Source organism: Rana temporaria, chromosome 11, assembly GCF_905171775.1.
Source record: "Rana temporaria chromosome 11, aRanTem1.1, whole genome shotgun sequence".
NCBI lineage: Eukaryota > Metazoa > Chordata > Amphibia > Anura > Ranidae > Rana > Rana temporaria.
In genome coordinates this window covers 157,351,086-157,412,608 of record NC_053499.1, presented here as the reverse complement: position 1 = coordinate 157,412,608, position 61,523 = coordinate 157,351,086, and the positions used below count along the sequence as shown (strand labels likewise).

The 61,523-nt window shown below is 47.1% G+C and overlaps 1 protein-coding gene across 2 annotated transcripts; it reads left to right on the top strand.

The window, feature by feature from the left end:
* Positions 1 to 4,428: 4,428 nt before the first annotated feature.
* Positions 4,429 to 51,759, top strand: N4BP1 (NEDD4 binding protein 1). 2 transcript variants are annotated; one of them, XM_040329513.1, is made up of 8 exons: positions 4,429 to 4,560; positions 13,381 to 13,681; positions 37,070 to 38,520; positions 42,442 to 42,572; positions 45,421 to 45,517; positions 47,673 to 47,780; positions 49,259 to 49,366; positions 51,433 to 51,759. In XM_040329513.1, exons 2-8 carry the CDS (start codon positions 13,430 to 13,432, stop codon positions 51,737 to 51,739), a joined length of 2,454 nt encoding a protein of 817 aa, XP_040185447.1. In that variant the 5' UTR covers positions 4,429 to 4,560; positions 13,381 to 13,429; the 3' UTR covers positions 51,740 to 51,759. The 2 variants fall into 2 exon arrangements, with proteins under 2 accessions (XP_040185447.1, XP_040185448.1); XM_040329514.1 differs by lacking the exon at positions 4,429 to 4,560 and adding an exon at positions 6,579 to 6,649.
* The last annotated feature ends 9,764 nt before the right edge of the window (positions 51,760 to 61,523 follow it).

Here is a 61,523-nt window from a genome sequence, read left to right as displayed (position 1 = left end):
CTGACCATCTCCTGTACTGTGTCTGCAGTCTCTGACCATCTCCTGTACTGTGTCTGCAGTCTCTGACCATCTCCTGTACTGTGTCTGCAGTCTCTGACCATCTCCTGTACTGTGTCTGCAGTCTCTGACCATCTCCTGTACTGTGTCTGCAGTCTCTGACCTTCTCCTGTACTGTGTCTGCAGGCTCTGACCATCTCCTGTACTGTGTCTGCAGTCTCTGATCATCTCCTGTACTGTGTCTGCAGTCTCTGACCTTCTCCTGTACTATGTCTGCAGTCTCTGACCATCTCCTTTACTGTGTCTGCAGTCTCTGACCATCTCCTTTACTGTGTCTGCAGTCTCTGGCCATCTCCTGTACTGTGTCTGCAGTCTCTGACCATCTCCTGTACTGTGTCTGCAGTCTCTGACCATCTCCTGTACTGTGTCTGCAGTCTCTGACCATCTCCTGTACTGTGTCTGCAGTCTCTGATCATCTCCTGTACTGTGTCTGCAGTCTCTGACCATCTCCTGTACTATGTCTGCAGTCTCTTATTGAAACACCCCCCCCCCCCCCCCCCTAAAAAAAAGCCTGCCTGGTTCACACAGCGCTGCCACTTCCTCGTCCATTCTGCGTCCTGGGATTATGTGAAGCTAATATAAAGACAGACCGGTTTTACATTTCTGGGGCATTTCCAGTCTGTTCAGGGAAAAAAAATGACACAAACAGTTCTGATTAAACGAGAATTTACATAGAAAACCATTGAATAGTCATTGCGATCCCCTGCTGGACGTTCTAGATAATGAGGAACTGAAGTGTAAAAAGAAAAATTCTCAAGTGTTGTAATCATTCTTGTTCAGTCCAACCCCAGGGGAGGAGATGGAAGATTTTTTTAATTATAGTAATAAACGGTTGCATAAAAATCCAACTCCGGAAATTACAAAAATAAAAATCCTTGCAGTGGGGCCTGCTGCACTACAAAGGGTTAAAGGGGTTGTAAAGGTACAATTGTTTTTTCCCTAAATAGCTTCCTTTACCTTAGTGCCGTCCTCCTTCACTTACCTCATCCTTCCATTTTGCTTTTAAATGTCCTCATTTCTTCTGAGAAATCCTCACTTCCTGTTCTTCTGTCTGTAACTCCACACCGTAATGTGAGGCTTTCTCCCTGGTGTGGAGTGTCGTGCTCGCCCCCTCCCTTGGACTACAGGAGTAAGTGCGGAGCTAGTGACCAACCGGGGGGGGGGGGGGTGCCTCTGACCAGTGTCGGGACAAGATCATCCAGTGCCCAGGTCAAATATGCCAAATTGCGCCCCCCCCCCCCTTCAGTATTTGTGAGCTTATGAGAAGGAAGGGGAGAGAGAGAGCAGAGCAGGGTATCGGTACGGGGGAAGTAATTCTGTAATTGCCCCTCCATCCAACCACAATGATTCCATCTGCTGTCCGGGCCCCCTACAGGAGGGCTGGTGGTCCCCCCTATCAGCGGCCCTGCTTGCAGTGCCCCCATTACTACGATACACACTGTGCCCAGGGCATCCGTGCCTTCTGCCCACCCTTTGTCCCGGGCCCTGCCTGTGACCTGACCCCACCTAAAGTATGCCATCAACGATAGACATACTGCCAACGATTAGGCTATCGATTTGCCCTCTACGGTCTGCCCTTCTGTGTCAATTTGTTCCCTACTGTGCATCTGTGGTGGCTGGTGGTATATTTTTTGGAGGGCGGCAAACAATCCACCCGTCGACACCCCCCCCCACCAAAAAATATACCACTGATCAGTGCCGGGACAAGGTCATCTAGAGCCCAGGGCGAACATGTCAAATTGCGCCCACCCCAAGATGTATGAGCATCCTGTATCAGCAAAATCCCCATGCCCCCCCCCCCACAAAAAAAAATGCATGCTTACCCTCTAAGCAAAAATTCCCCCCTCCTACCAGCACAAATCTGCCCCCTGCTGAAATTCCCCCTCCTACCAGCACAAATCTTCCCCCTGCTAAAATTCCCCCTCCCAGCACAAATCTTTGCCCTCGCATTCTCTCTCCCAGTATGCCCCCCTCCTAGCACAAATCCTCTACCCCTAAAATTTCCCCTTCAAGCACAAATCCTCTCTCCAAACTCCAGATCCCCCCTCCCTGGACAAATTCCACTTCCCCCATCCTAGCACAAACCCCCCTCCTAGTAAAAATCCCCCCCCCATCCCTCTTCCCAACACAAATCCCTCCAAATCTCCCCTCCCAGAGCAACTCTTACCCCCTGCTGCCACCCAAATTCCCCCTCCCAACATAAATCCCCCTCCCCAATCTGCTTGTGGTGCCCCCCCCCCCCACCTCACATAATACCACAGTGCCCAGGGCAGCCTCCCCTCCTGCCCACCCCTTGTCCCAGCCCTGCCACTGATGCACGGTAAAGAACAAATTGACGCAGAAGGGCAGATCGTAGAGGGCACATCAATACCCTAATCATTGGCAGACCAAGTCTACAATGTTTGAAGAAGAAAAAGGAAGTAGCCGGTTGGTACAGAACAACCGGCCAACCTGTTTTCCAGTTTGATGCAATCTGTGTAGCTGCCGCGTTTGACCTTTTAGCGCCTTTTAGTCAGATCAGAGACAAAAGAAGGAATCAGGTAGCCGAAAATAACTTTGCCTGTCACAATTTGATGAGTCAGGACAAATACCAACCGGGTAATTCCCAAAAACAAACCTGCTTGTCTTCTTTACAGCCAACCGGCCAAAGAGCACTACAGGAACTAAAGATATAAACAGCACTTGAAAGGCGCGCGACATTGTAGTATTTATTGCAGGAAAAATTCCGTGAGAGCAGCGAGCGTTTTCCAGGAGGTAAATAGAGGTCAACCGATATGGGTTTTTCTCTGACCGATGCCGATATTTAGAAATCGGCGCGGCTGATGGCCGATATATGATGCCGATTTTTGCGGCCGATATTTTAGGCCGATTTTATTTTTTTTGGGTGGCACTGGCTCATGGCACTAATTGGCACCGGAAGATGGCACTAGCAGAAGGCACTGATTGGCAGGTGGCACTTATTGGCACTGGCAGGTTGCACTGGATGGCACTGAAAGATGGTACTAGCAGATGGCACTGATTGGCAAGTGGCACTTATTGGCACTGGCAGGTGGCACTAATTGACACTGGCAGATGGCACTGGCAGATGGCACATGGCACTGGCAGGTGGCACTAACAGGTGACACTGGCAAGTGGCACTGCTTGGCACTGACTGACAGGTGGCACTAATTGGCACTGGATGGCAATAGTTAGCACTGGCAGATGGCACTGGTTGGCATTGGCAGGTGGCACTGATGGCTTTAGTTGGCACTGGCAGGTGGCACTGGATGGAAGGTGGCACTAATTGGCACTGGATGGTGGCACTGGTATTGGCAGGTGGCATTGGCAGATGGCACTGGATGGAAGGTGGCACTAATTGGCACTGGATGGTGGCACTGTTATTGGCACTGGCAGGTGGCATTGGCAGATGGAACTGGACGGCAAGTGGCACTAATTGGCACTTGCAGGTGGCACTGGTGCAAAAAAAATAGTGTCACCCCCCTCAGTACAGACCCCCTCTCCCGCCAGTATAGACACCCCCCCTCCACAGTACAGACCCCCCCCCCCTGCCCCCCGTAGTACAGACACCAGAGAGCGGTGTGTGTCCCATGAGCGCGGGCCCCTCCTCCTCTGTGGGTATAAACAGAGAGGAGGGCCGCCACGCTGGGTGTACCAAGATGGCCGCGGCTCCGGAGCTAGGCCGAAGCCGCGGCCTTTCATGATGCTGTGACTGCGGCGGCAATCCGCGGATCTGCACTGTTATCTGTGGGACCTTCTATAGACAAGGATGTGCCTTTCCAAATCATGTCCAATCAGCTGACTTTACCACGGGTGAACCCCAATCTGTTCTATTTACTATCTGTGTACAGAGCGCCTCCAGGTGGCCATATTGCATTTTACAGAAAATTACAGCGGCTGCACATTCAAAGAGAAAGGGAATTTTTAATAACATTCAATCACAATATGACTTTTTTTTTCCTATGAAAGTGGAGTTACCCGTTAATTTTTTTTTTTTACTGTTTTGGACCATTTTTCCTTGTAAAATAAAAAAATAATCAGGAGATATCCAAAACAGATTACCATCAAATGAAAGCCCAGCTTGTCCTGAAAAAAATAAAAAAAACCTGCAGTATAATAAAGTCATTTTGATGATCTGTGCGAGTTTTACTAACACCTGTCAAAGTTGCAATATTATGCTTAGGCATTAACACTTCTTTTACCCTTAGGTGTGAACAACATGGGGGTCAATAATAGGAAATCAATAATAATAGCAATAAATCCATAATGACAAGTGCACTGTCAGCCTCCAAGGACAGTATAGAGAGAGGGAAGAGCGGGGGATGACGGGAGATGTAGTTTCTGCGCTCTCCTCACTTCCTCTTCCGGGTTGCCGGGGAGATCAGAGTGTGGCTGTGCGTTCCAAGCCTCGTTCTGGGAGAAACGGCCAGCCTCGTTTATTAGGAGTACGCGGAAGATGACAGAAGTGTAAGAGGCGCGGAGAGGATTCCCGGGGAATTACAAACGGTGAGACCTCCCCCCTCTCTGTTTTACGTACAGGGGGGGCTCTACACCCCGGGGGGGGTCAGTATAGAGGATAATACAGGACACCCCCCAAATATAAACCCAGCTGACTGCACTCATATACCGCCCGTCACCCCCCCCCCCCAATACACACACTGTATTTATATACAGAACCCCCCCCCCCAATACACACACTATTTATATACAGGACCCCCCCCAATACACACACTGTATTTATATACAGGACCCCCCCAATACACACACTGTATTTATATACAAGACCCCCCCAATACACACACTGTATTTATATACAGGACCCCCCAATACACACACTGTATTTATATACAGGACCCCCCCCCCCCAATACACACACTGTATTTATATACAGGACCCCCCCAACAATACACACACTGTATTTATGTACACCCCCCTACTCATTACACCTTATATACACACAGTGTACATCTATACAGGGCCCCAATACAAAATATATATATACACTCAGACACCCCCCCCCCCAAATATATATACACTTCTCAAACCCTCCCCCAATATATATATATATACACACACACTTCTCAGACAGTGCCCCCCCTCTCAAAATATATATATATACACACACACACTTCTCATCAGACCCTGCCCCCCCCCCCCCATGAAATATATATATATCTGCCCCCAATATATACACACACTCCTCTCAACCCCCCCCCAAAAAAAAATATATGTATACACACATACTCTTCTCAGACCCCCCCCCCCCCCAAATATACACACACTTCTCATATGACCCTGCTGCCCCCCCCCAAATAATAATAATAATAATAATAATATAAAAACATATATATATATATATATATATATACTCTTCTCAGACTCTGCCCCCCCAAAATATATATACACACACTTCTCATTAGACCCCACCCCCCATAAAATATATATACATCTGCCATATATATATATATATATATATATGTACGTACACACACACACACTCCTCTCAACCCCCCCCCCCCCCCCAAAAAAAAAAATATATACACACACTCTTCTCAGACCCTGCCCCCCCCCAAATATACACACACTTCTGATATGACCCTGCCCCCCCCCCAAATATGCACACACTTCTCATATGACCCTGCCCCCCCCCAAAAAAAAAATATATATATATATATATATATACACACACACACTTCTCATCAGACCCTGCCCTCCCCCCCCAAAATATATATATATACACACACACACACACACACACACACACACTCTTCTCAGCCCCCCCCCCCCCAATATATATACATACGCACACACTTATCAGACCCTGCCCCCCCCAAAAAAAAAATATACACCCACTTTTCAGCCCCCCCCCCCCCCCCCCCCCCCCAGGTTATACCTTTTATGTCTGTTTTTTATAACTGCCAGTTTTGGTCTCATGAGATTTTTTTTTCAAAGTCTTCCCATTGCTGTTAATGGGCAAACGCCAATGTCGCCTGAAAAAAAGGGTCCGGGACTTTTTTTCAGGCGACAGGCGTTCGGCGTCTATGAGATGTGAACCATCTCCATAGACAGCAATGGGAATTCTCCCCTCTAGCGGCAGAAGCGTCGGGCGTTTTGTCGCTCAGGTGTGAATGCAGCCTTATGTTGTTTATAATAATTTCCGGGGCTCGCGGTACAATCTGTACAATCCCCCATACATCCAACACTGCCTAATAAGTGAAGGGATTGTGTACTGGTCTCCTCATACTACAGTCATGGTAGATTTATAGGCGATTGTACAATCAGATTGTATATAGAATACGGACAACCTAAAGTATTTGTAAAGACTTCAGGGGTTTTCACCATAAAACATTCTGTGCATAAATAAAGTGAAAAACTTTCTGTGCTGCCGTTGGTGTCACTTCACCCAAATTTCCGGCATTCCTGGAGGGTGGGGTCACCTCCTGTCATCTCACGTTCTGTATACACAGGAGGCTCTGACACGCCTCCTCCCGGGGGGGGGGGGGCTGACTCCGCCCCCTCCTAACATAACAAACCTGTCTGTGTACATCGGTCTGTCAGATCTCCTCTCACCTCGCCCCGGGAACGCTGCAACCAAGTGAGTGCTTCTCCTTATTTATCTCACCGTCTATGTCCAGACACCACCTTCTTCTTTACTTTTCATATAGGGGAGGGGGGGCGGGGAGGATTTGAACCCTCCGGGGGGGGGAGGGGGGATTAGAACCCTGCGGGGGGGGTTTGCTGTCACCTGGGGCTCTGTCATGGCTTGTTTACAATCACTCGTACCTACGCCGCATTGCCCCTGGCCACTACGCCGCATTGCCCCTGGCCACTACGCCGCGCGCCCCTTATGCCGCATGCCCCCGGCCACCACGCCGCTTTGCCCCCGGCCACCACGCCGCGTGCCCCTTACGCCGCGTTGCCCCCTGGCCACTACGCCGCGTTGCCCCCTGGCCACTACGCCGCGTTGCCCCCTGGCCACTACGCCGCGTTGCCCCCTGGCCACTACGCCGCGTTGCCCCCTGGCCACTACGCCGCATTGCCCCCGGCCACTACGCCTGTGGACACCTCAAGCTTCATTCAAACGGGCATTAAAAACAAAACAATGCACATATAAGGGCTGTTTTACCCCCCCCCCCCCCTCTATACGATCAGGCCACATTTTGCGATACGGCACTGCGCCGCTTTAACTGACAATTGCGCGGTCTTGCGACGCTGTGCCCAAATAAAATGAATGTACTTTTTTTCCCACAAATAGAGCTTTCTTTTGGTGGTATTTGATCACCTCTGCGGTTTTTATTTTTTGCGCTATGAATAAAAAAAAAAGAGCGACCATTTCATTTTTTTACTTTCTGCTATACAATATACCAGGGTTTGACAAATTTGCTTGGAATCTAGGAGCCAGCTAAAAAAGTTAGGAGCCAGAAAACGCGCCCCGTCCCGCCGAGCTTGCACGCAGAAGCGAACTCATACGTGAGTAGCACCCGCATATGTAAACGGTATTCAAACCACACATGTGAGGTATCGCCGCGATCGTTAGAGCGAGAGCAATAATTCTAGCCCAAGACCTCCTCTGTAACTCAAAACATGCAACCTGTAGAATTTTTTAACTGTCGCCTATGGAGAATTTTAAAGGGTAAAAGTTTGTCGGCATTCCACGAGCGGACGCAATTTTGAAGCGTGACATGTCAGGTATCAATTTACTCGGCGTAACCTTATCTTTCATAATATAAAAACAAATTGGGATAACTTTACTGTTTTATTTTTTAATTAAAAAAAGTGATTTTTTCCCAAAAAAAGTGCGCTTGTAAGACCGCTGCGCAAATACGGTGTGACGGAAAGTATTGCAACGATCGCCATTTTATTCTCTAGGGCATGGGTCTTCAAACTACGGCCCTCCAGCTGTTGCAGAACTACACCTCCCATGAGGCATTATGAGACTTTGACATTCACAGACATGACTAGGCATGATGGGAATTGTAGTTCCTGAACATCTGGAGGGCCATAGTTTGAGGACCCCCTGATCTAGGGTGTTAGAATAAAAAAATATACATAATGTTTGGGGATTCTAATTAGAGGGAAAGGAAATAGCAGTGAAAACAGTAAAAATACACACTGCTGTTTTACATGTAATGCCAACGGCCACCACCAGATGGCGCCAGGTCACAGAAGGCAGCTTGGGCCTTCACAAGGCTGCCAAGCCGCGGCCTAAATTACCGGCCGTCGTGGGCCCGCCTAGATCGCGTGGCGGTGGAGGCGCACGGAGACACAGGATCCTGTGCCTCTGTGCGCCACTACCTCCCCCGCCACGGCTGGTAATTGAGGCCGCGGCTTTGCGCCAGATCACAATTTCTTGTCACAATTGCGACCTGGCGCCTGGATTTTGTCGAGGCCTGCAATATATCAAGTAAAAAAAAATCAAAGTTCCATCGATTTGGGCCAATATGTGTTCTAGAGCTAAACCGAAAATGCAGTGTACTTGGCCAAAAACACGTAAATAACAGTTTTTAAAAAAATATTTATATTTTTAGATATAATTGTATTATGTTCGACTTTTTAATTTAATATTTATTAAACAAAAACAAAACGTGTGCGTTTTCGGTGCCATTATTGGCACCTTTTTCTCATCATTAAAATGCGATAACACCATTTTTTGGCCGATGTGTTTAGACGGCAGAAAATTCGGTGCATCTCTAATGTATTATGCTACATAATATTAGATGGAGATTTTTTGTTTTTGTGGTATTTTGATTTACCTCCTGCATTTAATTTTAGTTTTTTGTTTTGTGTGTGTGTGTGTGTTTTTTTTTTTTGCAGTATTAACGGAAAAACTTGAAAATATTTTTAACTTTTTGCTATAAAATGTATCCAATAAGTAATAAATAAAAATAATATACCGTATATACTCGAGTATAAGCCGAGTTTTTCAGCCCTTTTTTTGTGCTAAAAATGCCCCCCTCGGCTTATACGCGAGTTACCTTTTTGCGCCTCATCTCCTAGACTTTGGGGACCCGGTACCGGCCAGCCGTAGGAACACGTGTAGCCCCCACTCTTCCTCTACAAGTGTACAAAGTTTGTTGTCTGGGGGACCTACGGCCGGGGAGCACCGATTTTTTTTTTTTTTTTTTTTTTTCAAATCCAGGCACCCCTTCCATAGACTCCCATGTTAAACGGTAATTTCCCTGGTGACTTTGGGGACCCGGTACCGGCTGGTCATAGGTCCCGTGGACCGGGACCTTGGCACACATGTAGCCGCATTGCTCCTCTACAAGTGTGCAAAGTTTTTTGTCTGGGAGACCTACGGCCGGGGAGCACCGATTTTTCAAACCCGGGCACCCCTTCCATAGACTCCCATGTTAAACGTCAGTCTAGGCATGGGCACAGTGAGGGATGGGCACAGTGAGGCATGCAGATGGGCTTATACTCGAGTCAATACATTTTTCCCAGTTTTTTTTTTTTTTTTTGTGGTAAAATTAGGTGCCTCGGCTTACATTCGGGTCGGCTTATACTCTAGTATATACAGTAAATAAAATTTCTTCAAAAATTTAGGCCAATATGTATTCTGCTATTTGTCTTTGGTAATAAAATCACAATAAGTGTCTATTGACTGGTTTGCATGAATGTTATAGCGCCTACAAACTATGGGATATATACTAGGATTTTTTTTTTGTTTAAAGCGGGGGTTCACCCATAGCGAACACTTTTTCCCCTTAGATTCCTGCTCGTTTTGTCTAGGGGAATCGGCTAGTTGTTTTAAAATATGATCCGTACTTACCCGTTTTCGAGATGCATCTTCTCCGCCGCTTCCGGGTATGGGCTGCGGGACTGGGCGTACCTATTTTGATTGACAGTCTTCCGAGAGGCTTCCGACGGTCGCATCCATCGCGTCACGATTTTCCGAAAGAAGCCGAACGTCGGTGCGCAGGCGCAGTATAGAGCCGCACCGACGTTCGGCTTCTTTCGGCTACTAGTGACGCGATGGATGCGACCGTCGGAAGCCTCTCGGAAGACTGTCAATCAAGAAGGAAGACCCATACCCGGAAGCGACGGAGAGGATGCATCTCAAAAACGGGTAAGTACGGCTCGGATTTTAAAACAACTAGCCGATTCCCCTAGACAAAACGAGCATTAATCTAAGGGGACAAGAGAAAAAAAAACTTGATTGGGTGAACTCCCGCTTTAATATAATTTATTGTCCATGCATTTTTTTGATGCACAAAGAAAACGCACTGGACTGCTTTTGGTGTGAACCGAACCCCCGCCCCCCCCCCCCCCCCCCCATTCACTCCAGTACAACTTGTATGATTTGACCATTTCAAATTGCATGACAGTCGCACCTTATGGCTGACAATGGAACCATTCGTATCGCCACAATTCAATGTCGCAGCGATTATGAAACCGGTTCTTTTAGTTACATAGTCGGGTTGAAAAAAGACAATCAAGTCCATCAAGTTCAACCTAAAAAAAAAAAAATCCCTATTTTTACTTATTTCTTTGCGACTTGCGTAGACTTCTGTTTAAATTAAGTTGTGAGTGGCAATGAAATCGCACTGAAGAATAAGTGTGGGGGGGGGGGGGGGCAGACAGCGGGAATGAAATCGTTCAAGTTCAGCTGAACCCGCATGATTTCATTCCCGCATGTCTGTCCCGACTTCGGGGGGCGATTTTCGAGAGATCTGTGCGGTTTGCTGCACAGATGTCAATGGAAATCGCCCCCCCCCCCCCCGAAGTCGCCTAAGGTAGTACAGAAACCTACTTTTGGGGATCGGTGCGGCGCCGCACCGATTTGGACGCTGCAATTGCTGCCGATTTTGACATGTCAAATCGCATGCCAAATTGCTCCAACGTGAACCAGGGCTGAGGGCTCATATAAAAAAACAGTCACTTCTTTTTTTGAAGTATCCAAACTAATGTTTTGGGGGTTTTAACTTCTCTTCAGTCCTAAAATTGTGTGATGTAAAAAAAAAAAAAAAAAAAGCAGTGAAAGGGTTAATTTAAAGTGACGGTCACTTATATTTAAAGTATCACTATGAGGAAATGGGTGTCGGTTTACTGTACTCATAGTTACGAGTGTTTATGGAATCTGCCCGGGGGAGATCATTGTTGTGATATAATGGGAATGTTTTGGTATCGGGGGTTAATAGTTTACATGAATTATGGATTATTTTTAGTTATTGATCCGGGGAGATCCATACAGTTACAGTCTGTATATCTACTTGTGCATAATCACTCAACCTGACTTGTATGGAGATCGGGATGTGTAAAGGTTTATAGGATCCCCACACACACACACCCAGGGGTTCCATCGAGAAGAATATTTGCAATTTGATCGAATTTAAACATTTGCTGTCCCTGTTATTGGTAACACTCTGTTCACAGCGTTAACCTTGTGTGTGGTGCAGTGGCTGTTTACATACATGTGTGGGACCTGGGCCTGCGCTTACCTTTGCATGTATTGCATGGGGGCTGAGGAGTGTTTTTAGATTTTTTTTATTATTACTTTTTTGATGTATTACATATTTTTTTTTTTTTTTTTTTAAAGATGGATATCTCTATCTCAGTAAATATTAAAAACAAATTATATTAAATATTTATTGATTATATATAAATATCAAATATTTATTTATAATATATAAAATTATTTAATTTTTTTTAAATATTTGAGATATTCTCTCTATCTTATATATATATATATTTATTTATGTGTGTGTGTGTGTGTGTGTGTATATATATATATATATATATATATATATATATATATATATATATATATATATATATATATATATATATATATATATATATATATATTGTTTTAAATATTTACTGAGAGATGTGTGTGTGTGATTTTATTTTTTGCTATCACAAGGAGGCCCCCATGTAATTTTTTTCCCCACATATAGAGCTTTCTCTTGGTGTTTTCTTTTATGCTGTAAAAAAAAGTGTGTGTGTGTATATATATATATATATATATATTTTTATGACATATCCAATTAATAAAACAAATAAAATAAAAGTCTTTTTGTAAAGGTATTTTTTTTTTTTATCTTAATAGCTTCCTTTACCTTAATGCAGTGCTGTTTTCATGTCCTCATTGTTGGTTTTTGATCTCAAGTTGCTGTAATTCTTCTCTGAACTCCACACTTCTGGTTGTCTGTTTCCTGATGACCACAGTACTGGGAGATTTCTCTCTCTGGTCACTAATCAAGGAGGTGTGATTACCGTGTGTCTAAAACTTCTCAGCACCAATCAGTTTCGTTTTCCAAACCATCACTGCCCTGTATTGGCTCTGTACATCACAGAAGCAGGAAACGGCATGCAAAAACGAAACTGAAACTGTAGGTACATTATATGGGAATCAGTTAACTATTATGTCTCTATACCCTGTAAACAGTCATTTCAGCAAAAAAAAGTTCTCCTCTAAGTCAAATTTCTTCATCAGTTTAGGCCTATATGTATTCTGCTATATATTTTTGTTAAAAATCCCAATAAGCGTATATTGATTGGTTAGTGCAAAAGTTATTGCATCAACAAACTATGGTATATTTTAATGGAATCATTTTTATATATTTATTTTATAAATTACTAGTAGTGGTGGCGATCAGTGACTTTTATAGTGGGGCTGCGATATTGTGGCGGAAATTTGCACACACCCCCAAGGCGGAAGTGCAGATTCACGTGTGTCTTTGTGTGTGTGTGTAAAATATATATAATTTTAAAGTGGAGTTCCACCCATAAATATAACATTACATCAGTAGTTTTAAAAAAAAAAATGTCATTAGTCCTTTAAGAAATTTTTTTTTTTTTTTTTTTAGATGCCTTCAAAGTGTTGTTGCTAGGCAGAATAGTTAATCTTCCCACTTCCTGCACCTAGGTGCTTAATGCACCACACAGACTCCTGGGAATGTAGTGGGTGTAACTTTCCAGGAGTCTGTGCACTCCCCAGTCTCAAAGAATCATGTGACTTGGACAGTACAGATGCTGAAACCTGATCTGCAAGGCTGAAATCCAGGAAGTCATACAGTCTGGCTTCATGATGCCCACACTTAAGATGGCCTCAGTCAATTTCTATTTTATAAAGTGTCTAAATGATGTAACAACCTAACAAAACGGACCTTCGTTTACAGACTAACTTTACTAGAATACATTAAGCTTGTGTATTACAGGGGTATTTATATTTAAAAAGTGAAATTGTGGCCGGAACTCCGCTTTAATTAAAAAAAAAAAATATTTTTATATAGGTTTTGTCTACTCTATGCCATTGCAATCTTGTTTTGCGTGTTACCAGATGGTTTAAACGGAATAACGAGACTTTTGTGACTTTCTCAGGTCTGCAGCACCCAAGATGAAAAGTCTTCCTGGATGAGCAAGGACAGGGATGGCCAGAGTCCCGGGAACAAACAAGGAAGACAATGACCCCCCCACAGAGGTGGTGGACGAGTTCACCTTCCCTGGAAATCAACAACTGCTGAAGGACAGCCAAGCCCAAGTGAAGATTCTGTTCCCGGTGGTGTTTACAGTATTACAGTCCTTGGAAAATGTCGGCTACGACCACCAAGCGGGGCAGAAGGTGCCGGGGAGAATATGGGTGCAGCTTAAAGGCAACCAGGAGGCCGTGCACAAAGCTAAGGTATGGCGACAAGAGATGTTCATGCCTTCCATGGTGGACAGAATTGTACATGATCGATGCATTTTAGACCCCCCCATTCATGCTTGTGTGACTAGGCATGCGACGCTGAACATGAAAGTCGCATTACAAGTTGTACCCGATGTTTTACAATGATAACCATTCATATATATGCACTTTAACCACTCAAGACCCGGACCTTTAGGCAGCTAAAGGACCTGGCCAGTTTTTGCGATTCGGCACTGCATCGCTTTAAATGACAATTGCGCGGTCGTGCGACGTGGCTCCCAAACAAAATTGGCGTCCTTTTTTCCCCACAAATAGAGCTTTCTTTTGGTGGTATTTCATGACCTCTGCGGTTTTTATTTTTTGCGCTATGAACAAAATAGAGCGAAAATTTTGAAAAAAAATGCAATATTTTTTACTTTTTGCTATAATAAATATTCCCCCAAAAATATATAAAACATTATTTTTTTCCTCAGTTTAGGCCGATACGTATTCTTCTACCGATTTTTGGTAAAAAAAATCGCAATAAGCATTTATCGATTGGTTTGCGCAAAATTTATAGCGTTTACAAAATAGGGGATAGTTTTATTGCATTCTTATTAATTTTTTTTTTTTTTTTACTACTAATGGCGGCGATCAGCGTTTTTTTATTTTTTTTCGTGACTGTGACATTATGGCGGACACTTCGGACAATTTTGACACATTTTTGGGACCATTGTCATTTTCCGACCGAGTGTATTTTCAAAGCAAAAAATGCATTGTTTACTGTGAAAATGACAATTGCAGTTTGGGAGTTAACCACAAGGGGCGCTGAAGGGGTTAAGTGTGACCTCATTTGTGTTTCTAACTGTAGGGGGTGTGGCTGTAGGTGTGACGTTATTGATTGTGATTCCCTATATAAGGGAACACACGATCGATGACGGTGCCACAGTGAAGAACGGGGAAGCTGCGTTTACACACGGCTCTCCCCGTTCTTCAGCTCCGGGGACCGATCGCGGGACTCCAGCGGCGATCGGGTCCCGCGGTCACGGAGCTTTGGACCAGGTTGCGGGAGCGCGCCCGTGACCCACGGCTGGGCACTTAGAGGACGTACCTGTACGTGCTTGTGCCCAGCCGTGCCGTTCTGCCGACGTATATGTGCAGGAGGCGGTCCTTAAAGGGTCACTAAAGGAATTTTTTTTTTTAGCTAAATAGCTTCCTTTACCTTGCTGCAGTCCTGGTTTCATGTCCTCATTGTTCGTTTTTGCTTTCATGTTGCTGTAAATCCTCTCTGTTTTGGACACTTCCTGGTTGCCTGTTTCCTGATAACCACAGTACTGGGAGATTTCTCACGGTGGTCACTAATCAAGGAGGTGTGATTACTGTGTGTAAAACGAAACTGGATTGGTGCTGAGGAGTTTTAGACAAAGTATCACTGCTCTCTATTGGCTGACTGCCCTCTAGTGGCTCTCTGTACATCAGAGAACCAGCAAACAACAGCAAAAACGAAACTACACTGCAGGCACATTATATGATTGTTTTTTTATCAATTTTTAATCATTTTTAAAAGGAATCAGTTAACTATTATGTCTCTATGCCCTGTAAACAGTCATTTCAGCTAAAAAAAAAATTTCCTTTATTGACCCTTTAAGTGGTTAAAGTTGCAACGACTTCAAAGTAGAAAATGCACCTGTTTGGTCCGACTTTCATGCAACTTGAGGGCCATAGGCTTCAATGTTAACCCTCAAAAGTTGCATGAAAGTCGTACCTGATTGTTTTACATGCAACAGTGGGTCCAACAAGTTACATCCAAGTCACACCCATCCAAAGTTGCATTTCAAAGTCGCACAAGTGTGAATGATGCCTCAGTGTTTTTAGGTTGGATAGTATTTCTATGGACGCCAAGTGTATGAGCTAGGAGCGCGCCCGCAAGGTAACCCCCTCGGGAGAGAGCTTCTCCTAGGGGGTTATCTAATGTGGGGAGGAGCCACAAGAGCTGCCGTGGGACCCCAGAAGAGGAGGATCGGGGGCCACTCTGCGCAAAATGATCTGCACAGTGGAGGTAAGTATGACATGTTTGTTATTTTAAACCTTTACAACCACTTTAAAGCAGAGCTCCACCCTAAAGTGGAAGTCCCACTGATCCCCCCCCCCCCCTCCGGTGTCACATTTGACACCTTTCAGGGGGGTGCAGATACCTGTCTAAAGACAGGTATTTTCACCCACTTCCGGCCACACAGTCTCGGGCAGACTGCGGGCATTACGTCACCTCCCGTCCCCCCTTGTGTGCTGGGAACACTCGGCTCCCAGTACACAGCGGGAGCCAATCAGCAGGCGCAGCGCAACTCGCGCATGCGCCCTAGGGAACCGGGCAGTGAAGCCGGAGCGCTTCACTTCTTGGTTCCCTCACCGAGAATGGCGGGGGGAGCAGGAGAGTGACGAGCGATCGCTCGTCCTCTGCTGCGAACGGCGCTGGACTCCAGGACAGGTAAGTGTCCTAATATTAAAAGTCAGCAGCTGCAGTATTTGTAGCTGCTGGCTTTTTAATATTTTTTTTTCAGCGGAAATCCTTTTTAAGGATTTGTAAGTTGCAATATATTTTTTGTTTTCGGGATGAATACAACTTCCTTACGTTGAATGCAACCAATGGAAAAAGGCAAAAAAAGGTCAGCGCACGGTGGGAGGAGTGTATAGTATAAAATTCCCTGGCATTCCACCCTTCTAGGTGGAAAGGAGGACCCGTCTAAATGGGTTTCTATTTACAGTGACTGGTTCACAGTTTGCAAATATGACGGAAGAGGGAGTGTCCGCAGCTGCATATTTTCTCACATTCCCCACCGGATTACCCACAGAGCCGGATTGCTCACTGCTTGTTTAGCTATTGCAGCCTGTCAACGGCTCATTTCTCTGTGACAAATTAGGTGATGCTGTGCTTTACCTGTGTGACAAGGCTGGCAGCTGCTGTGATACCATTGTCCCTCAGTCTGGTGACACGTGTGTGTGTGGTTGTTTTTTTGTTTTTTTATATATGTGAAGTACGCTCCCCTTTTCTTTAAAAAGGGGAAAAAGGAGGAAGAGCTGAGAGGCATCTTCTAGGGAGGGAGGAGCAGAGAGGCATCTTCTAGGGAGGAAGGAGGAGCAGAGAGGCATCTTCTAGGGAGGAAGGAGGAGCAGAGAGGCATCTTCTAGGGAGGAAGGAGGAGCAGAGAGGCATCTTCTAGGGAGGAAGGAGGAGCAGAGAGGCATCTTCTAGGGAGGAGGAGCAGCAGAGAGGCATCTTCGAGGGAGGGAGGAGGAGCAGAGAGGCATCTTCGAGGGAGGGAGGAGCAGCAGAGAGGCATCTTCTAAGGAGGGAGGAGGAGCAGAGAGGCATCTTCTAGGGAGGGAGGAGGAGCAGCAGCAGAGAGGCATCTTCTAGGGAGGGAGGAGGAGCAGAGAGGCATCTTCTAGGGAGGGAGGAGGAGCATAGAGGCATCTTCTAGGGAGGGAGGAGCAGCAGCAGAGAGGCATCTTCTAGAGAGGGAGGAGGAGCAGCAGAGAGGCATCTTCTAGGGAGGGAGGAGGAGCAGCAGAGAGGCATCTTCTAGGGAGGGAGGAGGAGCAGCAGAGAGGTATCTTCTAGGGAGGGAGGAGGAGCAGCAGAGAGGTATCTTCTAGGGAGGGAGGAGGAGCAGCAGAGAGGTATCTTCTAGGGAGGGAGGAGGAGCAGCAGAGAGGTATCTTCTAGGGAGGGAGGAGGAGGAGCAGCAGCAGCAGAGAGGTATCTTCTAGGGAGGGAGGAGGAGCAGCAGCAGCAGCAGAGAGGCATCTTTTAGGGAGGGAGGAGGAGCAGCAGAGAGGTATCTTCTAGGGAGGGAGGAGGAGCAGCAGAGAGGTATCTTCTAGGGAGGGAGGAGGAGGAGCAGCAGCAGCAGAGAGGTATCTTCTAGGGAGGGAGGAGGAGCAGCAGAGAGGCATCTTTTAGGGAGGGAGGAGGAGCAGCAGAGAGGCATCTTCTAGGGAGGGAGGAGGAGCAGCAGAGAGGCATCTTCTAGGGAGGGAGGAGGAGCAGCAGCAGAGAGGCATCTTCTAGGGAGGGAGGAGGAGCAGCAGAGAGGCATCTTCTAGGGAGGGAGAAGGAGCAGCAGAGAGGCATCTTCTAGGGAGGGAGGAGGAGCAGCAGAGAGGCATCTTCTAGGGAGGGAGGAGGAGGAGCAGCAGCAGAGAGGCATATTCTAGGGAGGGAGCAGCAGCAGAGAGGCATCTTCTAGGGAGGGAGGAGGAGCAGAGAGGCATCTTCTAGGGAGGGAGGAGGAGCAGAGAGGCATCTTCTAGGGAGGGAGGAGCAGCCGAGAGGCATCTTCTAGGGAGGGAGGAGGAGCCGAGAGGCATCTTCTAGGGAGGGAGGAGGAGGAGCAGAGAGGCATCTTCTAGGGAGGGAGGAGGAGGAGCAGAGAGGCATCTTCTAGGGAGGGAGGAGGAGGAGCAGAGAGGCATCTTCTAGGGAGGAGGAGGAGCAGAGAGGCATCTTCTAGGGAGGGAGGAGGAGGAGGAGCAGAGAGGCATCTTCTAGGGAGGGAGGAGGAGGAGGAGCAGAGAGGCATCTTCTAGGGAGGGAGGAGGAGGAGGAGCAGAGAGGCATCTTCTAGGGAGGGAGGAGGAGGAGGAGCAGAGAGGCATCTTCTAGGGAGGGAGGAGCAGAGAAGTATCTTCTAGGGAGGGAGGAGCAGAGAGGCATCTTCTAGGGAGGGAGGAGGAGGAGCAGAGAGGCATCTTCTAGGGAGGGAGGAGCAGAGAGGCATCTTCTAGGGAGGGAGGAGGAGGAGCAGAGAGGCATCTTCGAGGGAGGGAGGAGGAGGAGCAGAGAGACATCTTCGAGGGAGGAGGAGGAGCAGAGAGGCATTTTCTAGGGAGGGAGGAGGAGGAGCCGAGAGGCATTTTCTAGGGAGGGAGGAGGAGCCGAGAGGCATTTTCTAGGGAGGGAGGAGCCGAGAGGCATTTTCTAGGGAGGGAGGAGCCGAGAGGCATTTTCTAGGGAGGGAGGAGCCGAGAGGCATTTTCTAGGGAGGGAGGAGCCGAGAGGCATTTTCTAGGGAGGGAGGAGCCGGATAGGGATGATGTACCATCAAATTTTGGGTGAGAACCTCCTTCCCTCAGCCAGGGCATTGAAATGGATCGTGGATGGGTCTTCAAGCATGACAATGACCCAAAACACACAACAAAGAAGTAGCTCAAGAAAAAGCACATTAAGGTACTGGAGTGGCCTAGCCAGTCTCCAGACCTTAATCCTATAGAAAATATGTGGAGGAAGCTGAAGGTTCGAGTTACCAAACTTCAGCCTCAAATCCTTAACCTCTTGACCACTGGGCACTTAAACCCCCTTCCTGACCAGACCAATTTTCAGCTTTCGGTGCTCTCACAATTTGAATGACAATTACTCCGTCATACAACATTGTACCCATTTGAAATTGTTGTCCTTTTTTTCACACAAATAGAGCTTTCTTTTGGTGGTATTAGATCACCTCTGGGTTTTTTATTTTTTGCGCTATAAAAGAAAAACGACCGAAAATTCTGTAAAAAAAAAAAAAAAAAACTTGTTTCTGTCATATTCGCAGGTTATTTCTCACACACAGCATATGCATACCACGAATGACACCCCAAAACACATTCTGCTATTCCTCCCGAGTATGGCGATACCCCATGTGTGCAACTTTTACACGGCGTGGCCACATACAGAGGCCCAACATGCAGGGAGCGCCATCAGGCGTTCTGGAACACCCAGGCTGTTATACCTGAAGGGTTTCACATGTACTGGCACTTTAAGGCTGGCTCCACCCAGCAGTGATGACAAGGGTCAAGGGGCATAGTAGCCATCTTAGAGAGACCACATGTAGGAAGCAGAGAGATATGTAATGTCCTGAGATGCATGTTGCAGTGTACAGGCTGTACTGAATAAACATCCATTGTACCAGCCCAGAGTCTTGTGTCCCTCTCAACACAGAGGATATAACAGTGGCGACGAGGATGGGATTTACAAAGTGTCTATCAGTCTGAGAGAGAGACAAAGACATTGTGGATTGTCACCTGGATAAAAGCAATCACAGATCCCAGCAGGAAAATGTCATTAATCGGGACATTAAGTGAGTTTGATGGAGAACAGACATCCTGGAGTGCCTGGGTTGAGAGACTGGAACAGTATTTCAGTGCAAATGCCATCCCAGACAACAGGCAAGTAGCAGTGTTCCTGACAGTGGTTGGGGCCAAAACATATGACACTCTGAGGGATCTGCTTTCCCCTGTAAAACCAGCAGCTAAGACATTGGCAGAGCTGCTGACACTGCTAGAGGATCACTTCCAGCCTAAACCATTAGAAATTGCAGAAAGATTTCGCTTCTATCAAAGGCAGCAACAGACAGGTGAAGAGATTAAAGCTTATGTGCTCGCCCTTCGCAGACTAGCCTCGACCTGTTCTTTTGGGGACTACCTACCTACTGCACTGAGAGATAAGTTTGTCATGGGACTGAATTGTGAGTCAACACAAAAGAGACTGTTAACAGAGAAAGACCTTACTCTTACAAAGGCAATTAAGATAGCTTCAGTGATGGAAATGGCTGTGAAAGATACAGAGGAATTGAACCCCCAGAGCAGAAGGGAAGAGGTGAAGCAGGAAGTTTTCAGAACAGCAGTCAAGCCAACTGCTGCAAACTGGAACTACAGACCCCCACCAAGCCGGGAGTCAGCTTGCCACCGTTGTGGCAATACAGACCATGACCACAAAGTCTGCCGGTTTAAGGATCAGACCTGTCATAATTGCGGTAGGACCGGCCATCTGAAACGAGTTTGCCGTAGCAAGAAGGTGCGAGATAAACAACCTCTGAACCCCAAGACAAAGACATATATGGTGGGAAGATACACATCATCATCTGAGTCAGAGGATGAGGCTGTGCTCCACAGGTTAGACATACATCATATGCATTCAGCACCCTCCGCAATGACTGTAGATGTAACCGTTGAGGGAAAGAAACTCAGGATGGATGTAGACACAGGAGCAGCAGTTTCAGTTATCACCCAGAAACAATGGAGACAACTTCAGACCCGAAAAACTGTCCGCCCAACACCAATCAAACTGCAGACATACTCAAAACAGATACTCCACCCACTGGGTTACGCAAAAGTAAAGGTATTGTACAAGGGTCAGACAAAGAGACTGCCATTATATATCCTAGAAAATGGGGGACCCCCTCTCTTTGGGAGAGACTGGATTGCTCACTTTGGTATGCCAGACATCGCCATAAGTCCCTGTAACACCGTTACCATTCCATTAGGAGATAATGAGGGATGGGTGGTGTCCCTGAAGCAGCGGTTCCCAAAGATTTTTGATGACCAGTTGGGAAAAATAAAGCATGACTGTGTGAGACTCAAGCTGAAACCCAACGCTCAGCCTAAGTTCTTCAAAGCTCGGACAGTACCTTTCGCACTCCGAGCAGGTGTGGAAGCAGAACTAAGTCGGCTGGAGGAACAAGGTGTCATCTCAAAGGTAGAGCACAGTGAGTGGGCATCACCAGTTGTACCGGTAAAGAAATCGAATGGGGACTTGCGCATTTGTGGCGATTTCCGCATGGCACTGAACTCTCAACTGGAAATAGACCAGTATCCCCTACCCAGAGTAGATGACATTTTTGCCTCTCTTGCAGGAGGTCAAAAGTTCACCAAGCTTGATCTCAAACAAGCATATTTACAATTTGAGGTCCATCCTTCTTCCCGCAAGTTTCTGACCATCAACACCCACAAGGGACTGTATCAATATAATCGGATGGTGTTTGGGGTAGCCTCTGCCCCAGCCATTTGGCAACGAAAAATGGATGAGATTTTGGCGGACATTCCTTTCACTCAGTGCCTGCTAGATGACATGCTCATTACAGGACGGACCGACCAGGAACACAAGCAGAATGTGGAGCTTGTGTTGGCGAGACTCCAAGAACAGGGCCTGAAAGTGAACTTAGCAAAATGCCAATTCATGGTGCCTAAATTGGAGTTTTGTGGCCACCTTGTGGATGCAGAAGGTATACACACCACGGAAGCCAAGGTTGATGCTTTAGTCAAAGCTCCAGCCCCAACCAACGTCCAGCAGCTGCGATCATACCTTGGCTTGCTGAACTATTACCACAAATTCCTGCCAGATCTGGCACACACCTTGTTTCCGTTGAACAAGCTTTTGGAGAAACACTCCAGATGGGACTGGTCGGCTGCATGCCAACGTGCTTTTGAAGTTTCTAAGCGGAAGCTGTTGGCGTCACGCATGCTCGTGCACTATGACCTCCAGAAGCCTCTCACCTTGGCTTGTGATGCCTCACCCTATGGTCTGGGGGCGGTACTATCTCACATCTTACCAGATGGGTCAGAAAAACCAGTGGCATTTGCCTCCAGGTCTTTGACAAAAGCAGAAAGCAATTACTCACACATTGACAAAGAGGCTCTTGCGCTGATATGGGCAATTAAGAAGTTTCATCTTTACCTGTATGGTAGGGAATTCACCATACTGACGGACCATAAACCACTCCTTCAGATCTTTAGCCCTGACAAAGGCATCTCCCAGACTACTGCGGCCCGCCTCCAACGCTATGCCCTATTCTTGGGGGCATACAGCTACAAAATTCAGTATCGTGGTCATGATGCCAATGCTAATGCGGACGCTATGTCCCGACTGACAGGGAGGTCCATGGACTCTTCTCCACCGGTCAAGAGTTGTCGTTACACCAGCCTGTCCTTCTTGTCTTCTGGGGAGATAGCAGCCCATACAAACAAGGATACCTTTCTGAAAACAATACTCTCCTGGGTACGTTCCGGTTGGCCTGCAACTGTCACACAGGAGTATGAACCTTATTTCCGTAGGCGTATGGAATTAACTGTGGCTGGCAACTGTGTTTTATGGGGAGACCGAGTGATCATTCCACAGACCCTCCGGAGACACATTCTGGACTTGCTACATACTGGTCATCCCGGGAGCACACGTATGAAACAAAAGGCCAGAGGCTATGTGTGGTGGCCAAACCTAGACTCAGATATCACAACATATGTGAATGCTTGTGCTGGATGTGCACAAACGGCAAGAGACCCTCCTCGAGGGTGCGTCCAGCCCTGGACTTGGCCCACGGTTCCTTGGTTTCGCCTACACTTGGACTTTGCAGGCCCGATCAGAGGACACACCTTCTTGATCATAGTGGACGCCCATTCAAAGTGGCCTGAGGTCATTCCTGTTACTCAGCCAACGACTAAGGCAACGGTTTCCATACTGTTACATCTCGCTGCTACGTTTGGATACCCCAGAGAAATCGTCACAGACAACGGTGCACAATTCACCAGTCAGGAGTTTCAGCATTTCCTGACTGCCCACAACATCAAGCACAAGTTGACCGCACCTTACCACCCGGCTACAAATGGTCAAGCAGAGCGGTTTGTGCAGACTTTTAAACGCTATTTCAAAGCTACAGTGGCTGCAAGTAAACAACAGTCCCTGTCACCCCAGCAGCTGGACTCCTTCCTTTCTGCTTACAGAAACACACCACATGCAACCACTGGGAAAACTCCAGCAGAACTCCTTCTGGGGCGGCAGCCATGGACTGTTTTGGATATGCTCCGCCCTCAAACAGTCCAGGAACATGTACTACAGTCCCAAGACAAGATGGTCCAACACAATGAGCTCCCCCGATTCACAGCCCAACAAAAGGTATGGGCCCGATCTTATGGGGCTTCCAACACCCGTTGGCTTCCTGCTGTCATTGCAGAGACTTTGGGACCCAAGATGTACAAGGTCCGCCTGGAAGATGGTTCCATTTGCAGACGTCATGCGGACCAACTGCGTCCTCGTTCTCAACTGCCCGAATCCCTGATGCCGGCTGAACCACCAGTGTCTCAAGGATCTGCTCCCAGCGAATCAGGATGCACAGACACTGATGATTGCGGGGACTCTGAACTTTTGAACTCGTCTCCAACAGAGCCCTCCAGCTCTGGTCCGGAGGTCTGTTTACCCTCTGAGCTGGGGGATCCCTTCTTGGCCCTGCCGGTACCCATTCCGGCCAGCCCAGTATCCTCCGGTCCCGAATCGCTGGATGCCCGGCCTCAACGATACTGTCGCCCTCCTGACCGGTTTCAGTTGCAAGAGCGGTTACGAGACTTTCGACGGGGCCGACGGAAGTGATCCGATGACATATTAACCCCGCAAGCTTGAAGTCCCGTAATTCTCCTGTGTTTGGAGGACTGTTATTGGACAGTTAGCAGTTAATGTTTTGTGCCTGTTATTGTTTTGTTGTGTTTTTGTTTTTTGTTTTTTGTTTTTTTTTAGGGATGGATGGAAGGTGTTATACCTGAAGGGTTTCACATGTACTGGCACTTTAAGGCTGGCTCCACCCAGCAGTGATGACAAGGGTCAAGGGGCATAGTAGCCATCTTAGAGAGACCACATGTAGGAAGCAGAGAGATATGTAATGTCCTGAGATGCATGTTGCAGTGTACAGGCTGTACTGAATAAACATCCATTGTACCAGCCCAGAGTCTTGTGTCCCTCTCAACACAGAGGATATAACACAGGCCAATTCTGACATTTCTCTCCTACATGGAAAAATCACAATTTATTTGCTAGAAAATTACATAGAACCCCAAAACATTATATATGCGGAGTATTGGGGTATTGCGGAGTATTGGGGTATTGCGGAGTATTGGGGTATTGCGGAGTATTGGGGTATTGCGGAGTATTGGGGTATTGCGGAGTATTGGGGTATTGCGGGGTATTGGGGTATTGCGGGGTATTGGGGTATTGCGGGGTATTGGGGTATTGCGGGGTATTGGGGTATTGCGGGGTATTGGGGTATTGCGGGGTATTGCGGAGTATTGGGGTATTGCGGAGTATTGGGGTATTGCGGAGTATTGGGGTATTGCGGAGTATTGGGGTATTGCGGAGTATTGGGGTATTGCGGAGTATTGGGGTATTGCGGAGTATTGGGGTATTGCGGAGTATTGGGGTATTGCGGAGTATTGGGGTATTGCGGAGTATTGGGGTATTGCGGAGTATTGGGGTATTGCGGAGTATTGGGGTATTGCGGAGTATTGGGGTATTGCGGAGTATTGGGGTATTGCGGAGTATTGGGGTATTGCGGAGTATTGGGGTATTGCGGAGTATTGGGGTATTGCGGAGTATTGGGGTATTGCGGAGTATTGGGGTATTGCGGAGTATTGGGGTATTGCGGAGTATTGGGGTATTGCGGAGTATTGGGTATTGCGGAGTATTGGGGTATTGCGGAGTATTGGGGTATTGCAGAGTATTGGGGTATTGCAGAGTATTGGGGTATTGCAGAGTATTGGGGTATTGCAGAGTATTGGGGTATTGCAGAGTATTGGGGTATTGCAGAGTATTGGGGTATTGCAGAGTATTGGGGTATTGCAGAGTATTGGGGTATTGCAGAGTATTGGGGTATTGCAGAGTATTGGGGTATTGCAGAGTATTGGGGTATTGCAGAGTATTGGGGTATTGCAGAGTATTGGGGTATTGCAGAGTATTGGGGTATTGCAGAGTATTGGGGTATTGCGGAGTATTGGGGTATTGCAGAGTATTGGGGTATTGCAGAGTATTGGGGTATTGCAGAGTATTGGGGTATTGCAGAGTATTGGGGTATTGCAGAGTATTGGGGTATTGCAGAGTATTGGGGTATTGCAGAGTATTGGGGTATTGCAGAGTATTGGGGTATTGCAGAGTATTGGGGTATTGCAGAGTATTGGGGTATTGCAGAGTATTGGGGTATTGCAGAGTATTGGGGTATTGCAGAGTATTGGGGTATTGCAGAGTATTGGGGTATTGCAGAGTATTGGGGTATTGCAGAGTATTGGGGTATTGCAGAGTATTGGGGTATTGCAGAGTATTGGGGTATTGCAGAGTATTGGGGTATTGCAGAGTATTGGGGTATTGCAGAGTATTGGGGTATTGCAGAGTATTGGGGTATTGCAGAGTATTGGGGTATTGCAGAGTATTGGGGTATTGCAGAGTATTGGGGTATTGCAGAGTATTGGGGTATTGCAGAGTATTGGGGTATTGCAGAGTATTGGGGTATTGCAGAGTATTGGGGTATTGCAGAGTATTGGGGTATTGCAGAGTATTGGGGTATTGCAGAGTATTGGGGTATTGCAGAGTATTGGGGTATTGCAGAGTATTGGGGTATTGCAGAGTATTGGGGTATTGCAGAGTATTGGGGTATTGCAGAGTATTGGGGTATTGCAGAGTATTGGGGTATTGCAGAGTATTGGGGTATTGCAGAGTATTGGGGTATTGCAGAGTATTGGGGTATTGCAGAGTATTGGGGTATTGCAGAGTATTGGGGTATTGCAGAGTATTGGGTTATTGCAGAGTATTGGGGTATTGCAGAGTATTGGGGTATTGCAGAGTATTGGGGTATTGCAGAGTATTGGGGTATTGCAGAGTATTGGGGTATTGCAGAGTATTGGGGTATTGCAGAGTATTGGGGTATTGCAGAGTATTGGGGTATTGCAGAGTATTGGGGTATTGCAGAGTATTGGGGTATTGCAGAGTATTGGGGTATTGCAGAGTATTGGGGTATTGCAGAGTATTGGGGTATTGCAGAGTATTGGGGTATTGCAGAGTATTGGGGTATTGCAGAGTATTGGGGTATTGCAGAGTATTGGGGTATTGCAGAGTATTGGGGTATTGCAGAGTATTGGGGTATTGCAGAGTATTGGGGTATTGCAGAGTATTGGGGTATTGCAGAGTATTGGGGTATTGCAGAGTATTGGGGTATTGCAGAGTATTGGGGTATTGCAGAGTATTGGGGTATTGCAGAGTATTGGGGTATTGCAGAGTATTGGGGTATTGCAGAGTATTGGGGTATTGCAGAGTATTGGGGTATTGCAGAGTATTGGGGTATTGCAGAGTATTGGGGTATTGCAGAGTATTGGGGTATTGCAGAGTATTGGGGTATTGCAGAGTATTGGGGTATTGCAGAGTATTGGGGTATTGCAGAGTATTGGGGTATTGCAGAGTATTGGGGTATTGCAGAGTATTGGGGTATTGCAGAGTATTGGGGTATTGCAGAGTATTGGGGTATTGCAGAGTATTGGGGTATTGCAGAGTATTGGGGTATTGCAGAGTATTGGGGTATTGCAGAGTATTGGGGTATTGCAGAGTATTGGGGTATTGCAGAGTATTGGGGTATTGCAGAGTATTGGGGTATTGCAGAGTATTGGGGTATTGCAGAGTATTGGGGTATTGCAGAGTATTGGGGTATTGCAGAGTATTGGGGTATTGCAGAGTATTGGGGTATTGCAGAGTATTGGGGTATTGCAGAGTATTGGGGTATTGCAGAGTATTGGGGTATTGCAGAGTATTGGGGTATTGCAGAGTATTGGGGTATTGCAGAGTATTGGGGTATTGCAGAGTATTGGGGTATTGCAGAGTATTGGGGTATTGCAGAGTATTGGGGTATTGCAGAGTATTGGGGTATTGCAGAGTATTGGGGTATTGCAGAGTATTGGGGTATTGCAGAGTATTGGGGTATTGCAGAGTATTGGGGTATTGCAGAGTATTGGGGTATTGCAGAGTATTGGGGTATTGCAGAGTATTGGGGTATTGCAGAGTATTGGGGTATTGCAGAGTATTGGGGTATTGCAGAGTATTGGGGTATTGCAGAGTATTGGGGTATTGCAGAGTATTGGGGTATTGCAGAGTATTGGGGTATTGCAGAGTATTGGGGTATTGCAGAGTATTGGGGTATTGCAGAGTATTGGGGTATTGCAGAGTATTGGGGTATTGCAGAGTATTGGGTATTGCAGAGTATTGGGGTATTGCAGAGTATTGGGGTATTGCAGAGTATTGGGGTATTGCAGAGTATTGGGGTATTGCAGAGTATTGGGGTATTGCAGAGTATTGGGGTATTGCAGAGTATTGGGGTATTGCAGAGTATTGGGGTATTGCAGAGTATTGGGGTATTGCAGAGTATTGGGGTATTGCAGAGTATTGGGGTATTGCAGAGTATTGGGGTATTGCAGAGTATTGGGGTATTGCAGAGTATTGGGGTATTGCAGAGTATTGGGGTATTGCAGAGTATTGGGGTATTGCAGAGTATTGGGGTATTGCAGAGTATTGGGGTATTGCAGAGTATTGGGGTATTGCAGAGTATTGGGGTATTGCAGAGTATTGGGGTATTGCAGAGTATTGGGGTATTGCAGAGTATTGGGGTATTGCAGAGTATTGGGGTATTGCAGAGTATTGGGGTATTGCAGAGTATTGGGGTATTGCAGAGTATTGGGGTATTGCAGAGTATTGGGGTATTGCAGAGTATTGGGGTATTGCAGAGTATTGGGGTATTGCAGAGTATTGGGGTATTGCAGAGTATTGGGGTATTGCAGAGTATTGGGGTATTGCAGAGTATTGGGGTATTGCAGAGTATTGGGGTATTGCAGAGTATTGGGGTATTGCAGAGTATTGGGGTATTGCAGAGTATTGGGGTATTGCAGAGTATTGGGGTATTGCAGAGTATTGGGGTATTGCAGAGTATTGGGGTATTGCAGAGTATTGGGGTATTGCAGAGTATTGGGGTATTGCAGAGTATTGCAGAGTATTGCAGAGTATTTGGGTATTGCAGAGTATTGCAGAGTATTTGGGTATTGCAGAGTATTGCAGAGTATTTGGGTATTGCAGAGTATTGCAGAGTATTTGGGTATTGCAGAGTATTGCAGAGTATTTGGGTATTGCAGAGTATTGCAGAGTATTGCAGAGTATTGGGGTATTGCAGAGTATCGCGCAGGGTATTGCAGAGTATCGCGCAGGGTATTGCAGAGTATCGCGCAGGGTATTGCAGAGTATCGCGCAGGGTATTGCAGAGTATCGGGGGGTATGGCAGAGTAAGTATGGGGGGTATGGCAGAGTATTGCTGAGCTGGGAGGGATGGCTGGATCTGTGACTGCAGTTGTCACAGATCCAGCCACAGCACTGCTGACACCCCGCGCTCCCCCCCCCTCCTCTCCTCTCGCACTGTACCGAACGGTACAGAGAGGAGAGGGAGGAACCGGCGTCATCAAATGACGCCGGTTTGTTTACAAGTGATCGCTCCGTCATTTGACGGAGCGATCACGTGGTAAACAGCCGCGATTCGCGGCAATTTACCGTGATCCGTGATGCGCCGGGTCTTCTAGACCCGGCGAGCACGGACACTTCCGCGAGCGCGCCCCAGGGGACGCGCAAACGCGGAAGTGCACGAGGACGTCCCAGGGACGTCCTGTCACAGTAACTCGACCGCGCTGTAGCAGTATTTTTGCTATGGCGCGGTCGGCAAGTGGTTAATGACTTGGAGAGGATCTGCAAAGAGGACAAAATCCCTCCTGAGATGTGTGCAAACCTGGAGTCTAACTCCAAGAAACGTCTGACCTCTGTGATTGCCAACAAGGGTTCTCCAAGTACTAAGTCATGTTTTACGAAGGGGTCAAATACTTTTCCTGACGCATTCATGGCAGCACACACTGGGTTGTGACTCCGCCCCCACAACCTGACAGGATTGGTTAGCTATAAATTTGAAGGGGAGACACCCGGCATTATTCTCTTTTTTTATCCTCACCTGACAGGACGTGGACGTACAGCTTGTCTCCTACCGCTATCGCCCCTGCAGGTTCAGCCTCTCCTGTTTGGAAGTCCCCCTTGTACAGTCTCTAATAGAGCTTTTATAGGGGGAGCCCCGCTCTGGTGGTCTCAGGGGTTAATCCCGGCAAGTTCCTGGCATGTATACAAGCTTTAAATAAGCTTAGACCGGCAGTGTGGCTCTCTAACTATTTCTCCCCTTTCTCTCCTGGTGCTTTGTAGTGCCCCTGAAAGTATGTATGTCAAAGGCTTTCCCTATTGTACCCCTGAGAGTTTGTATGACCAGGCCTTCCATATTGTGCCATTCATTTCTCTCCCCCTCATGTCACTGTGTGTTTGTACCTTTTTTTTTTGTTCCTTTCCAGGCAGGCTCTCTGAGCCATGTAGTCCCCCGCATCGCCGCGCTCCTCGGGCGTACTGCGCATGCGCGCAGCACAATGATGACGCCGGACACCTCCCTCGCCCTCATCCAAGATGGCGACGGGACGCTACGGCGCATGCGCGTACGCGTCATCAGCGCCGCGACGGCGGCGCCAATTTTAAAAAAGCCTGAAAATTTCTTTTTTTCCCTGAGGCTGCTGCTTTGCTGGAATTCCACAGGGATTTCTCCCAGGGTATGCAGGTGCTTCCCTTTCCCTTTGCCTATACCTGGTTAGGTGTTTTGTTGCTTATTTTGTAACTTCTGTTGCTTTCTTCCAGTATATCCCTCTGCTGCTTCCCTGTGATTTTCATGGAGCCCACTGCCCTCGCAGACCACTACCAACAAACGAGGTATGGAGACCATCACTTGTGTGGTAAGTAGAGAAGAGACAAAAAAGAGAGCCGGCCACTAAACACTGCCTATCTGTTGCAGTCCCATCAGGCCAAGAGACGCAAGCCCACGGCGCAGGGAGAGGTCCAGGCATGCATCAAGCAGGAGGTCCCGTAAAAGTCGGTCAAGATCCTCCTCCCGCTACCATCGATCAAGGCACAGCCGATCACGCCGCAGCCGTTCCCGTCATAGCCGGTCTCACCGCAGACGGTCTCCCTCATCCCACCGTGAGCATTATCATACCCGTCCTGCAGCTAACGCTTGCTGGGTGTGCGGTGCTACTGCTTTGCCAGGAAAGCTAGCATGTCAGACTTGCTTTAATGAAGCAACTAGAGAAAAGGAGACGAGCGCCAGGATGACTACAGATTTCTCCTCCCAACAGCTCGTGGGGGAGTCAGCGCAAGAATCAATGTGGACTTCAGTTCCTTTGGTCTGTGATGAGCCCACTCCGGGCACTTCATCCTCCTCCGGCCCATATGCCCAACTAATAGAGGCTCATTCTGATCATGAAGATCGAGAACTTGTGTCTGGATTTGACTTCTGTCTAGTCGAACCTTTTGCCCGCTCAGTCAAGGCGACAATAGGCTGGGAAGAACCCGTGACGGAACCACCCAAGGTTGGGAAATATTTCCCCGAGTTAAGGAGGGACCCCGAACTGTTTCCCTTCATCGACGAACTGGAGGACCTCATTAAGGAGGAGTGGGAGAAACCGGACAAGCGTCCCGGTCTGTCCAACAAACTCTCTAAACTATACCCTCTGAAAGACTCTAAAGTCGCTTCCCTCATTAACGCTCCCGTGGTGGATGCTTCTCTTATGCGACTCGCCAGGCATGTCACTCTGCCAATAGAAGACGCAGTATCTTTCCGGGATGTTCTCGACCGTAAGATCGACCTAGAATTAAAAAAGGCTTACTCCACCTCGGGGGGCGCATGTAGACCAGCTATTGCTACGGCAGCTGTCGCCAGGGCCATTTCCGCATGGGCAGCCAATGCTGAGAAGGTTCTCCTAGAAGGTGCTGATCGAAGGGATGTCATATCCTCCTTGCAGGAGATCAGGCTAGCCGGTGACTTTATGGCGGGGGCCTCGGTGGATATCATTCGTTCCTCGGCCAGGTCCATGTTAGCCTCAGTTATGGCCCGCAGAGCCTTATGGTTAAAACCTTGGGTCGCTGATGCGGCTTCAAAAGCAAACTGGTGCAGGATACCATATGATGGCATGAACCTGTTCGGCACAAAATTGGATTCGGCAATCTCCAAGGTCACGGGTGGAAAATCGGGGCTTATTCCCTCCGACAGAAGACCCAAGCCTCAGAAAGGTCCTACCTTCAGGCGTAATCTGCCTGAGAGGTACAGGGAGGCCAGATCCTATCGTCCCGGTAAGGAGTTCAGGAGAGAATGGAGACCTAATCGCCCACCCTTTACGAGGGGGCAGAAGCCCAAGGTCACTACTGCAGGGGACCAGCAGAAGTCTTTTTGAAGTCTTGCCTGCCCACCCAGCTCAGGTGGGCGCCAGGCTCAGCAGTTTTGCGCAAATATGGTCAAACCACATAGAAGATCCATGGACCCTTTCTACTATAAAGCATGGCCACAGATGGAACTTTATAGGGGTATTGCCTCACGCTACCTTTCAGCCCACCAAAATACCGTCTTCCCTAGACAAAAGGCGACTGCTCATGCAATACATTTTAGAACTATTGCAGAAAAGAGCTATCATGGAAGTTCCTTCGCACCAAAGAGGCAGGGGATTTTATTCCCCTCTCTTTCTGGTTCGAAAGAAATCAGGGGACCTTCGGCCCGTACTGGACCTCAAGCGGCTCAACAGAAGGATTCAAATAGAGGCCTTCAAGATGGAGAGTCTCCAGTCCATCCTCCTGGCAGTAAATCTCGGGGACTGGATGCTGTCGATCGACCTGTCAGACGCCTACCTCCATGTGCCAATACATCCCGCATACCAGAAGTTCCTGCGCTTTTCCATCGGCCAACATCACTACCAATTCCGATGTCTACCATTCGGGATCTCCTCGGCTCCCAGGACGTTCACGAAGGTTATGCTTCCCCTCATAGCATTCCTCAGAGAGAAGGGGCTGCGGGTGCATCATTACCTGGACGATATCTTGCTTTTGGCCACAAATCGGGAGACTCTACTCCTCCAGCGGGAGATCCTAATCTCGACCCTCCAAAAGTTTGGCTGGTTAATCAACTGGCGAAAGAGCAGCCTTCAACCATCACAGTCCATGGTTTACCTGGGGGCAGAATTGGACACGAAACAGAACAGGGTACAACTGCCCTTAGAGAAGGTGAACCCCTTAATCCAGAAAGTGCGGAATCTATTGTCTTCCAGTCTCACGTCTTCCAGAACCTGCCTCAGTATGCTGGGCTCAATGTCATCCACCATACCCATGGTACAATGGTCCCAATGGCGCATGAGAACCCTGCAGAACACCTTTCTCAGGCATTGGGACGGAGCATCAATGCACCAACCCATCAGCATCCCCAGTCATGTAAGACACTCCCTTCTGTGGTGGACTTGCCCTTCCAACCTCAGAAGATTCAGGCCCATAGCTCCTCCGGAACCGGAGATAGTAACATCCGATGCCAGCGAGAGAGGTTGGGGGGCTCACTATCTGGATCAGACAGCCCAGGGTCACTGGCACTTCCCTGCTCGGGGGACAGTCTCAAATATACTGGAGCTCCGAGCGGCATTCCAGGCCCTCTTAGCCTTTGCGCCTCTTCTTCAGGGGAAGAGCGTCCTAATTCGGTTGGACAACAGGGTGGCGGTAGCCTACATCCAGAGGCAAGGCGGTACCCGAAGCCTCACTCTTCTGGAAGAAGTTCGCCCCATAATGGAGTGGTCCCAGATACATCTTCTGGACCTGAGAGCAGTCTATGTCCCAGCAGCACAGAATACGCTAGCCGACTTTCTGAGCAGAGAACTTCTATCCAACAACGAGTGGTCCCTGAATCCCCGGGTGTTCACCGTTCTAACGGAAACCTGGGGGGTTCCGGAGATAGACCTGGCAGCAACACCAGCGAATGCCAAGTGTTCGAGATTCCTTTCCAGGGTACCCTTTCCAACAGCGGAGGGGACAGATTGCCTCCTTCACCCATGGGACTTCAATTTGGGGTACATCTTCCCCCCAACTCCTCTAATAGCGAGGTTTCTGTCGCGACTACGAAGGTCGTCGGCCACAGTAATCACAGTGGTACCATTCTGGCCGAGGAGACCGTGGTTTACGACGCTCCTGCAGCTCAATACCCGACCTCCAATCCACCTTCCAGTTACGGCGGATCTCCTACTCCAAGGTCGGTCTCCCCATCCAGCCCCAGACAGGCTCCACCTGACAGCCTGGAGGTTGAGAGGGCTAGACTAAGGGAACAGGGATGTTCCCAAGCGGTTATAACAACCTTAATGCAGGCCAGGAAACCATCCACGAACTCCATTTATACCAGGATTTGGGAAAAATTCGCCCAGCTGGCGCAACTCAAAGGTTGGAACCCCGTCTCACCCGATCCTTACCAGATCCTGGAGTTCCTGCAAACGGGAATTGACAAGGGACTAAATTCAGGCACCCTAAAGGTACAGATCTCCGCTCTGTCCGCCAAAACTGGCACCAGGTGGGCCTTGCATCCTTTGATCATCCAGTACATGAAGGCATGCGTAAAGATCAGACCACCCAGAAGACCGTCCTTCCCGTCCTGGGATCTTTCGGTGGTCCTCGAGGCGTTCTCCAATCCTCCCTTCTTCCCACTCAACTCGATTTCTCTATGGGATCTGACCTTAAAGGTTATCCTTCCTCATCGCCATTGCCTCGGCGAGGAGAGTGTCGGAGTTGCAAGCTCTCATGTCTAAAGAACCATACCTGATTGTTCATCCCGACAGAGTGATTCTGAGACCATCAGACCGTTTCCTGCCCAAAGTTACTTCGGCCTTCCATTACAGCCAGGACATCGTCTTACCATGCCTTTCTAATGAGAATGGCGAACCTCATGCCCTGGACATTAAATCTACACTTTCCAAATATCTGTCGGCTACTACTCATCTCAGATCAACAGACGCTCTCTTGATTATACCTCACGGGGCCAGGCGGGGTCAGGCGGCCACTTCCCGCACCATCGCCTCTTGGCTGGTCAGAGCTATTGGAAAAGCGTATTCCACTCAGCAGATGGAGATCCCGGAAGGCGTCAGGGCACACTCAACCAGGGCAGTGGCAACCTCTTGGGCAGCATATTGTGGTGTTTCTGCGGAGACTATATGCAGAGCAGCAACCTGGTCTTCCAGGCATACCTTTATCGCCCACTACAGGGTGGACGCCGCTCTCTTGGCTACGGCCGAATTTGGCAGATCTGTCATCAGGGCCAATTCTTCTGCTCTATAGGGAATAAAATACTTTTGCATTGAACCCTCCCGACTGGCGAGTTATTTCCCAGTGTGTGCTGCCATGAATGCGTCAGGAAAACGGAAAATTGTATACTTACCTTCCGTAATTTTCCTTTCCTGACGCATCTTCATGGCAGCACACAGCTGCCCACCCTACTGTTCAATGATGATATTTACGGAGAATAATGCCGGGTGTCTCCCCTTCAAATTTATAGCTAACCAATCCTGTCAGGTTGTGGGGGCGGAGTCACAACCCAGTGTGTGCTGCCATGAAGATGCGTCAGGAAAGGAAAATTACGGAAGGTAAGTATACAATTTTCCGTTATTTGACTCCTTAAAATGCAACTCGTGTTTAACTTTTTTGAAATGCGTTTTTCTGGATATTTTTGTTCCGTCTCTCACTGTTAAAATAAACCGACCATTAAAATTATAGCCTAATCATTTCTTTGTCAGTGGCGCAAAATACTTTTTTTTTTTCTTTTTTGTGTGTGTTAAAAAAAAATAACTGTCCTTGCTGCGGAGTAGAAACATAATAGACTTGTAAAAGTGTCCGTATTCTAATATTGATGCACACAGCCACGTGGATGTGCTGATCTGCGTGTCGGAATGCGTGTGACAAGGCGCGGTGTTTTGGAAAGCCCTGACCGCATGCAATGAGGAAGTCTATTATAGCCGAGTCACTGCTATACAGGAAGTCTTTGTGCTCTTGTGGTGGGACAAAGGGAAGTGTTTGCTAATAGGTTGCTACAGTTGGGAAAATCCACCGGGCGCCTCCTGGATTGTGTGAGAATCTTTTTTTTTTTTTTTTTTTTTTTTTTTTTTGTCAATGACGCCTCCTAAAAAGAGATGGCCTTTTTATTGAACATGGTGGAACTTGATGTAATCCCCAACAATGAACTTCTCTTATTTGTTCCCTTTTTGGGCTTTTAACCACTTCCGTACCGTAGGACGTCATGTGACGTCCTGGACTTTCAGTGGGGGATATCTGAAAGATGGGGGGCAGCTACAGGCATCATTCAGATACCCGTCTCTTTAGCCGGCGATCCTGTGCACCATATGAACGATTATAGCGGCAGTTCCGCAGCTTGATCGTTCTTAACCACTAGTCCACCGGGCCTATTTCTCTTCCGTTCATAGATGGACACAGCATCCTTTGACAGTAGGGTTATATCCGCTTTCACTAAGCGGATATAACCCTACTGTCAAAGGATGCTGTGTCCGTCTATGAACTCAGAGAAATGGATTTTACGGTGAGTACAAAAATCCTATTTTTGGCACTTCTCTCCATGTAAAAATCAAATTTTTTTTTGCAAGAAAATTAATCGGAACCCCCAAACATTATATATATATATATATATATATATATATATATATATATATATATATATATATATATATATATATATATATATATTTTTAGCAGACACCCTAGGGAATAAAATGGCGGTCATTGCAACTTTTTTTCCTTGCATGGTATTTGCGCAATAATTTTTCAAACCCCTTTTTTTGGGAAATTAATGAATTAAAAAATAACAAAACAGTAAAGTTAGCCCAATTTTTTTGTATAATGTGAAAGATGATGTTACGCCGAGTAAATTGATACCTAACATGTCACGCTTTAAAATTGCGCACACTCATGGAATGGCGCCAAACTTTGTTACTTAAAAATCTCCATAGGTGACGTTTTAACATTTTTTACAGGTTACTATTTTCGAGTTGCAGAGGAATTGTTGCACACGCTCTAACGCACGCGACGATACCCCACATGTGGAGTTTGAATGAAGTGTACATATGTGGGCGGGACTTGCTTGCGTGTTCGCTTCTGCGCGCGAGATAACGGTGACGGGGCGTTTTTTTTATTTGTTTTTTTGTTTGTTTTTTACACTTTTCTTTACATTTTTTTTTGGTTACTTTTATTCCTATTACAAGGAATGTAAACATGCCTTGTAATAGGAATCAGTGTGTGACAGGTCCTCTTTATGGAGAGATGTGGGGTCAATAAGACCCCACTTCTCTCCTCCAGGTTTACAAGCATGAAATCGGTTAAAAAAAAGAAAAAGCACCGATCACATGCCGACAGCCGTGATTGCGGCTTTGTTTACTTCCGGGTACCGGGCGTAACGTCGCGCCCTGGCCTCCGATAGTCATCTCTATGGTTTCCAGGCAGCGCCGACCAATTTGCTCTCCGGGCTCCCGATGGCACGGGAGAGCCCGGAGAAGCACCGGATGGCAGCGGGAGGGGGGGGGGAAGCGTCCCCTCCCGCTGCCTATAAGAACGATCAAGCGGCAGAACCGCCGTTTTGATCGTTCTTATCGTGCACAGAATCGGCGGCTGAAGACGGTGATATATGAATGATGCCTGTAGCTGCCCCATCATTCAGATATCGCCGCACAAAGTGGAGGACGTCATATGCAGCACGGTCTCTTCTACAATAAAATGCCCTTGCCTGTTCGCCGTCTCCTCCGGCACTGTAAACCGAGCTGCATGCGCAGACCTGCTCAGGTATAATGTACTAGGGAGTGAAAATAACATTAATTTTGTTTTTTTTGTACATGCTGAGTAACCCAATGACTCCAATGACATGCTTCCTCTGTTTTTTTTAGGAATACATCACAGGGCTCAGCGACCCGGAAATGGTCGCGATGGAGACCTACCCGAAGGAGATGCACTGCATTTTTGTCGGAGCCCACAGGTTCTTCCTTCACGCGCTCATCAGGGACAGTTGTGCCAGCATCACCGTACTGGAAATCGGAGTCCTGGCGCTCAAAGGGGGAACAGAACCGGTAGTGATGACCCAGAGCAAAGTGCAGCAGTTTGTCAACATTTTCAGAGGTAATATAAGCGTGGCCCCCAACAAAGAGCCAGAGGTGAAAAAAAAGTTTAAAGTTTTTGTTGAGGCTCACGCCGATAAATATACGATGGACTTGCTGCTGCTGCCCAGCGCGTTGAAGGAGGAGCTTCTGGTCCTGTTGGCGAACGACAACTATTTGGTTGCACAGGATGACTTTGATCTCGAGATAAGCGTTGTGAACGCTGGCGCTAACGATCGGCAACCTGGTAGCCCAGATGAGGCTAGAACTAAGACCCCCGTGACTGAGCTAAGCTGTCAGCTGGACTCTTTATTTCCGGGCGTCCCTCAGTCAAACCAATCCTGCTGCTCCACTCAACAAGAGCGATTAAACATAAAAAGGCGAGGCTCCGAGAAAGAAAACGAATGCAGGAAGAAACATTTTTCCTTGGAAAGCGTTCAAGCAGATGGGTCAGTCATCAGTATAGAAGACGACTCCGACGTCCCAGTCATCGAACTCGATTCAACCAATTCGGAGGACCCAGACCCAGACATCATACTGTTGGACACAGACCCCATCAGCGCAGAAAAAGAACATCGAATCCTTGTTAATTTTTTTAAGACTATGGGATATCCCCAGGCGGTGGTTGAGAAGGTTATCCATGACCTCGGACAGTCAGAGGAGCCCCTGAAACTACTGGAGGAGATAATAAAACGCAACGACAGCCAACAGGTAGAAGGCATCGAGAACGATCCAACCACCAAAGAACAATGCGTGCCCAAACCGGCATCCGCATCAAGAGCGGAAGTCGCCGTAGTCAAGGCGAAGGTCGCCCCCGCTTCTTCCAACGTACTCTTGCAGAAGCAGTCTGTGTGGATGGCTAAGGAAGAGTCTAGAACTAAAAGGCTAGAGGCAGAAAGGACTTCAACCAAAAATGTAGGCTTTGTAGCCAGAGGCACATCAAGTCCTCCAATGCCTAAGCGAACCCAAGCTTTCGATGCCCCAGGACCTTCGAATATGCCCCCTGTCAGAATTGTAAAGGAGTTACCGGTCATGTCTAACCATAAGGCTTATATGGCCAACCCCTGCAACAATGAATCTAGACCTACAGCACATGAGAGGCAAGCAAATCCTGAACCATCCGTAACCGGAGTACAGAGATTTCTGAATACTATTAAAACGCCGTATAAACTAGAACTGAAAAATGAAATGGGGAGAGAAGACCTGAAGCACATCATCATTGATGGAAGTAATGTAGCTATGCGGTTAGTATTTTGCTCTTTGTTTGTGTATTGTTTCATTGCCTATTTTTAGCGGCGCTTTACCATCAAATTTGCGGCGTTTTTCGGCCACCAGCGGGGTGCTTTTAACCCCTGCTAGCGGCAGAAAAGGGGTTAAAATCGCATGCAAAGCGGCGCTGCCTATTGATTTTAATGGGCAGGAACGCATTAGGAGCGGTGAGTTCATTGTAAACCTCTTGACATTCACAGACATGACTAGGCATGATAGGAATTGTAATTCCTGAGCAACTGGAGGGCCGTAGTTTGGAGACCCCTGATTTTACTGTTGAGGGTTTAGTAACATTTTAAAGTGATATTAACCACTTCATTACTGGGTACTTAAACCCCCTTCGTGCCCAGACAAATTTTCAGCTTTTAGCGCTGACGCATTTTGAATGACAATTGCGCGGTCATACAACACTGTACCCAAATTATATTTTTTTATAATTTTTTCCCCACAAATAGAGCTTTCTTTTGGTGGTTTTTTATCACCTCTGCGATTTTTATTTTTTGCGCTATAAACAGAAAAAAAAATGAAAATTTAAAAAAAAAACACCAATATTTTTTACTTTTTGTTATAATAATATCCCAAATTTTCTAGTAATGGTGGCGATTTGCGTTTTTTTTTTTTTTTCAGGCCTGCGATATTGCGGCGGACGTATCGGACACTTTTGACACACATTTGGGACCATTCACATTTATACAGCGATCAGTGCTATAAAAATGCACTAATTACTGTATAAATGTGACTGGCAGTGAAGGGGTTAACACTAGGGGGTGAGGAAGGGGTTAAATGTATTCCCTGGGTGTGTTCTTACTGTGTGGGGGGGAGGGGACTGACTGGGGGAGGTGACCGATGCTGTGTCCCTATGTAAAGGGACACAGATCGGTCTCCTCTCTCCCTGACAGCACGTGGAGCTCTGTGTTTACACACAGAGCTCCACGTCCCTGCTGTGTCACCGACGATCGCGGGTGTCTGGCGGACATCGAGCCCGCCAGGCACACGCATCGGCTCCCGAGCGATGCGCCGGGCACTTTGTTTCCCCGCTGCGCACCCCCAGCGGCGCGCACAGGGAACAACAACAGGATGTTCCTCCGGCACTTGAGAGCCGCGCTGTGGATGTCTTTCGTCCATAGCGCGGATCCCAAGTGGTTAAAGGTCAATTTTATTTATATATATATTTGACCTTTAATATCACTTTATTGGTTAATGTATTCTGCTGTGATGGAGCCCTGAATTGCACAGGTTACACTCGGACATATCGCCGATTTATGTTGGCGGGGGAAAAAAAATGTTTGGTGCAAACCGTGCTATAATTGAAAGTATTGCTCTCGGTCACATGACTGCAGCTGGTGAAGCATAAGAGAGGCGTCATCATGTGATACATAGAGGATGCTGATCTAATGTACGCATGGTGACCGCAGTGCAGGCTGCAGAACAATGTGGGAAGAATCCTCAAAGACGCCAAATGAAATGTTCTGACCTACAAGACCAAATACAGAAAGCTGAGTTTTATTGATAGCAGAACTGATGACAGCCTGAGACTGCGGACCTTGTAAATAAAACCTCTAAAATGTATATTACTGAATGCAACCCATTTGTTTCTCCAGTAAAATGTACACAGCATGAAAGAGGCCAATGGTAGATGATGCAGGACATTGATGTGATGTCTGTATCTTTCTATCTCTTTGGCCACCCCGTCCCGGCCATCTAGGTGTCTGTATAGGTCTGTCTTTTGTATCTGTTTATATCTTTTGTCAATCTCTTCCCCTCTGTCCATAAATATTTCTCTGTCTTTTTTCATATTTGTCTTTTTTCAGATACCTTTTTTCTTCTAAAGATTAACATTTTAATACAGAAAAGCACAGCGTACACATACAAATGTGGTAATACAGCTTGACCTAATAAAAAATTGTATAAGTAGCAAACACAAAATAGAAAAGAATGGAGAGGAAAAAGGGGGGGGGGGAGGGTGGGGATCAGAGATGGAAAAGATCTTGGTAAATGGTAACAACATTAGAACCACCATCTCTTTCTGTCTTGCCATTTCTCTCTCCCCATTGATTTGTCCTTCCTTTTTTTCTTTTTCTTCTTCCAGTGTCTGTTCTACTATTTTATTCTTCTTTTTTTTATTACATTTTTTTTTCTCTTTTTTCCTCCTCTTCTTTCTCTTTTCCTCTTCTTTCTCTTTTCCTCTTCTTTCTCTTTTCCTCTTCTTTCTCTTTTCCTCTTCTTTCTCTTTCTCTTTCTTCCTCTTCTTTCTCTTTCTTCCTCTTCTTTCTCTTTCTTCCTCTTCTTTCTCTTTCTTCCTCTTTCTTCCTCTTTCTTCCTCTTTCTTCCTCTTTCTTCCTCTTTCTTCCTCTTTCTTCCTCTTTCTTCCTCTTTCTTTCTCTTTCTTCCTCTTCTTTCTCTTTCTTCCTCTTCTTTCTCTTTCTTCCTCTTCTTTCTCTTTCTCCCTCTTCTTTCTCTTTCTCCCTCTTCTTTCTCTTTCTCCCTCTTCTTTTTCTTTCCCTTTCTCCCTCTTCTTTTTCTTTCCCTTTCTCCCTCTTCTTTTTCTTTCCCTTTCTCCCTCTTCTTTTTCTTTCCCTCTCTCCCTCTTCTTTTCCCTTTCTCCCTCCTTCTTTTCCCTTTCTCCCTCCTTCTTTTCCCTTTCTCCCTCTTCTTTTCCCTCTCTCCCTCTCCCTCTTCTTTTCCTTCTCTCCCTCTTCTTTTCCTTTCCCTTTCTCCCTCTTCTTTCTCTTCTTTCTCTTCTTTCCCTTTCTCCCTCTTTCTATCTTTTTTTTCTCTCACCATATCTTAGTTTGGCGATACATTTATTCAATTTCCTTTCCTTCAACCACAATTTGCTCATTGCTCCTTTTTATTTTTGTCTGTCCTTCTCGGTTTCTCACCTGCCAGTGTCCTGTCTCTGTCCATCACTTCATCTATTTTTCTTTTTTTTTTTTCTCTTTCCATCATCCAGTCATATTATGTCTTTCTCTCAGGTTCTTTTAATAGCACTCAATTCTTGTGGCACTTTTTCGCCTTATTGACCGTAATATTATGTTGGTAATTTATGCCCATTACTCATCTGTTGCTCTTCATTTTATCTCCGTAAACTCTGGTAGTGACACTTTTATTTTTTTTTATATATATCCTATTTTGATTCAGAAACTAGACTGTCATGGTAAACCCACGATACAGGAAGCCTACATCTGGGGGGAAACTAGGGACTTCTTGCAACTCTCTTGGGCCACGTGAAATGACAAGTTTTTAAGGTCTCATGTTCAGTCAGGTGGGACATATGAAATGTATGGGTGACTTGGGGGAATTGCTAAACCCACAACAGTAAAATCAGTCTGTATTTGCAGTGAAACATGATTGTTATACTCGCCATGAAAAATCCTAAGGGGTTAATTCTCTGCATTGTGTAAAAAGGCTGTTTGATCCTGTGCACAGGTCCTCCCCTTTTTCCACTGACTCCAAAACATGTCCGGTTAACAGATTCTTTGGAGTCAGGCTGCACGTGCTAAGTTTGGTTCGTATTCCTAGAGAGGTTTTTTTTTTTTTTCCTGCTGCACCAGATTTCGCACTCCATTTTTAGTAAATAACCCTGTTTGTATGCAATCTATTGTAAGTTACTATTCGGGATACGGCTTAAAATTGGCAACTTGTAGTATTAATCTTTTTTGGGTTTATGAAGGAGGAAGTTGATTACCTCTCTGGCAGGCAGCAAGTCCAAACACCGCTCTCTCCTAGCCATACGGTCTCCACATAATCATTGGTATTGCACACTTCCGGAAGGGTTGAATTCCTGCATTCCCTGATACATTCAGTATCTCCTTCCACCAGCTCCTACAGCACTGAGAAAAGTTTGGAAAAAAGTTGCATTTGTGATGGATTGTTTTATTTTTATTTTCCTCTAGGCACGGTCTGCAGCGCTTCTTCAGCTGTCGAGGAATTGCCATAGCGGTGGAGTATTTTTGGAAGATCGGCCATCGGAAGGTCACGGTCTTTGTTCCGCAATGGAGGACAAAACGGGACCCCAGCATCACAGGTAATGTCACCTTCTCGTTAGATTGTTTTTTTTTATGTGCATCGTTGTAGTTCAGCTGCCTGAGCCCTAAAGAGGCGGCCAGCTCATGATGACAGAGGTGGCCCCGGACTGAGCGACAGATAACAGGACTATATCCGTTGGGCAGGTAAATAGGAACAAGTTCCTCTTTAAAGCAGATTTAAAGTCTCACTTTAAAAAATTAGAAACAGGCAGGCAGGCTCTTTATTGCAGAAAAGACATGCAACATCTCTTCTGCAGTAAAATAAACATACGGTACCTGCAATCTTCGTTAGAATGTACACCGACCGGCGCAGCTCAGTTTACATTCCACCACAGATCCTGTGTGCCATGATGACTGACCTCCTCGGCATGCACAAGAATGTCATCCTGCGCCAATCAATGAAGATGACCACAGTGCGGCACCCAGAAGACCCCGGATAGAAGGTGCCGGCGAGGGACTTCAGACCATTTAAGGAGAGGGTAAGTATTGCAGACTTTAGTCTATGCCAGTGTCAGGATCTCCTTATATTGACCCCGTCAGGTCTCTAAAGCAATCCAGAAGTCATCCCCCTGTAAACGGAAGAGCTCTTGCGCTCGTCTTCTCCTCCTCCCTCCCCCTGTAAACGGAAGGGCTCCTGCGCTCGTCTCCCCCCCCCCCCCCCTGTGAATGCAAGGGCTCTTGCGCTCGTCTCCCCCCCCCCCCCCTGTAAACAGAAGGGCTTTTGCGCTCGTCTCCCCCCCCCCCCCCTGTAAACGGAAGGGCTCTTGCGCTTGTCTTCCCCCCTGTAAACGGAAGGGCTCTTGCGCTCGCCTTCCCCCCCTGTAAACGGAAGGGCTCTTGCGCTCGCCTTCCCCCCTGTAAACGGAAGGGCTCTTGCGCTCGCCTTCCCCCCCTGTAAACGGAAGGGCTCTTGCGCTCGCCTTCCCCCCTGTAAACGGAAGGGCTCTTGCGCTCGCCTTCCCCCCCTGTAAACGGAAGGGCTCTTGCGCTCGCCTCCGCCCCTGTAAACGGAAGGGCTCTTGCGCTCGCCTTCCCCCCTGTAAACGGAAGGGCTCTTGCGCTCGCCTTCCCCCCTGTAAACGGAAGGGCTCTTGCGCTCGCCTTCGCCCCTGTAAACGGAAGGGCTCTTGCGCTCGCCTTCCCCCCCCCCCTGTAAACGGAAGGGCTCTTGCGCTCGCCTTCCCCCCCCCCTGTAAACGGAAGGGCTCTTGCGCTCGCCTTCCCCCCCTGTAAACGGAAGGGCTCTTGCGCTTGCCTTCCCCCCCTGTAAACGGAAGGGCTCTTGCGCTCGCCTTCCCCCCCTGTAAACGGAAGGGCTCTTGCGCTCGCCTTCCCCCCCTGTAAACGGAAGGGCTCTTGCGCTCGCCTTCCCCCCTGTAAACGGAAGGGCTCTTGCGCTCGCCTTCCCCCCTGTAAACGGAAGGGCTCTTGCGCTCGCCTTCCCCCCTGTAAACGGAAGGGCTCTTGCGCTCGCCTTCCCCCCTGTAAACGGAAGGGCTCTTGCGCTCGCCTTCCCCCCTGTAAACGGAAGGGCTCTTGCGCTCGCCTTCCCCCCTGTAAACGGAAGGGCTCTTGCGCTCGCCTTCCCCCCTGTAAACGGAAGGGCTCTTGCGCTCGCCTTCCCCCCTGTAAACGGAAGGGCTCTTGCGCTCGCCTCCCCCCCCCCCCCCTGTAAACGGAAGGGCTCTTGCGCTCGCCTTCCCCCCCCCCCCTGTAAACGGAAGGGCTCTTGCGCTCGCCTTCCCCCCCCCCCTGTAAACGGAAGGGCTCTTGCGCTCGCCTTCCCCCCCCCCTGTAAACGGAAGGGCTCTTGCACTCGCCTTCCCCCCTGTAAACGGAAGGGCTCTTGCACTCGCCTTCCCCCCTGTAAACGGAAGGGCTCTTGCGCTCGCCTCCCCCCCCCCCTGTAAACGGAAGGGCTCTTGCGCTCGCCTTCCCCCCCCCTGTAAACGGAAGGGCTCTTGCGCTCGCCTTCCCCCCCCTGTAAACGGAAGGGCTCTTGCGCTCGCCTTCCCCCCCCCGTAAACGGAAGGGCTCTTGCGCTCTTCTCCCCCCCCCCTTGTAAACGGAAGGGCTCTTGCGCTCATCGGTAGAGTTGCACCGATACTTTCGGTCATGTACTCGCCGATACCGAGTACCGATGCAAAATAAATGCGCTCAAATCGCACTGCAAAGAATAGCAAGCATTTTGAACAGCAATGCGGTGGGAAACCACATGCAATTCGGACAGGAATCGCACCACATTCCTGTTTAAACCACATGGGGTTTTTTGTTTGCAGTGCGATTTGAGCCCATGCATTTAGCAGCATGGGCTCAAATTGCACCAAAAATGTATTGGTTTCAGGTATCGGAGCATTTGCACAAGCACATTACTCTGTATCAATGCAACCCAACTCATTAGTCAAGTGTCTTTGAGCTGCAGCAGCTGCCTTCAGCATTCAACACTTCTGGGAGTGTCCTATGCATGTCTCCTCTGACTCTCTCCATGATTCCTTAAATCACTGTACAGGACCCCAGAAGTGTCTTAGAGAGTCAGAGGATGGAACGGCAGTGCAGATGAGCGCTTGTGGAATCGCAGTGCAGCACCACCTACTAGAGCAGTGAGCATTAAAAAAATTATTTTGAAAGCAGCTTTTATTTTATTTTTATTTTTTTTATGACAAAGTCACTTTAGTAATTTATTATTGCATGTTTGTGAGATCTTTGCTAGGGACAAAGTGTCAGTTTCTGCTGAGCATCACTAATGCAGGGAGTGTCAGGTTTGGTCTATATTATTATAACATGGATATCTCTTAGTTCTAATTGTCAGTTTTTTTTGTTTTTGTTTTATTTTTTTATTCCGTACAGAACAGCATTTTCTACAAGAGCTAGAGGAACTGGGCATCCTGTCTTTCACCCCTGCCAGGACTGTATTGGGCTCTCGGATTGCATCCCACGATGACAGGTCTACCACAATGTAGCATTTTATATTGGTTTAAAGCAGAACTAAACCTTTCTATACTTTACAGCCAAGGAAGCTGCCATCTTGGCCTCTGTTTCATCTGCAGTTGCCATGGTGCTGCACATGTCTTCGTCAGTTATGACACCAGCCATTTAGTCATTTGACCGTTCGGTTGACAGTACAAGCAAATGTGACAGTTATCATTCCTGGCCTGCCTTGAATTTTAAAGGGGTTGTAAACCTTCATGTTTTTTCACCTTAACCACTTAAGACCCGGACCTTTTAGGCAGGTAAAGGACCTGGCCAGTGTTTGCGATTCGGCACTGCGTCGCTTTAACTGACCATTGCGCGGTCGTGCGATGTGGCTCCCAAACAAAATCGGCGTCCTTTTTTCCCCACAAATAGAGCTTTCTTTTGGTGGTATTTGATCACCTCTGCAGTTTTTATTTTTTGCGCTATAAACAAAAATAGAGCGACAATTTTGAAAAAATTCAATATTTTTTACTTTTTGCTATAATAAATATCCCCAAAAATATATATAAAAAAAAATGTTTTTCTCAGTTTAGGCCGATACGTTTTCTTCTACATATCTTTGGTAAAAAAAATCGCAATAAGCGTTTATCGATTGGTTTGTGCAAAATTTATAGCGTTTACAAAATGGGGGATAGTTTTATTGCATTTTTTTTTTTTTTTTTTTTTTTTTTTTTTTTTTACTACTAATGGCGGCGATCAGCTTTTTTTTTTTTGTGACTGCGACAATTTTGCCCCATCTTTGGTGTTTATTGGGAGGAATGTTGCCCCATCTTTGGTGTCATTGGAAGAAATTTTGCCCCAGCATTGGTGTTAATGTGCCCCATCGTTGGTGTCGGGAGAAATTGTGCCCTTCATTGGTGTCAGTGAACTAAATGGTGCCCAAGCGCCAGATAAAAGCAAGCAAAGGGCTACATTCGGCCCTAGGGTTTGTCGATCACTGCTATAGATTATGTGGTGCCACCTTTGGCTGATTGGACACTGGCAAAAGGACTGGCAGTCCCCTCCTGGGCAAGGCTTGATTTTTGTTTTGTTTTTTGCTAGTGTCTTATTTTGCCAAGTGTGAGGATTGGTGTTTTCACCCAAGTATTTGGTCCACATCCTGGCTTTTCTCCAGTCTGCCGTTGATTTGCGACTGGCCTAAAGTACGATCGAAGTTCAGATTTCAGCCTTAGTTGGTCTTTTTTAGAGACTGACTGCTTCATACTCCTTTTGGTGCGGGGCCTTCGTGCAAGGCGTATGTCCTTGTGTTGCAGTGCCGCACCACCTACTAGAGCAGTGAGCATTAAAAAAAAAATTTGAAAGCAGCTTTTATTTTATTTTTATTTTTTATTTTATTTTTGCGACACAAAGTCACTTTAGTAATGAATGGCTGAGCGCCTCTCAGCCAGACTTTTTTTCTGGGTGTGAGACGGGAAGTCTGCCTCACAGCCAGAAATTGTAACCGGGTGATTTGTCCGTAGATGATGATTATTGTTCTGACTGCAAAGAAATAGGAGCTAATAGATGGTCTTGTTTTTGTCCTCTCCTGTACATTTTAGATGGTCAAACAGATGAAATTAATTGTATGTAATGATCTTAAAGCTGGAGTTCACCCATAAATTTTTTTTTACCATTAGATTGATGCTCATTTTGTGAAGGAAAATCGGCTAGTTGTTTTAAAATCGAAGTAGTACTTATCGTTTTAGAGAGCGATCTTCTCCGCCGCTTCCGGGTATGGTCTTCGGGACTGGGCGTTCCTATTTTGATTGACAGGCTTTCGACGGTCGCATCCATCGCGTCACGAGTAGCCGAAAGAAGCCGAACGTCGGTGCGGCTCTATACTGCGCCTGCGCACCGACGTTAGGCTACTTTGGGAAAATCGTGACGCGATGGATGCGACCGTTGGAAGCCTGTCAATCAAAATAGGAACGCCCAGTCCCGCAGCCCATACCCGGAAGCGGCGGAGAAGATCGCTCTCTAAAACGGTAAGTACGGCTTCGATTTAAAAAAAACTACCCGATTCCCCTAGACAAAATGAGCATCAATCTAAGGGTAAAAAATATGTCCGGGTGAACCTCCACTTTAAGCGCTGGTCAAAATGAAGATGAAATTCATTAACTGGTATTTCTTTTGCCTTCTATCCTCAGATTCCTCTTGCATTTGGCCGAGAAAACGAGAGGAATCATTGTCACCAATGACAACCTGCGGGAGTTTGTAGGGGAATCCACAGCATGGATGCAGATTATCAAAGAAAGGTCTGTGCGGCCATGTTTTCCATTCAAAGCAGAACTTTATATTTATTTTAGATAAGCATTGGAACTCTAGGGAACTTTTCAGTCCCCTTGTGATGGTAATATGAAATCAAAAATATTGAAGTCAGGAAATAATCGTAAAAGTCCACATATTTGTAAAAATGCCTGAACACATGTAAACAACAATTACGTAACACTTATTGGGTGTTCTATCTATTCTCTCTCTTTCTTACTCTCTTTCTCTTTCTTTTTCTTTTTCTTTCTCTTTTATCTCTTTCTTTTTCTTTCTTTCTTGGACAGATGCAACAATTATGGGTTTTACAAACTGTTTGTAAATTTACTGAAAGTTGGCAACCCTGGACCAGAGCCAAAAACAATAATAAAAAAAATATATAGTAGTGTGAAGAAGGCATAAACCATATATAATGTATACCCCCCCCCCCCCCCCCAAAAAAAAGAGAGAGAGATAAAGAGAGAGATAAAGATCGATCTCTTTCTTTTTCTTTCTCTTTATCTCTCTCTTTCCTTTTCTTTCTCTTTATCTCTCTTTCTTTTTCTTTCTCTTTATCTCTCTCTCTCTTTTTGGCGGGGGGTATACATTATATATGGTTTATGCCTTCTTCACACTACTATATATTTATTTTTTTTATTATTGTTTTTGGCTCTGGTCCAGGGTTGCCAACTTTCAGTAAATTTACACAGTTTGTAAAATCCATAATTGTTGCATCTGTCCACGAATGTCAGTTACAGACATGCAGCCTACATGTTCGTAATGGACATTCAAAGACAGATTTTACAAACTGTAAATTTACTGAAAGTTGGCAACCCTGCTCTGGTTGGAGTTGGAAAACTTTTTTTGTTTTTATTTTTATTTTATGTGAAGGGGAAGAGAGTGAAAGATAGATGATCCAGCGCTGTGCATGGCTGCACCTGGCTCCCACTGCTGTCAATACCAAGCCAGTGAGCCAATGAGGAGAGAGAGAGGGAGTGGGGCCGAGCAGCGGCTCTGTGTGTTAATGGACACGTGAGTGAGCCTGCTTGGGTACCCCCCCATATGGAGCTGCTTGCTCTGGGGGGGCACTCTACAGAATGGAGGGGCCAGAAGCGCAGTGCTGCTCTGTGCAAAACCATTACTAACATGTTTTGTTAATTAAAAAAAAAAAAAAAGTCTTGCTATCACTTTAATTTCAGTGTTTTTTTAATGAAATATATTTTTTGGTCTTAAAGCTTAAAAGCTCCTTTGGCCCTATGGCTCATAGGAGTGCACTTCATTCTAATTTATGTAAAACCCCAAAAACATTCTACATTTTCAGAAAGTGTAAGGCCCGTGGGATAAAAAGGTGATGGCTGCAAATTTTCGAGCTGCATGATCTTTGCGTAACTGCTAATCAAATTCTATATTTTAATGTGTGTTGATGATAAAAAATAGTTGCTCCAGCAGCGAAAGGGTTAAATGACGTATTTTAATATTTTGTCTCCAGGATATTACAATACACGTTTGTCGGTGACATTTTCATGCTTCCTGATGATCCACTGGGAAGGTTTGGACCGAAGCTGAATGACTTTCTCACTGCATGGCCCGAGCACAGGTATCCGTCTCACAGTCCAGCATTGCTTCATTGTTTGGAAAATTGGAAAGAAACTGCGCTAAAATAACTTAAAAAAAAAAAAAAAAAAGGGAAAGAAAAAGACCTGTGACGTGGTCACAGTCTAATCTCTCCAGGTGCTGCGATTAACGCGTAAACAATAAATCCAAGAAATAAACATAAAGAAGATATTAATCGCGCTACCTCAACCACCCTTATTGACAAACACAAACGTATGTAAATGGGTAATATCCAGTGATATATATGGAAGGCTGGCTGCTATATTGAAGAAAATGACCTATTGTGGCCACTAGAGTGCAACATACAGCCCCCTTAAAATCCATCTGCAATCATAGTGATAGTGATTACAAAGAAAACAAACAGAAAACAGAAACAAATGACACTTGGATCAAAAACCGTCAACTGAATATGGATTTTGGCTTTGAATGGGTTAATAAACAGTTCAAAAAGTTCACAATAGAAAGTCTATAAACAGCAGATAAGATGTCAAACACCCGTGCATCTGTGCCTCATTATAGGTTGATTATAAACGTGTCCAAAAGAAAAAAATGACCTGTCCTCCACCAAGCTTATAGATTGGCTCCTTACCGAATTCCCATGATCCCTTATGATAGGGGATCAAAACCAGCATGTAATAGGTCCCAATCTCGCAGTTTCAGATACGCAGTCCTGATGGATCTCGTTTCCCAAGAAATTCCAGCAGCATCAATGCCCACCATGTAAAAAACAGCGACAGCTCCACATAGTGCATTAAATGTGTAGAAATGTATTTAAAAAGTTAAAATTATACTTAGTTATGCAGTTTAAAATGCGCCTTGAATTCAATGTGCCGGCCGGTACAACAGAACTCTCAGGCACCCGTCCACTGGGAGAACAATAGGAACTTTTGGGTGACAGCGCGCCGCTCGCCCTACGTCCGTTTCGTAAGATATTACTTCTTCCAGGGGCCGGCTGGGCACAAGGGCGTACATGTACGTCGTCCCCTTTAAGAGCCCAGCCGTGCCATTCTGCAGATGTATATCTGCGTGCCGCGGTCCTTAAGCGGTTAATCGGGGTAGTAGCACCTTTCTTTGTTTTTTAGACTGCCAATCCTGCCTGTGTACCGAGTGATCGACGGGTCCCGGGTGATATCGAGTTCTGATATGGTCTAAAAGCTGAAGCCCCTGTGAAAGAGGCCTAACTGGATTCGTTGCGCCTTTTTTTTTTTTTTTTTTCTGCCTGTGAGAGTTCTCTTGTAAGGCTCAATTCACACCTATGCATGTTGCTTTTGAGCGTTTTTGCAGTGCGTTTTTTTGCAGTGCTGCGTTTTTCGACGTTTTTACCACGTTTTGCATTTTTATTATTTTCTTTTTTTTTTTTAACAGGTTAAACAAAATCATGGTAAAAACGCGGTACTTGCGTTTTTGGATGCGGGTCCATTGAATTCTATTACATACAAAACGCTGTTTTTTGCAGGGAAAAAAGTCCCCAACCCTTTCCAAAAACACAGAGGCACAAAAAAAGCATTGATGTGAACATGTTCCATAGGAAACCATGTTAAAAAATTTCCCTGCATTTCTGAAAAATGCATCAAAAAACACATTCGTGTGAATGAAGCCTAATAAAGTGGACCAGTTATACAGTGAAACCTCAGATTGGAGTAACTCCTGTATACGAGCGCTGTGTATTTTTAAAAATCCTGACTCGGTTTGCGAGTGTTGTGTCGCAAAACGAGCAGGATTCAAGCCACAGCGGTGTGCAGTACCGCATTTGGCCTGAGGTGGGGGGAGTGCCTGAGCCGTTCGGAAATACTCAGTTTCAGAGGTTTTCTGAGTTCAGCCGAGATGTCCCCTCTGGCCACATGTTTATTACATACCATAGAAGTCAATGCGGAACAAATTATTTTAGTTTCCATTGATTTCTATGGGGAGACTTGCTTTGATAAGCGAGTGCTTTGGATTACAAGCATTCTCCTGGAACAGATTATCCTCGTAATCCGAGGTTCCACTGTATAACTATTTTACATAACGGCTAATCTATTTTTTTTTCCCCCCTCTCAATTTTTTCAGGAACACGTCTGTGAACCTTCCCCCGGACAGCGGAGTGTTTTTTCCCAGCCAGGACTTCTCTCTCGCCAGAAACGCAGCCCAACACATTCGTTTCCCTGCAAACTTAGTTCCTCCAAGGATCAATCCAGCGATAGCGAACCTACCCGACCCCAGGCCCCCGAGGAGCAATGACGAGACTTTATCTCTAATAGCTGAACTGTCGAAAATATTTCCTGAGAAAGAGCAAATCGAGAAAATCAACCAGGTTTTGCGCGCTCACCCTTATATGCGGGATCTCAACGCTCTGTCCGCCATGATCCTTGATTAAAATTCTGTATTTTATCACCAGTTTTGTGTGCAACTTGGAAGCAGCCACATCGCAGGCTGAACCCCAAACCTATTTTTTATTTTAACTGTAAGGTTGGTTTTTGATTTGCAGTTTACATTAAGGTGTTATCTGTCTAGGTCAGGGAATCTCGGCCCTCCAGCTGTGCTGAAACTACAAATTTCATAGAGCCTCTGCCTCTAGACGCCATGCCGGTGTTCCGTCAGATATGGTGACCCATTGGAATTGGTAACGGAAGTGACATTGCGACGCTGCCATCTTGCTACACCCCGCACTCCTCCACTGTAACGATACACCGAGAAGGGGGCAGGCGAACATCTTGTTACACCCACCAGAGTTTTGCATTTCCCTTTGTTTACTGTTAAAAAAAAAAAAGAGTTTATAAGGTGAAATAGAGTACAGTGGAACCTCGGACTACGAGTATAATCCGTTCCAGGAGAATACTCGTAATCCAAAGCACTCGCATATCAAAGTGAGTTTCCCCATAGAAGTCAATGGAAACTAAAATAATTTGTTCCGCATTGACTTCAATGGCATGCAATACCCCATGTGGCCAGAGGCAATGGGGGGGGGCGCTGGAGAGCCTCGGAAGAGGCCCGAGGACCCTTCGGCTGACCTCGGAAAGACTTCCTACCTGAGATTTGCAGAGGTCAGCCGTGCTGTCCTCGGGCCTTTCGGAACGGTGCCGATCGACGACGTTTGGCTCTGCTTGGCTCCGGCGCCTCACCCCCAACCCCCCCCCCCTCACCTCCGGCCAAAAGTGGTACTACACACCACTTTGGCCTGAATCGTGCTTGTTTTGGAGACAACACTCGCAAACAGAGTCACAATTTTTTTAAATACAGTGCTTGTATTGCGAAACGCTCGTTAACCGCGTTACTCGCAATCCGAGGTTCCGCTGTATTATGAAAGCCGATGGACTGTTTAGAGGTTGAATTTTAAAAGCAGCGGCCAACCTTTTATAATTCAACATGTAAACGGTCCAAGAGATTTCTAAATACTATATTTAACCATATATGTTTCCTGTTAAAAATATCTGTGAGATGCAAAACTCCAGTGGGTGTAACAAGATGGCCGCTTGCCCCTTCTCGATGTATCCTTACTGTGGAGGAGTGCGGGGTGTAGCAAGATGGCGGCGACAAAACGTCACTTCTGTTACCAGTTCTGACAGGTCGCCTAATCTGACGGAACATCTGTGATTGTCGGGGTCTTGCAATGTCTCATGGGACTTGTAGCTTCACCACAGCTGGAGGGCCGAGGTTGCCTACACCTGGTCTAGGTCATGGTTGCTCAACCTGTGACCCTCCAGCTGTTGCGGAGCTACAAGTCCCATCACGCTCTGCCTGTGGGAGTCGTGCTTGTTTAACTGACAGCCTTGCAGTGCCTCATGGGACTTGTAGTTCCATAACTGCTGATGGGCCACAGGTTGAGCACCCATGGTCTAGGTCAGTGCTGGCGACCCTTGACATCTCAGATGTTTTGGAACTACATTTCCCATGATGCTCAACTACCTTACAGAGTGCATGAGCATCATGGGAAATGTAGTTCCAAAAAATCTGGGGTGCCAAGGTTCACCATCCCTGGTCTAGGTGAATGCACTAGGGCAGTGATGGCGATCCTTGGCACCCCAAATGTTTTGGAACTACATTTCCCATGATGCTCGCCATCACTGCACTAGGGTAAAGCAGGGCCCATACATTATGCAGTTTTCTTTCCTTCAACCCCTGTGAAAATATTGCTTGATTCCTCCATCAAAGCTTACCGTGCACCGGCAGAATCCAATGATCCAAAGCCGTCGGCAGCAATTGGGCGAAAAAAATAAAATAAACCTCCAACAGGCTGGTTGTACCGAAGTCAATGGTTAACATCAGTACAACCAGCCTTCCCATACACCAGTGATGGCGAATCTAGGCACCCCAGATGTTTTGGAACTACATTTCCCATAATGCTCAACTACACTGCAGAGTGCCTGAGCATCATGGGAAATGTAGTTCCAAAACATCTGGGGTGCCAAGGTTCGCCATCACTGCCCTAGTGCATTCACCTAGACCAGTGATGGTGAACCTTGGCACCCCAGATGTTTTGGAACTACATTTCCCATGATGCTCTGGCAGTGTAGTTGGGCATAATGGGAAATGTAGTTCCAAAACATCTGGGGTGCCAAGGTTCGCCATCACTGCCCTAGTGCATTCACCTAGACCAGTAATGGTCTAGATGCCCAACTACATTTCCCATAGTTGGGCATCATGGGAAATGTAGTTCCAAAACGTCTGGGGCGCCAAGGTTCGCCATCACTGCCCTAGTGCATTCACCTAGACCAGTGATGGTGAACCTTGGCACCCCAGATGTTTTGGAACTACATTTCCTATGATACTCTGGCAGTGTAGTTGGGCATCATGGGAAATGTAGTTCCAAAACATCTGGGGCGCCAAGGTTCGCCATCACTGCCCTAGTCCATTCACCTAGACCAGTGATGGTGAACCTTGGCACCCCAGATGTTTTGGAACTACATTTCCCATGATACTCTGGCAGTGTAGTTGGGCATAATGGGAAATGTAGTTCCAAAACATCTGGGGTGCCAAGGTTCGCCATCACTGCCCTAGTGCATTTACCTAGACCAGTAATGGTCTAGATGCCCAACTACATTTCCCATAGTTGGGCATCATGGGATATGTAGTTCCAAAACATCTGGGGCGCCAAGGTTCGCCATCACTGCCCTATACTGATCGAAATTCAGCCCATTTCTACAGAACCGGACAAACTTTGATCCATCTGTGGCTGGCAAAAGGCGCAAGCCAGTGACGTCATCAGTCGGTAAATGTGATTTACTTCCCGTCTTTGTTCCGCGCCTCTGCTAATTTAAAGGGAGAAGTTTTCCCAAAGCTTTTGTTTAGGTGCGTAGGTTTGTGAATTCAATCGTTTACTGGCTATTTACTTTTTGTGTCCGTCAGGAGCCGCTCAGGGAGCTAATCGTAAAATAACATCCGGTATAATTTCGGAGGTATACGTAGTCCACACCAATGTCGCCATATTGTGCGCAACACACACACACAATAAATGCCAAAGGGCCGGCTGCAGCACCTCTTGGCACAAGTTGGGCACCGGAAAACCTGATCATCTTCAGTCTCCTTTTTTGTAGTTTTGATTGAGACTCCCAACAAAATATCTAACACTAATTGGGATATGTACAGTTCTTGTGTTCATAGCGTTGTGATACGTTTTACTGTTTATGTGATGTAAACATTTTACCACCTGTTTGGGTTTTCCAAATGTTATATTCTGAGACTTATATTTTTAGGCGGGAGTTCAAACAAAAATAAATGTTGCTTATTTTGTGTTTTATAGACATGGATGGAATGTGTTTTTATAAGATGCATAGATTTAAAAAAAAACAAAAGGCCTCGACAAAATCCGGCCGCCAGGTCGCAATTGCGACAAGAAATTGTGACCTGGGGGAAGCTTAGGGCTGCAGAAGGCCGCAAAGCCGCGGCCTCAATTACCGGGCCGGCCGGTAATTGAGGCCACGGCTTTGCGGCCTTCACAGAAGGAAGCTGAGGCCTGCAGAAGGAATCTAGGAGTGGCCACCTTGTGGTGGCCGTTGGCATTACAGGTTACATTACAAGTAGCAAAAAACAGCAGTTCTAATGTGTTTTTTCACTGCCATCTCCTTCCCTCTAATTGGTACCCCCAAACATTATATATATTTTTTATTCTAACACCCTAGAAAATAAAATGGCGGTCGTTGCAACACTTTCTGTCACACCGTATTTGCGCAGCGGTCTTACAAGCGCACTTTTTTGGGGAAAAAAATACACTTAACTTTACAGTAAAGTTAGCCCAATTTTTTTTTTATATTGTGAAAGATAATGTTACGCCGAGTAAATTGGTACCCAACATGTCACGCTTAAAAATTGCGTCCGCTCGTGGAACGGCGACAAACTTTTACCCTTTAAAATCTCCATAGGCGACGTTTAAAAAATTCTACAGGTTGCATGTTTTGAGTCACAGAGGAGGTCTAGGACGAGAATTATTGCTTTCGAGCGCGGCGATACCTCACATGTGTGGTTTGAATACAGTTTACATATGCGGACGCTACTCACGTATGCGTTCGCTTCTGCGCGCGAGCTCGGCGGGACGGGGGTGCGTTTTTGGGCTCCTAACTTTTTTAGCTGGCTCCTAGATTCCAAGCAAATTTGTCAAATCCTGCTATAGACCACGGGAGCAGCGTGGAAGCGTGGTAACGGAGACGCTGCATGTCATAGATGGTAGCGCACCGACGCATTGGTCAGCAGATAGTGCAGACGTTTATGCTAAAGCGGAGTTCCACCCAAAAATGGAACTTCCGCTTTTTGGAATCCCCCCTCCCCCCTCCGGTGTCACTTATGGCACCTTTCAGGGGGGGAGCATAATACAGGTATTTTGCTCCCACTTCCAGACATTGATACCCGAGCCACTCGCGACTCTCTACGCCACGTCCGGCGTCTCCTCCGCCCCCCCCCCCCCCTGCTGTCTTCTGACAGATCACACAGGTCCCAGAAGACAGCATGGACCAGTGGGGACCGTGCAGCGCGACTAGCCGCAAAGGCTTTACCTCCTGATTCCCTAAAGATGGCGGCTCCTTCACCCGAGAGCCTAGGGACAGATCAGCTTCGGGTCCCGACATTGCGGGCGTCCAGGACAGGTAAGCGTCCTTATTTTAGAAGTCGGCAGCTGCAGTATTTGTAGCCGCCGACTTTCACATTTAATTTTTTTCCATTTGGTGGAACTCCAATATACAAAGTCCTTTTTTCAAGGAAAGATGGCGCTAATGTGACACTGTGGGGTTTATTTAGTAAACTGGAGAGTGTGAAATCTGGTGCAGCTCTGCATAGAAACCAATCGGCTTCCATTTTTTTTTTTTGACAAAGCTTTATTGAACGAGATGAAGTTTGAAGCCGATTGGCCACCACCATGCACAGCTGCTCCAGATTCTCAGTGCATTAGTTTTAGTAAATTCACCCCCATATGTCAATGTGCAATAATGTTCTCAAATATTACTGGGCAACTACAATAAATCGATCCACATGAAGAAAAGTGCACTGTGCACCATCCAAGTCTAAAAAAACATGCTGAGAACTAGGGATGTCCCGATACTGGTACCAAGCATTTCCCCGAGTACTTGTACTCAGGGGGGAATGCTCCGATGCCTCAGCCGATACCTGGGCAGGCAGGGGAGTTGCAAGACTGTCTTTCCCCCGTGCGCTGTGCTGTCTTTCCCCCGTGCGCTGTGCTGTCTTAATCCCCCGTTTGCTGTGCTGTCTTTCTCCCCTGTGTTCCCTGCTGTGCTCTTTCTCCCCCGTGTTCCGTGCTGTGCTCTCTTTCTCCCCCGTGTTCCCTGCTGTGCTCTTTCTCCCCCGTGTTCCCTGCTGTGCTCTCTTTCTCCCCCGTGTTCCCTGCTGTGCTCTTTCTCCCCCGTGTTCCCTGCTGTGCTCTCTTTCTCCCCCGTGTTCCCTGCTGTGCTCTCTTTCTCCCCCGTGTTCCCTGCTGTGCTCTCTTTCTCCCCCGTGTTCCCTGCTGTGCTCTCTTTCTCCCCCGTGTTCCGTGCTGTGCTCTCTTTCTCCCCCGTGTTCCCTGCTGTGCTCTTTCTCCCCCGTGTTCCCTGCTGTGCTCTCTTTCTCCCCCGTGTTCCGTGCTGTGCTCTCTTTCTCCCCCGTGTTCCGTGCTGTGCTGTCTTTCTCCCCTGTGTTTCGTGCTGTGCTCTCTTTCTCCCCCGTGTTCCCTGCTGTGCTCTCTTTCTCCCCCGTGTTCCGTGCTGTGCTCTCTTTCTCCCCCGTGTTCCGTGCTGTGCTGTCTTTCTCCCCCGTGTTCCCTGCTGTGCTCTTTCTCCCCCGTGTTCCGTGCTGTGCTCTCTTTCTCCCCCGTGTTCCCTGCTGTGCTCTCTTTCTCCCCCGTGTTCCCTGCTGTGCTCTCTTTCTCCCCCGTGTTCCCTGCTGTGCTCTCTTTCTCCCCCGTGTTCCCTGCTGTGCTGTCTTTCTCCCCCGTGTTCCGTGCTGTGCTCTTTCTCCCCGTGTTCCGTGCTGTGCTCTTTCTCCCCCGTGTTCTGTGCTGTGCTCTCTTTCTCCCCCGTGTTCCCTGCTGTGCTCTCTTTCTCCCCCGTGTTCCCTGCTGTGCTCTCTTTCTCCCCCGTGTTCCCTGCTGTGCTCTCTTTCTCCCCCGTGTTCCGTGCTGTGCTCTCTTTCTCCCCCGTGTTCCGTGCTGTGCTCTCTTTCTCCCCCGTGTTCCGTGCTGTGCTCTCTTTCTCCCCCGTGTTCCCTGCTGTGCTCTCTTTCTCCCCCGTGTTCCCTGCTGTGCTCTCTTTCTCCCCCGTGTTCCCTGCTGTGCTCTCTTTCTCCCCCGTGTTCCGTGCTGTGCTCTTTCTCCCCCTAGTTCCCTGCTGTGCTCTCTTTCTCCCCCTAGTTCCCTGCTGTGCTCTCTTTCTCCCCCTAGTTCCCTGCTGTGCTCTCTTTCTCCCCCTAGTTCCCTGCTGTGCTCTCTTTCTCCCCCTAGTTCCCTGCTGTGCTCTCTTTCTCCCCCTAGTTCCCTGCTGTGCTCTCTTTCTCCCCCTAGTTCCCTGCTGTGCTCTCTTTCTCCCCCTAGTTCCCTGCTGTGCTCTTTCTCCCCCTAGTTCCCTGCTGTGCTCTCTTTCTCCCCCTAGTTCCCTGCTGTGCTCTTTCTCCCCCCGTGTTCCCTGCTGTGCTCTCTTTCTCCCCCGTGTTCCCTGCTGTGCTCTCTTTCTCCCCCTAGTTCCCTGCTGTGCTCTCTTTCTCCCCCCTCAATTTGTCAGGATGGAGAGCAGAGGTAGGACTCGCTAAACCTGGCTCCTACCTTTTCAGAATGAACAGAGCCGGTGATCACTGACTGTCCATTCATATAACTGAGCATCGTAACCTCCTGTGTTTACGATGCTTCAGTTTATGAATGGAGAGGAGCTTAGGCCGGAAAAAGATAGGCCGGAAAAAGATAGGCCGGAAAAAGCCTATCTTTTTCCGGCCTGTCTTTTTCCCGCCTGTCTTTTTCCCGCCTGTCTTTTTCCCGCCTGTCTTTTTCCGGCCTGTCTTTTTCCGGCCTGTCTTTTTCCGGCCTGTCTTTTTCCGGCCTGTCTTTTTCCGGCCTGTCTTTTTCCCGCCTGTCTTTTTCCGGCCTGTCTTTTTCCCGCCTGTCTTTTTCCCGCCTGTCTTTTTCCCGCCTGTCTTTTTCCGGCCTGTGCTCTCTTTTTCCGGCCTGTGCTCTCTTTTTCCGGCCTGTGCTCTCTTTTTCCGGCCTGTGCTCTCTTTTTCCGGCCTGTGCTCTCTTTTTCCGGCCTGTGCTCTCTTTTTCCGGCCTGTGCTCTCTTTTTCCGGCCTGTGCTCTCTTTTTCCGGCCTGTGCTCTCTTTTTCCCCCGTGTGCTCTCTTTTTCCCCCGTGTGCTCTCTTTTTCCCCCGTGTGCTCTCTTTTTCCCCCGTGTGCTCTCTTTTTCCCCCGTGTGCTCTCTTTTTCCCCCGTGTGCTCTCTTTTTCCCCCGTGTGCTCTCTTTTTCCCCCGTGTGCTCTCTTTTTCCCCCGTGTGCTCTCTTTTTCCCCCGTGTGCTCTCTTTTTCCCCCGTGTGCTCTCTTTTTCCCCCGTGTGCTCTCTTTTTCCCCCGTGTGCTCTCTTTTTCCCCGTGTCTTTTTCCGGCCTGTGCTCTCTTTTTCCCCCGTGTGCTCTCTTTTTCCCCCGTGTGCTCTCTTTTTCCCCCGTGTGCTCTCTTTTTCCCCCGTGTGCTCTCTTTTTCCCCCGTGTCTTTTTCCCCCGTGTGCTCTCTTTTTCCCCCGTGTCTTTTTCCGGCCTGTGCTCTCTTTTTCCCCCGTGTCTTTTTCCGGCCTGTGCTCTCTTTTTCCCCCGTGTCTTTTTCCGGCCTGTGCTCTCTTTTTCCCCCCTCAATTTGTGAGGATGGAGAGTGGAGGTAGGACCCGCTAAACCCGGCTCCTACCTTTTCAGAATGAACAGAGCCGGTGATCACTGACTCTGTCCATTCATATAACTGAGCATCGTAACCTCCTGTGTTTACGATGCTTCAGTTTATGAATGGAGAGGAGCTTCTCTCCATTCATTTCAGCTGAGGCTGCAGAGAAAGGGACTGGGGAATCTGTGTCCCTAGTCCCTTTCTCTGTCTTAAAGGGGAGATGTCAGAGGTCTGTTAAGACCCCTGATATCTCTCCAAAAAAAAACCCCAACAGGGCTGATATATAAAAAAAAAATATATATTTTTTTTTAAAAATTAAATGTAAATAAAAAAACACACTGACAATCCCCCCCCCTAAAAAACACAAAAAGAAACAAAACAAAAAATCAATGTAAAAAAAAATTGTTAAACAAAAATACTGTCACATTAAAAAAAAGTTTGCTCCTTGCTCCCCTTTTATATAGCGGTAGTAAACCCTGGCTGTTAAAATGTTTTAATTAAAATGGTATAATGTGCTAGTACACATCGCATACTTGCACATTATGAAATGCTCACCTTGGTTCGAAGCCCTTCAGCGCTGTGCTGTCACTGCTGAGAGGGCTGACCTCTCTTCCCCTGGTCTTTCTTCCGGGTTTGCGTGCTCCAGCTATGTGATTGTCCAGAGCCATGATGACGTCACTCCCGCACATGCTCGCGGGAGCTCTCGGTTCTGCAATGAAGCTCTTCCGTCTGGCAAGGTATGCCGGGACCTTCAGAGCGCATGTGCCGGTGATGTCACTGGCTGCATGCAGGGTGAATATCCCCTAAACGGTGGCACGTTTAGGAGATACATTAACCACTTAAGGACCCCATCACGTCGGCAGAATGGCATAATACATATACGTTGATGTGCCCAGCCGTGCCATTCTGCCAACGTAAATTGGCGTGAAGGGGTCCTTAAGTGGTTAATGTATCTCCTAAACGTGCCACCGTGGGGTCGTGCGCTTTTCCGGCGCTTTTTTTTCCAGCGCATCTTTTTCCGGCGCATCTTTCTTTTTTTCCTTAAAATGGAGCACCAGCCACCACTGGAGGTCATACATAACCCCATCAACGCCCCCTTGTGGTTAACTCCCAAACTGCAATTGTAATTTTCACAGTAAACAATGCATTTTTATAGCATTTTTTGCTGTGAAAATGACAATGGTCCCAAAAATGTGTCAAAATTGTCCGAAGTGTCCGTCATAATGTTGGGTGCTCCAAAATTGTCGCTCTATTTTTGTTTATAGCGCAAAAAATAAAAACCGCAGAGGCGATCAAATACCACCAAAAGAAAGCTCTATTTGTGGGGAAAAAAAGGACGCCAATTTTGTTTGGGAGCCATGTGCCACGACCGCGCAATTGTCGGTTAAAGCGACGCAGTGCCAAATTGGAAAAAGTGCTCTGGTCGTGAAGGGGGTAAAAATCTTCCGGTGCTGAAGCGGTTAACAATGCCCCTGCCTGCCTGGAGATGGGGGGAGGGGAGAGATAAGGAGTGACTCAAGGGGGAGTACCTGCACCTATTCTCTGAGGAATAAAAAAAAAAAACTGGTGTTTGGATCTCTACTGTTGACTTCAGTGAGCTGTGGGTGACCTTGTTATGTTCTCTATTGTCCACTAGGAGGCGGTAGAGCTTCACCTTGAAAGTTTATCCTTGCTATTGCTTTCACAAGAGGATGCAAACACTGATGAGGGATTAAGCCGCATGATGGCCGGCATTTCTTATCTGTGACCTACATGAGAATGTGTCCGTTTTGTGCTCATCAGCCTGCAATATCATTGGCTGCAATTGTTCAAAAGGACAAATAAAA

Bases quoted from the DNA above. Each gene is read 5' to 3' on its own strand.
- N4BP1 (XM_040329513.1), top strand. From the start codon at position 13,430: ATGGCCAGAGTCCCGGGAACAAACAAGGAAGACAATGACCCCCCCACA. The intron at 38,521-42,441 runs GTTAGTATTTTG...ATTTTCCTCTAG, and splicing joins GGAAGTAATGTAGCTATGCG to GCACGGTCTGCAGCGCTTCT. The intron at 47,781-49,258 runs GTCTGTGCGGCC...TTTTGTCTCCAG, and splicing joins ATGCAGATTATCAAAGAAAG to GATATTACAATACACGTTTG.